The sequence below is a fragment of the Tauraco erythrolophus genome, chromosome Z (assembly GCF_009769465.1).
Source record: "Tauraco erythrolophus isolate bTauEry1 chromosome Z, bTauEry1.pri, whole genome shotgun sequence".
Lineage (NCBI taxonomy): Eukaryota > Metazoa > Chordata > Aves > Musophagiformes > Musophagidae > Tauraco > Tauraco erythrolophus.
In genome coordinates this window covers 51224394-51283644 of record NC_141496.1, presented here as the reverse complement: position 1 = coordinate 51283644, position 59251 = coordinate 51224394, and the positions used below count along the sequence as shown (strand labels likewise).

The following is a 59251-nucleotide window of genomic DNA, read 5'->3' as shown; positions in this document are numbered from 1 at the left end:
ACACAGAGACAACAATCCTACCACACTTATATCTATGAGTATGATTGAAAATGGAGGTTTTGGTATGATTTTGGTATTTCTAGCACCCCACATGCCTTCAGCCATGTTCAAGCAATGTAGAAGCACCTTTGAAAAGCAGAAATGCTGTGAAAGATGACTATAGTGTAATACAAACCATATTTCATTATAGAAAAGTTTCAGATAGATAAGCTACTCTATGTGAAGTTTATGGATCAATTTAGGTCAACAGACCAGTCAGTGCAGAAGAGGCTCTTGGAAGAAAAATAAGCAGATGGTTTACTGGCACATAATATATCTCCATCTTCCCATACCATGCTGGTGGGAGATAGGGAGAGGGAGATTTAGAAAAGAAAATATATTTTGAAGGAAATGAAGAGCACAGATGGGTATTTCAGTTGAAAACTGCATACAATCAGGTTCAGAGTTTCCACTTGACTCCAACCTTTCTCAATGGAGATACCTACCCCTAATATTAACTAACTCATGACCTGCAACATATCAAGAGTAAAAGAGAATGAGACTGCGAATTAATCTCTTTTTCTGAGATTACTTTCTATCTTTTGAAGTGTTGTTTTGAAGATAATAGCAAAGGCACGGTGTGTCCAAGCACCAGAAAACAGTGACTAAGGTCAAAATTATGCCCTCTGCACTGCTTATACAGTTCCTATTTACATGCATATTACTTTCAGAGGCATAATAATAGGTTGACTTTTGGTGTTATGAAGATGAAGAGAGCAAGGGAAGAAGAGCAGCATGTGTAACATAAATATACAATCTAGCCAAGTTGAAAGCTGGAGATTTTAAAGACTGCATTGACGTGCCTCAATAAGCTATTTGGCTGATGACCACAGCCTCTCTTTGTCATGGTTTCCTTGAAGCATTACTGGTATTTTTCCGCCCTGCCCCCCCCCCACCTCCAACAGATACAGTGAACTAGGAGAAAAAGTTTAAAAATTCTAACATTCTCTCATTAATGTAAAATGTTGCTATGCATGAGCAACAATTCCCAACTCTCAGTTTTGTTCAATTCAGTTTAGCTAGACAGTATATATGCAAGTCTCTGGTAATTCCTTTAATAGTGAGCAATCCAATTCCCAAATCACTTCTTCCTCTTTACTCGCAAGCCTGCAGCATTGCGCATGCAGATGGTGGCAGAGTATGGATGAGCCAAGACACAGTAGCACTCCGGATTTTCTGCAACCCACATTTTCCTTATCATGCAATGACAATGGCAGTCTTTGCAGTATGTTCTCTATTGCAATAAAAAGAAAAATCTTCTTATCCAATATTAGAAACTTTCTTTTGCATACAGGTGCACAGAACCTAGCAGACAGACTAACTATTCCTGAACCTTGGAATAGATGCTCTGCTGTCATCTGAAAAGGAAACACTGGCACAGAAAGTGAGACCTGTATTGATGAAATTTCATCGAGATCTGAAATTTGATAAGGATCTTAATATAGATTGATGGTTCCTGGGGTTACAGTTCAGCTCCTGACATATCTTGAAGCTTGACTTTAAGCTGCCAAACCAATTTAATCTCAACATTTATCCTGGTCATGCCCTACACATATCATCGTCTTATCTTTTGCATAGACACTTTCTCAATGTATTAATTTGTTGTCAAACCTCTCACGCAGGGGCAGTATACCCAAAATAAGGTTCCTTTTACAACTATGTCAGATTTTCATCACAAAACCATTATAATATTTTGCAGACTCAGTAATATAAGAGATTGCATAATTCAGCTAGTCCATATTTTTCAAACCATCTTTTTCAGATGTAACTGGAAAAGGAGAAAATATTTCTCATAAAAAGCTTTTGAAATGTTTCACAGAAGTTTTGTTAAGACACCCTAGAGACCTAGAAAAAAGGGCTGGCAAATAAAGGTGAATAAATGAATAGTCACATGAGAAAGAGTTTCCAATATCTTAAATTTCCCTCTCCCCCACATATAGCAGAAGCATTTTGTGGACATTGACTTGGCTGGTGTATTTTGTTTCCTCTCCATTACCCCTTTGTTCTACTTTTTTTTAGACCCTCAAAACATAAAGAACATAGATCTTTGGCTATATTTACATTGCAGGTCTAATGGGTGGTCTTAAGAGAATATTTAAGTATGCTAAGCCCCACAACCAGTGCCCATCTGTCATTATTACGCTTATTAGATTAACTTGGATTGAGTTTCGTGAATTCTTGTTGCATGACAGAGATACAAGCTCAGAATACTCATCGACAGATTAAGTTGTAACATGAAAAGCCTTAATTGTGTCATGCTCAACCACTCCAAGACTCATTCTTGACTCAAAGGATGCTCAAACCTTACCTCCCTTGTGCTTCTGAGCATGTATTAAAGACTCACCTTTATATACGAGTATATAGAAATTTGCATGTGCATATACATGTGTGTAAGTGTGCACGTTTATATACGTAAACGTGTATAGGTGTGGATAAATAATGCAGATAATAGGTCAGATAGATATGTGAGGACAACAAACTCAATAATATGTTCTGTCTTTGACTGAACTCTACACATATTGAGAATGTCCTCTTTGGAAAAGGCTGGCTTGGAAACTTCACACCAAGAGAATCTTACAACCCTTTGAAAAAAAGGTGGACAGAAAATCCTACTTTTGACTTGCAAATTTAAGCTTTAAAAATGTTACCCACTTTAGTTCCTTATTTCCGGAAACACGGAAGCTTTAGACAGCATAGTTATTATTCTCTTGTAAAATGGATGCATTTTACCATAGGGACTTTAGAGTCAGACTTTTACAACAGTTTTACCCTTTATTTCTGTTTTTTCCAATATTTATTTGTATAACGAATAACACAGTTAAAGCTGAGGTACTCAATGCCTTCTTTGTCTCAGTCTTCACCAACAAAGTCTACCAGGCCTTTCTGCCTATAGATAAGGTTCATGGAAGAGACAATCTACCAGGGAGGGAAAAGGATCAAGTCAGTGATTGCTTGAGAATTCTCAACCTGCACAAGTCCACAGCACCTGATGAGATGTGTCCGGGGAGGCTAAGAAAGCCAATCGATGGCACTGTGACACTCTCCATTGTCTTTGAAATGTAATTTAATCAGTGCACAATGGCTGAAGAAAAACAAATGCGGCACTCATGCTCAAAAAGGCAAGAGGTATGAACCAGGGCCCTACAGGCTGCTTTACCTCCTTACCTTTGGTGCCCAGAACATCACAGAGTGAGTCCTCTTGACACATATTTCTGAGCAAATGAAGAAAAGAAAAGGTAACTGGAAATAACCAGCATGCATTTACCAAGGATGAAAGAGGTGAAATCAACTGACTGCCTTCTACAATGAAATGACTAGATTTGTGCATGAGGAGTGAGCAGTGGATGTGATTACCTCAACATTAGCAAGGCATTCCACATGGTGTCTCACAGCATCCTTAAGATCAAGTTAGAACTCTATGATCAAGACGGATGAACTACTAGAGAGGTAAAAAATGGTTCAAAATGGTATTGGGAAACAGTTTATACTCCACTTCGATGGCAGTTGAAAGCAGAGTACCACAGGGGCCTATAGTAATTTAACATCTTTATCAATTACCTGGAGGACATAGAGTGCCCTCTCATCAAGTTTGTAGAGTATTCCAAACTGAGGAGAACTGCCAGCATGTTCAGAGGCAAGGTAGAAATTCAGAGAGGGCAAGACAGGCTGGAGAAATGGACCAACAGAAACGGCAGGAAAGTCAACAAGGACAAATGACATTTCTGGCAATTTTGAGTGGACTAAACATGCAGCAGTACAGGCTGGGGACTGGATGGCTGTGGAGCGACTCTGCTGCTGGTAGGAGATGAGAGACAACAGATATAAATTGAAACAAAAGAAGTTCAGCTTGATTCAACTTTTTCCCTGTGAGGATAGTCAAGCAGTGGAACAGGCTATCTGGAGATGTTATACAATCTCCAATCTTAGAAGTTTCCAAGACTCAAGTGGATAAAGCCCTGAGCAACCTGGTCTCAGGCCAGTGCTGGCCCTGCTTTGAGCTGGAAGTTGGATTAGAGGCTTCCTGGGGTGCCTTTCAACCTAATGGACACTGTGATTCTGTGTTTACTGCACACACATGGCTGTGTAACCACCTCCATCCACCCTTACACACATACACATTTAGTCTTTCTGCTTAAAAACACAGAAACACTGAGAGATTGTACACTCCCTACGGACATCTGTTGTCAGATATAATCCACTGAACCATGTAGTGCCAGAATAAAGACTGTCACTACTGAGCTGCTATCTCTCTTTTTTAAAATTCCCTCTGTGCAATAAGAGGGTTATGAATTTTACACCTAAATTCAGTTGTCATTTTCCCAAGGAAACATCAAAGAACACTAAAGTCTTTAGAAATGACAAAGAATTCATGTTCAAATCAAAACAAGTTTAATGGAATTTTCTATTCTTAACAGCAAGGGAGGAAGCAGTTTTTACTGAATGCTCTATTTTGCTCCACACAGATTGTGTCAGTCATCTGCTTCATAAATAAAGTGAGTAGGAAAAAAGGAGGCACTTTGCCAGCCAAAGATGACCCACAAATACAGAACTATGATTAGTTTCATTTTAATAAATTAACAGTAATGAGGTGGGTAAGATACATTTATTAAACATTAATGACACATTTACTTGGCTATAACCTCTTCCTACAGACCTACACAGCTCAAGGAGCCTACTTACTTGCTTCCCCATCCACTTTACTTTTACGTGGCATCACCACTAATCTTGATGGCATTTAAAGAGAATGTCTCCTGTCAGTGTTATGTTGTATTTCAGTTACTAATTTTTAAGTATGTGAGTGTAGGAGGCTTTGGCTTCAGAAATTCACATGTTTATCTGAGCCATCCAAATCTCTTAAGTGTGGGAGACTGGGCCAAAAAATCCCAAAAGACTGCTGTTCTCATGAAATTGCTACAGTGAGCTGCAAAACAAACAAACAAAAAAAAAGGACCAGAAAAACCAAAGGGCTTTTACAAACTGCAGGTCAGGAACAGTATGGTTTCACGTTCCATTTTCCTCAGTTGCCCTCTTGGAAAGAGTGGGAAGGTAATTGACTTCTAGTCCACCTCTCACTGATAGCTAAAGTCACTGAGAAAGTAATGCCAGGAAAGCTACAGCAAAACAGCATGCTTGCCAAAATCCTGAAGCCTTTCCAATCAGGCTTTGAGCCAGGTCGTAGCATTTAGAAAGCGACAGTAGCACTAAAAGATTGTCTCCCTGTGGCAACGGATTGGCTATTTCTCAGCGCTGAAATCACTCAAATTCACATAGTCTCCAGCAGCCAGTCCCTCAGGGTTGCTGTCCCACTTAAGTGACATTTATAAAGGCAACTTTTATAGTCATACAGTGAAACACTGTTATGAGGATTCAAAGAGTAGTAGTGGTAAGTTGTTCTCTGCTAAGGACTAGTGGAAGAAAAATAAACAGGGTTACAGCTACAATCCTTTTAAGAGATATATGGGTTTATTTTGGATTATGAGAAATCCTGTTCTACACTGGTTTAGGCCACAAGTGAAAATGAGTGACCTGCAAACGTGCAAGGACACTATCCATATCAGATCAATTATGAAACCACCTGGCTGTCCTGGAAGTGCAGCAGGAGAAGAGCCCTGCCGACAGGCTCCCAGGGCACGTCTGAACAACCCCATCCTCCTGGGGCCCAGGACACCATATGCAGTACCTGACTTCAGCAGTTAACTGCTGAAACTGAGACAAGACCTAGCATTAGCGTTGCCTACCACAGGTTACTTAAATGACAATTAATGCATTTGTAAAGGCTATTCTGGAAATTCTTTAAAAGTCCATTCCGTGATACAAATCTTTGAGTTTTATTTGTATCTGGTTCATCATTACTTGGGGATGTCCTAGCATTTCCAGCCACAGTTTTTACTGTGCCTTACCTGTTAGTCAAGTAACTCAAGGCAAAATTTCAGTTAGAGAAGCCCCTGGGAGAAATGCCGCTTTAATTTTCCGTGCTAAGTTGTAACCAGTGACTTGAGTTTTTGAAGGAAATGGAGTCCCTTTGGGGTTTTTTTTGAGTTTGAAAAGAGGAAATAATGCTATGGGTTCATGTAACAAAATCTCTGTTACATAATGTTAGGCCTTATCGTTGTTAGAAAACGAAGAATAGAACAACAACAAAAAATCCAAATAAACTTAACCTAATTCAGAATAAACACCACACAGAATAATTTAGATCATGCAATTCAGGTTTGGTTTTGAAAAATATTTCACTTTCAAAATATTTTTTTTTTTTTTTTTAAAATGAAGTTACTTTCCAAATCAAAAAGTGTTTCCAATAAGACAATGTCAGCTTGAGAGTCCTATAAAGATTTGCTCCCTTTAATTTTGAGAACCGAGAATTCCGGAGATTTTATTCTCTGCATATTGTCGTATTTTGAGAGAAAACCAGATTTAAAAATAGTTATAATTTTCAACATCTCTGCTTTCCATATATAAATAAAAATTGTGAAGTTTAGAATGCTCCGTATTTTAAATACACTGTGACATATCAGTGAAAACCTGTTCTTTGCCTTTAACCTTCTTGCATCATCACATGGAACTATGATGTTTAACAGCTTAGATTAGCAAGTGGTAGTTTTACTACTTAACAGAATCACCTAGACTGATGTGGTTTCAGTTCTAGGACAGGAAAATAGAATTTATAATTGAAATAGGGAGGATAGACAGTGAAATATTGTTTGGACAGAATCATAGAATCATAGAATGGTTAGGATTGGAAGGGACCTTAAAGATCATCTGGTTCCAACCCCCTGCCATGGGCAGGGAAATCCTCCACTACACCAGGTTGCCAAAGCCTCATCCAGCCTGGCCTTGAACACCTCCAGGGATGGGGCATCCACAACTTCTCTGGGCAACCTGTTCCAGTACCTCACCACCCTCAATGTAAAAATTTCTTTCTTATATCTAACCTAAATCTGCCCTCTTTCAGTTAAATCTGTTGCCCCTTGTCCTATCACTACACGCCTTGTAAAATGTCCCTCTCCAGCTTTCTGTAGGCCCCCTTTAGGTACTGGAAAGCTGCTATAAGATCACCCTGGAGCCTTCGCTTCTCAAGACTGAACAGTCCCAACTCTCTCAGCCTGTCTTCATAGCAGAGGTGCTCCAGCCCTGGATCATCTTGTGGCCCTCCTCTGGACTCGTTCCAGTAGCTCCATGTCCTTCTTGTGCTGGGGACTCCAGAGCTGAACACAGTATTCCAGGTGGGGTCTCACGAGAGCAGAGTAGAGGGGCAGAATCACTTCCCTCGACCTGCTGGCCACGCTCCTTTTGATACAGCCCAGGATACGGTGGCTTTCTGGGCTGCCAGCGCACATTGCCGGCTATATTGAGCTTCTCATCCACCAGCACCTCCCAAGTCCTTTTCCTCAGGGCTGCTGAGGAAAGCAGCCTGTTGCAATAAGAAGGAAATTACTGCTAGCGATGCCTACTGACCAAAATACTACATAGTCATCTCAGTATTTCAAACTCCTAAAACTTGTTATAGAAACAAACACTCTTATTGCTAAGTAGCAATACCACTCTGATCAGAAAACAGAACAAGAAAAGGCAAAACACTGATATCCTTTTCCTTTTCAAGCACCCCGAAGAAGACAGATAAATCTTTCTATCGGTTCAAAAGCCACATCCCTTCAAAAAAGCCATTAAAATGTCCTTTTCTTTAATGCCATTGCTAAAGTCCCTGTGAAATAGCAAGGTTTTTACTCATGAACACTCCTTCGGAAAAAGATTTGCCTCTGATAAAACTGAAGAACACAGTCAGCCTGGGTGATTTCCATGGCACCGTCCATGCCAGCCTAAGGCTCTGGTTCACTTAGGCTTTCCTGCAGGCTGGGGCTGCAAAGTCACCCCTCCCTTACAGCCCAGGAAAGGCTTTGTGCCCAGCCAGATGAGGTCCCTGGTCCTCCTCGCTCTGGAGACCATTAGTTCTGGGCAGAGAGGGGAGGGCTACTAGGGGTGGTCTCTGGGCTGCCGGGATGTTCTGCCATGGTCTCAAAGAAGAAGAAGAGCATGAGGTTTGTCTTTGGGTTCCAAGCAGCAGACAAGACATCAGGGACGCCCAGCAGCTGTGCCCAGTGCCTGGCCACCAAGGGTGGTGACAATCCTTGGGGGCACAAGGATTGCCTTGGGTCAGCATCCCAAAGGCCTTTCTCTGAAGGATGCTGGGGGAGGGGAGGTGGCGGGGCTGTGGTGGGAGGGCTGTGCACGGGGGGCGGGGCCTGTCACCCCCATGTCACAGTGCCAGCACCCGGCAACCAGTCACAATGCCCCAGGCACTATAAAAGGGAGCTCTCCTTGTATCCAGCAGCCAGAGCTGGCCTAAGGGTGGCCTGAAGACATCTGAGAGCAAATCCTTGACAAGCTGTGGAATTACTTGGAGAGGTCTGACAGAAGAAGACCAGAAGCTGCACAAGGCTGCTGGAGGAGAGAAGCACCAACTACTCCTGGAGGTGCCTGAGGCTATCAGGCTTTTTCAGCTGGAGAGCAAAGAAGACCAAGGGAATGCCTTCTTGAAGAGCACTGCAGAGCTCACCATCCTCTTTGCCTACAGATACAGGGGCAAGAGCTGTTAAGAAGGGGCATGCAGAGATGTTGCCAGAGGTCCCAGGGCTTGGAGCACCCACTGGTGCCCTGCCAGGCATGGGAAGGATTTTTGCCCCCAGATCGATCAGGCCGGAGGCCTTTGGCCACTCTTGAAAGCTTTTGAGATGGCTTCAGGTTGAGGAAGACAGGGCTTGGGCATCTTCTGGGAGGTGTGAGCAGGCTGTGGGAGGAGGAGGCAGGTCTTGCTCCCATGCTCAGGGAACAGCCATCACCAGCGCTGCTGGGGTCAGGAAGGAATTTTCCCCGGGGGCAGATTGGCCCTGGGCCCTGGGGGTTTTTTGTCTTCCTCTGCAGCATTGAGCATGACCACTTGTCAGGGCTCCTCCGATCCCTTTTGGCTGGATCACTGTCTACTGCTCATGTACCACAAAGATGGCCTCTCGTGCCTCATCTCGCATCCGGGGATGAAGGCTTTCTTTCCCCACGCTGGGCCAGCAATTGTCCCTGGGGCTTTTTTGCCCTCGTAGCCCTTGTGCCCCGCATCCGGGGAGAGGAAGCTTCTTAGACTCCAAGGTGGGCCCCATGGGTGGCCCTGGGAGTTGATTTGTCCTCTGTTGCATCAAACAAGACCCCTTGCCGGGGCTCCTTTGGGCCCTTTTGGCTGCTTCTCGCTGCTGCTCTTGCCCCTCTCTCCAAGGCGCCATCGTGCCCTGGCTCTCTCAGCCTTTCTTGCCCATGGCAAGGCTGGAGTGGGAGCTCTGCTCTTTCCTGGGCTGCGTTTCCCCAGGGATTGGTGCCTGTGCAGAACAGCCTGTGCTGGGAAGGGCCCCAGGCTTGCTGCCCCCATCTGGAGCTGCTACTTCCCAGCTCTCCTCACGTGCCAGACAAGTGCAGGGCTGCACCAGAGCGCTTTTCCTGAACCCCTGGTCAAGGAGAAGAGCAGAACAAGCTCTGTTATTCAACTCCCGGTGAATGAAGGGAGAAAAGAGAGAAGATTGGGCCAGATGGACCTTCTCTCTGATGGCGTAATGTTGTTGTCAAGCTCTTCTGTTTTAGCATGTTTTTCCATAGGAAATGGATCAGGCATTTCTAAGAAGGAACACAAGGACCAAAAATATCCAACGGGAAATGAACAGGTATTGCTCCACTTCAAAAGATTTGCGAGTATCTACTTGGAGAGCATGTTCTGCTTCAGAGTAGAAGAGGTAAACACACTGGGATCTCCCTGAGTAGAGTCTCGGGTGGATGCTGGAGCAGGCAGCTTCGAAAACCAGAAAAATCTTGTGGGGTAGCTTCACTGGAGGAGTGTGGAGCTGCACGCCAGGACATCAAGATTCTTAAGAAGAGATTGATTGGCACTGGGAAATGCCTGGGAGGAGTCTTGAGTGGATCACAGAGCACAGAGCTTCTTCCAAAGCAGAAAAATCCTCTATGTTAGCTTCCCTGGAGGAGTCTGGGGGTGATACTGTGGATATCAGGAGTCTAAAGAAGAAGGCAAAAACATCTGGCAGGAGTCTTGGGTGGATCTTGAAGCAGAGAGCTTCCACAAAGAGGAAAAATCCTATTGATTAGCTTCCCTGGAAGAGTCTGGGACTGTTACCTGGGACATCAAGAGTCTAAGGAAGAGGTCAAAAACTCTGGGATCTGCCTGGGAGGAGTCTCGGGTGGATGCTAGAGCAGGCAGCTTCCAAAAACAAGAAAAATCTTCTTGGTTAGCTTCCCTGGAGGAGTCTGGGGCTGCTACGTTGGATATCAGGTGTTTAAAACCGCCATCAGAAAGCAACTGGGAAATGCCTGGAAGGCGTCTCGGGTGGATCTCAGAGTAGACAGCTTCTGCTAAAGCAGACATATCCTCCTTCCTGTGAGGAGTCTGGGGCTGCTACCTGGGATATTAGGATTTTAAAGAAGAGATCCAAAAGCACCAGGAGATACTTGCGAGAAGTACTGGATGGATCTCAGAGGAGACAGTTTCTTCCACAGGATAAATATAATCTCTGGGATCTTCCCTGGAGAAGTCTGGTGCTCCTACCTGGCATATCAGGAGTCTAAAGAAGATTTTAAAAACTGGGATCTGCATGGGAGGAGTCTTGGGTGGATCCCAGAGCAGACAGCTTCCTCCAAAGCAGAAGAATCCTCTTGGATAGCTTCCCTGGAGGAGTCTGAGACTGCTATCCAGGACATCAGTAGTCTTAAGAAGAGATCAAATGGCATTGGGAAATGTCTGGGAGGAGTCTCGAGTGGATCCTAGAGCAGCCAGCTTCCAAAAGCTGGAAAAGTCTTCTCAGTAAGCTTCTCTGGAGGAGTCTCGGGCTGCTACCTGGGATATCAGATTTTTAAAGGAGAGATCAAATGGCACTGGGAAACGCCTGGGAGGAGTCTTGGGTGGATCCTGGACCAGAGCATCTTCCAAAGCAGAAAAATCCTCTCGGTTACCTTCACTGCAGATGTCTGGAACTTCTACCCAGGATATCAAGAGTCTAAAGAACAGGTCAAAAGCTGTGGGATCTGCCTGGGAGGAGTCTGCCTGGAGTGGATGCTGGAGCAGACAGCTTCCAAAGAAAAAAATCCTCTCAGGTAGCTTTTGTGGAGGAGTCTGGGACTGCTACCTTGGATATCAGGTGTTTAAAGCAGAGATGAAAAGGCACTGGGAAATGCCTGGAAGGAGTCTCAGGTTGATCCTGGAGCACAGAGCTTACATCAAGAGGAAAAATCATATCAAGTATCTTTCCTGGAGGCGTCTGGGGCTTCTTCCATGATATGAAGAGTCAAAAGAAGAGGACAAATGGCTCTGGGATCTGCCTGGGAGGAGTCTCGGGTGGATGCTGGAGCAGGTAGCTTCCAAAACCAGAAAAATCTTCTTGGGTAGCTTCCCTGGAGGAGTCTGGGGTTCCTACCAGAAATATCAAGAGTCTAAAGCCAAGATAAAAGGTCCAGGAATACATGGGAGAAATCTCAGGTGGATCCCGGAGCAGAGAGATTCTACAAAGAAAGACATCTTGGGTAACTTCTCTGAAAGAGTCTGGGGCTGCTACAAGGGATACCAGGTCCCTGTCAGAAGAGGACAGAAGACTCTGGAAGATTCCTGCCAGAAGTTTCAGCTGGATCCCAGAGCAGACAGATTCATTGAAAGAAGAAATATCATCTCAGGAAGCTTCCCTGGAGGAATCTATGGCTGCAACCCAGCTACTTATTTGCCTGACGCAGAGATAAAAAACTCTGGGAGATGCCTGAGGGCAATTTAGAGTTGATCCTGGAGGAGAGAATTTCCTGCAAAGTGGAAAAATAATCTCGGGTAGCTTTCTTGGAGTAGTGTGGGGGCTGCTACCTTCCATCTCACGTCTCTAAGGCAGATGTCAATGGACTCTGAGAGATTCCTCTGAGGAGTTTTGGGTAGGTCCCTGAATAGGGATTTTCCTTTTTCGTGCTACCTGGCAGGAGCCTTCAGTACCTACTTCAGATGACAAACACCTGCCAGAGGGAGAAAACCACCTCAGGTGTCCATGCTGGGAAGCCCCTGAGATGCTTCCAGGGGAGGGAGGGAAGAGGTTGGACAGTGCTAGTGTTCCCTGGAGCCATGGCAGCCCCAGGGGTCCAGGCATCAGGTCTTGCTCACATGCTCAGGGAATAGCCGATCGCCAGTTCTGGGGTCAGGAAGGAATTTTTCCCCTGGGTAGATTGGCACAAGTGTCCAGGGGTTTTTGCCTTCCTCTGCAGCATTGAGCATGGCCCCTTGCCAGGGCTCCTCAGGACCATTTCTTGCCAGCAACCCCTGGCCGTTGCAGGACCAGGACTCCAGTTGTGCCCTCCAGTCCCTCCACCTCTCTTCCCTGGGCCAGCTGGTCAGGGGAACTTCAAGGACCTCCATGCATGAGGTCACCTGGGGCTCTTCTGCCCTGTGCAATATGTGGCCTGCTTGGAAAGACTGCAGGCGTGGTGCTCTGTCAGGAAGGAGCCGCCACTTGCCACCCGGCCACGCGCCCAATAAAAGTGGAGTGTTGGACTCTAATCCAGAGTTGCTGGCAGTGCCTCATTTGTCCTGGTTGCAGCCCGAGAGCATCTCCAGCAGCCTGAGCCTGATCCTGTTCCTTCCCTGGCTTTCCCTGGGCCTGTCCCCACAGCAGGGATGGGACATGGGGCATGGGACATGGGACAGGAGCCTGTTGCCAGAGCCCGGCCCCTCTCCGGACCCCGCTCGCTAGCGGGCAGCCCAGTGCCGGCTGCCCTGCCACAGCCCCGTCCAAGCAGCAGCGGGCAGGGGCAGGGGAGCACCCAGGGGCAGCGGAGGGGCCATGAGGAGGGAGGAGAGCCCCTCTGGCCCCCCCAGCTTGGCCAGCATCCAGCCCTTTCCTCCTGGCAGCGGCAGGGTCTGCCATGGTCATGCTGATGGCCAGCCCGGAGGCTCACTCAGTGCTGACAGCAGCGGGACAAGCTGCTGTCCGGGACAGCGCTCCAGCCTGAGCCCTGCACCAGTCTGGCGGCACCGGCCCGGGGATGCCCAAGGGCTGTGCCTCTGCCGCTCCCGCGGGGATGCTCTCACGGACCTGGTGGCCAGGCGTTTGTGCCCCTCGGGCCCTGCCTCCCACGGAGCAAGTCATAGAATCATAGAATCATAGAATCGTCAGGGTTGGAAGGGACTTTAAAGATCATCTAGTTCCAACCCCCCTGCCATGGGCAGGGAAACCCTCCACTACACCAGGTTGCTCAAAGCCTCATCCAACATGGCCTTGAAGTCCTCCATGCTCCCTGCGCCCAGGCAGCCAGGAGCTCCCTGCTTCTGCTGTGACCTGTTCTCCTCCTGCTGCCCCGCAGGAGCACGGTTCTGGCTGCGGGACTTGGCCCACACAAACTGTGCTCAGCTCACCCGCCGCCTGCATGGTCCTGCACCCAGCTCCCAAATTCCTCCTCCCTGCCAGACAGGAAGGGGGTCCCAGCTGTCCGCCTCCGCTCCCAGGGCAGGAGCTCTGTCCCTGGGAGCTGATCAGCCCCAGCCATGCCTGCCCTGGCTCCAAGGGCAGAAGACCCGATGGCCATGCCTCACCTGGCCCCACACACAGCCTGGCTGTGGCGGTAGGAGCCCCAGCAGGGATGCGTGGCCGCACCCGTCCCCCTGCCCTGGCTCCGTCCCCCTGCCCTGGCTCCGTCCCCCTGCCCTGGCTCCATCCCCCTGCCCTGGCTCCATCCCCCTACCTGCAGCCGCCTCAGCCCCTGCCACAGCCCCTTTATTACAAACTGTTGCAAAACAGCCACCGGTAAAACCAAATACATACATAGATCTATCTATATCAAAGTTATCTCTCTCTCTCTATAGTAGGAGCCATTATGAATTTCCCCTAGAAACGCAAATATTCCATGGTACAAGAGCAAAGCCAATGGATGCACATGACAAGCTCTTTCAGGAATCCCCACAGGGCGGCCAGTCCAGATACGGGACGCGCTGCCTGTGCGCGCTGCCTACCCGTGATGTGGGGTGTCACCAGCAGGACGCTCCCCACCCCGCTCCCAGCAGCAGGGCTCAGGGGCGACAGAAAAGTCTCCCGTGGGATTAATCCCTGTCCCAAGCCTGGAGCCAGCTGGGTATCCTCAGGCAGCACCCGCTCAGTCTGGGCAGCTCCTGCGGGTAAGCGCAGTTGGGGTTGGCAGCCTGGTCCCTTTCCCACCCTGTTTGGTGCAGGTGCACGGGTGGCCATGGGCCATCAGCCCTGGGACAGCCATTGCTGGCTCCTCTTTCCCGGCAAGGACAGGCCGTTACGGCCATGTCTCTTGTCCTGCACCCATCAGGGTTTCTTTGTCCTGCCAGCTGCTGCCCAGCGAGGAGGGTTCGGCTGAGCTTAGCAGGGATGTCCCGGCATCTGCCTCAGCTGACCTCCTGCTTGCTCAGCATCTTGAGCGGTTCACCTCGGTGGGGGCTCCGGCACTGTGCCGAGCCAAGCCAAGCTCAGGCCAACACCTGAGACAAGCGATTCTGAGATGACCCAAGCGGAGCTGAGCTGAGCCGAGCGGTTCCGAGCTGAGTGGAAACGAGCTGAGCCAACTCCAGCCAAGGAGAGTTGAGCCAAAGTCAGCTGAGCTCATCTGAGCTCAGTGGAACGGAGCAGAGCCGAGCCGAATGGCATTGAGCTCAGCGACCCAACCCAAAGGTTCCAAGCTGAGGCGAGCTCTTCCGAAGAGTTCTGAGCTGAGGCGAACAGAGACGAAAGTTCCGAGCCGAGCAGAAACGAGACAAGCTGAAAGGTTCCGAGCAAATCCGACTCCAAGTGAGCCGAATGCTTTCAAGCCGAGCCGAGCAGAGGCCAGCTGAGCCAAGCCGAGCCACTTCAGCCACAGCACCATGGGCGGGCAGCTCTGCCTGCAGGCGCGGTGCGGCTCCTCCAGCCGCTGGTGATGGTGGGCAGGGTCAGGCCCCTCAGCCTCGCACACTGGGCACTGCCGCTCCTCGTCCTGCTCATAACTCAGAAAAATTTGAGAACAAAGTTTATACATTTTCTGGGATGTTCCCTTCAAGGGCAGACAGTTCTGGATAGAGTCTCTCTTCTAATCACTTCTGACAGTATTCACCTTATTCTGCTCATCCCCTCACTCCTTTGGGACCAGTCACCAGATTTTTTTCCTTCTTCCCTAAAGTTTACAGGGGCATTTAGCTGCTGTCAGTCTGACCTGCTGCCAAAAGACAGCGCTGTAAAAGCTTCGTGCCACTGCACAGCACAGACGTATAGAAGTTGATATTGGCATATTCGCACGCACAGGTTTTGCTGAGTGTAGCTTCTTGGGGATTTCACTTTTGGTGTGTCAGTGCTGAAGCATTTGAGATTGAGATTGGATGGCTTCACCAAAGGCAGATCGTGCCTGACCAACTTGGTGGCCTTTTACGATGGGGTGACAGCATCGGTGGACAAGGGTCGACCAATGGATGTCATCTACCTGGACTTGTGCAAAGCTTTTGACACTGTCCCGCACGACATTCTTCTCTCTAAATTAGAGAGTCATGGGTTTGATGGATGGACCACTCGGTGGATAAGGAATTGGCTCAATGGCCGCACTCAGAGAGTAGTGGTCAACGGCTCAATGTCCAAGTGGAGACCGGTCACAAGTGGCGTCCCTCAGGGGTCCGTGTTGGGCCCGGCCCTCTTCAACATCTTTGTCGGTGACGTGGACAGTGGCATGGAGTGCACCCTCAGCAAGTTCGCCGATGACACCAAGCTGTGTGGTGCCGTCGACACGCTGGAAGGGAGGGATGCCATCCAGAGGGACCTTGACAGGCTGGAGAGGTGGGCCCGTACCAACCTCATGAAGTTTAACCAGGCCAAATGCAAGGTCCTACATCTGGGTCGTGGCAATCCCAGGCATAAATACAGACTGGGTGGTGATTGGATCGAGAGCAGCCCTGAGGAGAAGGACTTGGGAGTACTGGTGGACGAGAAGCTCAATATGAGCCGGCAATGTGCTCTTGCGGCCCAGAAGGCCAACCGCGTCCTGGGCTGCATCAAGAGGAGCGTGGCCAGCAGGTCGAGGGAGGTGATTCTCCCCCTCTACTCTGCCCTCGTGAGACCTCACTTGGAGTACTGCGTCCAGTTCTGGAGTCCCCAACATAAGAAGGACATGGACCAGTTGGAGAGGGTCCAGAGGAGGGCCACGAAGATGATAAGAGGCCTGGAGCACCTTTCCTATGAGGACAGGCTGAAAGAGTTGGGGCTGTTCAGCCTGGAGAAGAGGAGGCTCCGGGGTGACCTTATAGCGGTCTTCCAGTACCTCAAGGGGGCCTACAAGAAAGATGGGGAGAGGCTGTTCAGGAGGGCCAGTTATGATAGGACAAGGGGTAATGGTTTTAAAATAGAGGGAGGTAGGTTCAGGTTGGATATTAGGAAAAAATTTTTTACTATGAGAGTGGTAGAACACTGGAACAGGTTGCCCAGAGAGGTGGTGGATGCTCCATCCCTGGAGACGTTCAAGGCCAGGTTGGACAAGGCCCTGAGCAACCTGATCTAGTTGGAGATATCCCTGTTCCTTGCAGGGGGGTTGGACTAGATGACCTTTGAAGGTCCCTTCCAGCCCTAACCATTCTATGATTCTATGATTCTATGATTCTATGATTCTATGATTCTATGATTCTATTATTCTGGCCAGCAGCTTTACTACAGGCTTCTTCTCCTGCTAGATGGTTTTTCATCAGAACACCTCAAGGGCCCAGCTAGCCTTCATCTCTTTTTTCTTGCTTGCATAACTGGACAGAATTTAGGTGTGTCTGCTGTGTATTCTGCAGCTTATTAGTTTAAGCTGACAATAGCTAAAGGAGACAAATGGTAGCCATTAATTGATGTTTGTATTGTAGTTGGTGTAAGGTAAAGAGTTACCCTCCTGAGGCTCTTGCTGAAGCAAAAAGTAAGTTAGTTGAATGAGAAGCCTTTTCAGTCCTAAGATGTGTCGACTTGTGAATCAGATCAGGCCCTTTGGCAGCACCTCCCATGATTCTGAATGAGCAGGAGTAATGAACACCCACGTGTTTCCACCTCCAAGGCATTCCTTTCCAGGCTTGGAAGACTGCATTATTGCCACACCTCATAATAGCAGGCAAGTATGAGGCCATCCTCTTTCTCTGTCAGAAGCTGGTGTGTAGGACAGCAACTTATTCCTGTTACTGCAAGGAAGAGAAAGTAGCCAAGAGCATCGTCAGACAGGAAGCACCCAAACAAACAAAGCCTCGTTGATTTGCTTCAAGAAAGCTCAGCCAGTTTTGCATGCGTGCGTGAGGAACGTTTGATTCAGACCCTTGTATTTTGGGAAGTTGGAGGTCCATCCACGTGCTCAGCCAGCCCTGGGTCCTGATGAGAACTGCAGGCTCAGAGGGAGGCCTGGCGCGATGAGTTGTCCTGCAAGCCCTGTGGTGAGCTTCTCACTGTAGCAGAACTCTTAGTTGATCACCAGCTGTGGGAGTCCTTGAAGCCAAACTCAAATGAGCAATTTCATCCCTTAAAGGAAGTGATTGTGTCAGTGTTTCATCTAGGCAAATCTTGAGCTCCATCTCCAGTCCTAAGGATGTTAGTTTCTGCTAGCAAATGGACTAAAAACGTTCATTTTACCTGTTTCCTCTTGAGATCAGAGGTGTGTAAGGAGAAAGCTGTGTAGCATCATCCATTCTTATGTGCCTGAGCTCCCAGGTGTCAGACCTGCACCTGCAAGAAGGAACGTCTGTAACTGTGGTGGTTGTTGTGTCAATTGTCTTTATTCCTCCCATTTTGAACAGTGAAGTTAGTGTAATGATGCTACTCCTATGAGTCCAAGTCTTTTCCCTTTTTAAAATAATTTTTAAAAGGGTTACTTTTTAGTTAGGAAAGCTGCTGAGGTTTTATTCCTAGGGTTGGAAGAGCCTGGCATGTTGTTTCTGGCGAGAGAATGTCAGGACTGAAGCCAAGTCCAGTTAAGGAAAAACAACGCTGTTAGCAGAAGCAACTGATGGGAAAGTGTTGTCTGGATAGCGGTTTCTTGTAGTGTGTTACCAGTGTTTTTTCACAAAGTTCATGCCGACAGATTGGATTTGGTCCCTTATGCATGTGTTCGGTGTGGTGTGGCTTTTGAAGATTTACAAGAAGACATTGTCAGGACTCCTGCTCCTTTGAAATGTTAGTGCTACGTTCTTCAGTTTTATCATCGTTCTCAGATTGGAGTAAATGGGAGAGAGCGTCAAAGATGTGGTTCAAACATGACAATGTCCGTCTTGTGCCTTATCCCTACGTTTGCACTATGTACCTGGAACTGAACTCATTTCAGCCAAACGTATCTCGTGGTAAGTCTGTAGGGTTATGTTTGGAGAATTTCTGGGTGCAGCTATGATCTATGTCTTGCTTTTCCCCTTTCCCTTCATCTACTGTGCCTTTGAATCAGAGGGAGCAAAACTGCGAGCAGTGTGGCTGTACCGTGGATTCGAAATAGAGTGGAACAGTGTGTTCTCTTTTGTCCTGTGTTTTCTAAAATTTCCTAAGTCTTTCTTTACCATTGCAACCCCTGCTGACTTTTCAGCTAGTATTTTTATGAAGCAATGGCCAGTGGATCCCAATCTTCGTTCTTTAATGTCAGTAGCCAGACTGGAGCCAGCACGTGGATATGGAATGCATGTTTTTCTTCCCTGTGTGTTGCAGCCCAAGTGTTAACAGTAAGGAATGTGTATCAGCGAATATAAAAAGAACACTGTCCTTGAGATAAGAAGGTAGGTTGAAGATGTGAAAAACACACTGTCCCTGGGAAAAAAACAAGAAGGATGAAACTATGAAAAACAAGATTCTGAGCAAAACATACTAACTGCAAAAATATTAAAATATTGTAACAAATATAGAAATCTGTATCCAATCACAGTGTGTATCATACTCGTGCTTGTCGCGTGAACAGTAGTGTTAGACCAATTAGCTTGCTAAGTACAGCGCATGAAAGCGTGCACAGAACCGAGCTATGCTATAAAAAGAGCAGTATCACAGAATAAAGCTGAAGCCTTTTTACTCATCATATTGATGCGTCTTGCTTCCCCGTCTTCGGCCGCAACATCTGGTGACCCCGACGTGATCAAGAGGGTTTTCAACGACCACAACGCGGACGAGAGAGAGGACGGCCATCCCGGCGCCCGAGAGAGGCGGATAGCCCGAGAGAGGCGGATAGCCCGAGAGAGGCGGATAGCCCGAGAGGCGGATCGTCCGAGAGAGACGGAATCGTAGCGCTACGGACTGACCGGTGAGTCAGGCAGACCGAGGTCTGGTTCGGGATGGGAATGCTGCAATGACAGCCTGGGAACGAGATGATGGAACGGGACGTTGCATTGTCGTTGTTGGGAAGCTTCTTAGAGGAGCGTGGACTAAAACTTGGAAAAAGATATTGGCCCCTGATTGCAGGGGGGTATGCAAAAGAAGTAAGTGACTGAAAAAAAAAAAAAAAAAAAAAAAAAAAAAAAAAAAAACCCACCAAAAAAAACCACAAAAAAGCAACAACTGCCTCAACAGGAGGAGGTAAGCGACTGGGACAAAGTGCTAGAGAAACCAGCACTACTAACAGTTCTAACTTGATAAAACTCCCAGTACTCCTGGTTTGGGTATCAGCCCATGTACCGGAGGCAAGCTCTTCAAATATATACCTGACAAGGACTTGGGACACTATAGACGTTAAACTTTGGCGTGCAGCCACCTGTGGGGATGCTGCTGGCCTGGAAAAGTCATCATCGAATCTTTTAATCCAGGGCCCCGAACGAAAGACAGACTTATTTCTTTCCCCCTCTTCCAACGAAGTCGGTACACCGGCACCCCCGCGCCGCGCCGCCCACCGCGCCCGGCGGCGCCCCGGGAACGCCGCTGCTGCTGCCGGCCGGGGCCGCGGGCGGCGTTTGCCTCGGCGCTGCCGCTCGTGTGCGGGAACGAACCGCGGCTGGAAAGGACGGAGCGCGCTGCGGGCCCCGCTGCGCCGGTTCGTTCGCGGCTGATGGTCCCCTCGGCGGGAGGGGGCGGCGGCGGTTACGGAGCGCGAGCGGCCGGAGCTGCGGCAACAACAACAAGAGCAACAACAACAAGGGGGGGGGCGGCACAGGGCTGCTGGGTCGTCATCGCCACCCCGCCCGGCTGAGGCGAGGGAGGCCTGACCCCCCCCCCCCCCGCCGCTGCTGAACCCCCCCGAGAGACAGCACATCGTAACTTGGATCGTCTCGATCGGCATCGCGGGAAATAACTAATCCTCTTTTGTTCCAGCAATTTCAACAGTTAATATCAGTGTTGCAAAACCGTAAACATGCACATTCCATTGTACATCTGCGAGCGCACACCACGCTTCCAGGGCCTATAGCAGAAGGGAACAGGCGAGCTGAGCCTCTCACGAGTGCAGCTCTGGTACCAAACTCGTTAATACAGGCAAAATCTTGCAGGACTTCTACCATCAGGATACTGACGCCATTAAGTGACAATTTGGTTTAACACGACAACAAGCCCGCTCAATCGTACAATTGTGTACTAGCTGTTAAAATATGATCATGCCACCAGTGAATGGTGTTAATCTTCGTGGTTTACGCTCGCAGGAACTTTGGCATACACTTCTTATCAGACATATGTATTTTTGTCATCATAAAGTATTGAGCATGTTGCTGGTATTTCTTACAATCCTACTGGGCAACCAATCATAGAATATGCACATGGTACTTTGGAGAATATGCTTTTGAAACAAGAAAGAGGAATGATGGGGAAATCTCCCAATGAAACAATAGCTAAAGTGTTATAGGTGTTAAATCTCTTAAATCGAGAGCTAAATATTTTGGGATGAATAAAATGTCACTCATGTCAAAATTAGGCACAGGCAGGGTTACAGCAAGTGGCTTTCCAACAGCTGACTGAATTGGCTACGAGAGCATTAAGACGTGTCCCTGATTTTTGGGACAGGGGAGGCTTCCTTTGCTTCCATTCGGCAGGGAGCACAGGAACCTTATGAGCATTTCTTTGATCAGCTACAAATGGCAGTTCAGAGATAAACAGAAAATCCGGCTACTGCAGATGTGTTGGTATTCCAGTTGGCCATTGAAAATGCTAACACAGACTGTCAATAAGCTCTTGATCTTATCAGAAATCGGGCAAAAACGATTGCAGATTTAGTAAAGGCGTGTCACAATGTGGGCTCGAAACACTATAAAGCAAAATTTTGGGAACCAGCTAAAATCATTGCAGCTTCAATATTTGCACCAGGAGTTGGAGTGGCACAGGTGTTAACTACACTGAATAAGTTGGGTTGTTAGCTTGCAAAACAAATTAATGCTACAGCTTCTGCTTTATCAATGCTCTTAATTGACAGGATGGTTAAAATCTTTAGTAAAGCAGACATTATATTGCTAGTAGTTCTTTTATGCATAGTAATAATCACCCCCTGCCTATTGTCACGCTCCCAGCAGACGGTACAGAGTACGGTTAATCAAGTAATGATCACAGAAAAACAAAAAAGGGGGGAGTTGTTGTGGCATCATACACACAGCTACAGTTGAGGTTTGACCTTGATGATTTAAGCCTGTGCTCTTTTCTGAAGTTGGGAAACACCGATAAAGAGGATGAGAAAGAAAAGGGAGTGTGAACAGCTGGTGCAGGGAGTGTGAGAAGTTGACATGAGGAGTTTTGGGAAGTTGATATAGAGTGTGTGAGAAAATGATGTTTAGTTTAGCAAGTAAAAAATAGCTCCTTTTTAGGCATAGCCAATAGTAAAATTAAAATAGGTGCGTGCACTATTGTTTGTAATCAATCACAGTTAGGTGAGAGCCGCATGGACACATCGTGGCCAGAGTAATAATCTATAAAAGCTGCGTGTATAACAACAATAAAGGTCACTCTGCTATCACAAAAGAATTTTGGACACAGACAATCACAGCTGCACAGCCTCCTTTAACAGCAATCATTAATGGGAAGGCTTTTCTGGCCTAGTTGACACAGGGGCTGATGTATCTATAGTGAAAAATCCTGACTGGCCGCCCTCTCGGCCTCTGATACAAGCCCTGGCAGCTGTGATCGGAGTAGGTGGAACACAGATCCCACAGCAGAGTGCACAGACCTTGTTAGTAGTAGGCCCAGGTAACAAACAAGCTGTTTTGAAACCATATGTTTTTGATGTCCCATGTACATTATGAGGTCGGGATTTGTTGAATCAGTGGAATGTGAGGCTAACCTCAAATTTTTAGCACGTCACTGATGTCCAGCCCTGACTCAAGCTGGCAAGCCGGTCTGGGTCGATCAGTGGCCACTAAAAGGTGAGCGACTGGACTGAACTCAAAAATTAGTCAATGAACAGCTCAAATTAGGACATATAATTCCCTCCAATATTTGTTATCCCAAAGAAATCAGGAAAATGGAGATTTATGTTAAAAGATTTAAGAGCTATTAATACAATCATTTCACCAATGGGTGCATTACAACCGGGTGTACCAAATCCTACTATGATTCCAGAATGTTAGCATTTGATGGCGATTGATTTAAAAGATTGGGTTATTTCACCTTTTTACTTTTTTATTTATTTACACCCTAACGATTGTCCTAGATTTGCCTTTTCAGTTCCAGTGCTTAACAATGAACGACCCACGCAACAATATCATTGGATTGTACTGCCCCAAGGAATGATGAATAGTCCTACAGTTTGTCAATTGGTAGTAGATGATGCTCTCTGTCAGGTCAGACAGCAGATCAAGCTCAGCAGATTATACGTGCCTGCCCTGACCGTCAACATATTGTGCCTTCAAATACTCCAGCAGGAGTAAATCCAACAGGTTTATGTGCCAATGAATTATGGCAAACTGATATTACTTATATTCAATTGTCTAATCGATCTAAATATGTGCATGTAACTGTTGATATGTTTTCTGCCTTTGTTGTTGCTACTGCTCACACTGAAGAAAACCATGGGAGTACCAAAGAAAATTGGGACAGACAGTGATCCGGTATGGTGCCTTTTTACAGGATTGAGGAGTGACTCACACTACCAGCATCCCTCATTCACCTATGGGACAAGCTGTTATTGAACAAACTCATTTAACGTTAAAACAAATGTTTGATAAACAAAAAGGGGCAGTCTTCCGTATATTTCCCCGCAAGAATCCTTGGACAAAGCCACATATGTTTTAAATTTTCTTAATTTGTCTGCTTCTAGGCAACATACTATGGCTGTGGATCACAATTTTAAACCCAGTGCCATTTTTGCAGAAAAATCAACAGCATGTTATAAGAAGCTGGACTCAACTCATGGGATGGCCCTGCGCCTCTGCTTACATGGGGAAGAGGGTATGTTTGTGTTCTTCCCACAGGTCCATACTGGTTACCAGCAAGAAACGTAAAGCCAACCAGGACTTTTGAAACTACAAATAGAGAAGGGTAGATCCAAGAATTAGCAGAGCAAGCAGAGATCACAGAAACACCGAATGAAGAGAATGGTTCAAATGGACAGACTTGTAATAGAAGATTTCATGTTAATATATCAACTGTTCTTATGTTTCTCATTGTTAGGTATAGTATGTGTGTGAAAGTTGCTTGTATATATGCTTTGTGTCTTTTCTCCGATCGGAAAGTGTATGGATTCCACCCGTAGCTACTGGAAGGAAAAGAATTAACTGGTACCAAATTAATGACAAAGAATTACTAATTGGACTTAGTTGTAAGCACGTAACTTTGAAAAGAAAAGCTAGGAGGATTGTTATTGAACAATATGTTGCGATTCGCAAAAACCGCTGTTAGCCGGCAGAGCGCATACTGGGCAGCCTTGTTGCGCGCACTGGCCACGCGTGCGGCAACGCCGTGTCAGTACCTTTGTCGTAGACTCTGCTAAGGGTGAAAAGAGATGGCTCAGAGCGGAGCTGAGGGAGGCTGCAGAGCACACTGTGTGGATAAACAGGGGACGCCCTGAAGGTGCCGTGCCTGCCTCCCTTCTCCACAACGACCCTGCCGATTGACACCCTCCTGCTCAGCGAAATCTTGGGTATAGTGGAAATAGTAAGGCCCTCGGAAAGGGAAGTAGTATACTAGAAACTGCTTTTGCAAGGCTGTACCAAAACAATATGCTAGTAACTGAAATTGCCGGTCTCCTACACAGAGTTTTATTCGTGCAAGAAAAAAAAAAAAAAAAAAAAGGGGGCAACGCTGTCACTGATCGATCACACAAATTTTTTCACCAATCTGCTCGACCTCTTCAGAAAGAGTTTGCACTGTCGCGAGCACAAGCCCGTGCCATCGTCGCTGCAAGGCACCAACCCTCGAGGATTGCAACCAAGAGGAGTGTGGCAAACTGATGTAACTGAGTTTCCCACCTTTGGTCCACTGCGCCATATCCACGTCACCGTGGTCACTTGCAGCAGAGCTGTATGGGCGACACCAGCGCCTTCTACCGCCTTCCGATGTGTGAAACAACATTGGCTTTCAGCATTTGCTGCCCTTGGCTTACCACAAGTCATCAAAACAGACAATGCTCCTGCATACGCAGGAACAGCATGTGCTGCATTTTTAGCGGATTGGGGAATTGAACATAGAAAAGGTGTTCCGTACAACAGTACGGGTCAGGCTATTGTTGAACGGTGCCATCAAGATGTAAAGCGACTCGCTGCCATTTTGAAAAAAGAGGGGGAGATGTCCCCCAACGCGCGAACTGAAAGGCGAAGGCGGAGGCAATCCAGGAGTTCCCAAAGACTCGGACCTCTCTGCAGAAGAATAGAAGAAGTGCTAAATCTTCCAAAGAACGTATTAGACGACTCTGATCTAGACGAGATAGATTTTGCCTTTATCCGTAGTTTAATACGCACAGCGCAAAGCTGCAAAATTATACCCGCTAACGCACTGTAGGTGTAGATGTAGAAGGTTACAGGTTATAACTATAGAGTGTGGAGGTTGTAGTCGCATATGTCATGAATCGCAACGTGACGCAGTGCAAGGCTGTGCAGATTGTAGACGCGCTTTAGATATTAATCCATACCAGGCATTCGCTACTTGGCTTAGAATAGAGAACGCGTCACGACAAAGGTTAACTGCGTTGTTTGAAAGTGTAGAAGAAGCTATATTAGCACACGCAGCCTTTAGGTTACAAAAACTACTGACTGTTGTAGAAGTAGCACAAAAGACACAAGTGATGGGTACCAGATATCAGAGGCAGTGTAGACATCATGACAAGGATGGAGGAGTTTATTGGTAAGACAATACCTATAGTAACAGGAATCTTAATTTGGTGCCAAATGACCTACGGAATCAACTCCATCAGCCCGAGAGACAACATTTGGGTAACCATTGCTAACAAAACAAACCAGTCATCAATCTGCCTAGCCCTGGGTGGTATTGGAAGCCCATTCCGTACCTGTCTCATAGGAGTACCAACATGGAAAGTGGCAGCCTTTAGAGGGCTGGTAAACGCCACCAACCTAACATATAGCAACTTCAATACCACAACGATCTATAGAGCGACCCCTCAACAGTATAACGGAGCAGTACAATGCCGGCTTATTCATGCACTTAATGCTTCCCTCCAGTCTAATCTAGAAGAACTAGACCTGCTTGGTAGTATGCATGCAAACACTACCGCTGGGAAAATAGGAGGATGGTTTTCATTTTTGCCGTTAGACCCAAACAGCTCAAATAAAAACAGGAAACTATGGGCAACCTTAGATTCTAATCTTGACAGCGCATCGGTAATTCGCTTTCTATACTCGAGCTGCAATGGCAGCAACATTACTGAACCTCGAAGGTTGCCCGAAGGAATTTTCTTAATTTGTAGAGACAGGGCATGGAATGGCATTCCAAAACAACCAGAAGGAAGTCCTTGTTATTTAGGCCAGCTAGCCCTATTCCATCCCAATATATCCCTATTGAGAAAATGGAGTGAAAATCACACCAGGAGAAAAAGAAGCCTCCATGATCTAGACTGTAGCAGTGTAGGCAATCCCACATTTTGGAGTGAATTTGGACGAGTAGCTGCCTCCACACTTTTCCCAGGGTTAGCAGCAGCAAAAGCGCTCACCTTAGCAAAACAACTAGGTTGTTGGGCTCGTGACGAGATAAACTTAACATCCAGCATTCTAGATGAATTAACGAAAGATGTAGAAAGTGTCAATCATGCAGTATTGCAAAACAGAGCAGCGATTGACTATTTGCTTTTAGCCCATGGGCATGGTTGCGAAGAGATCGAAGGAATGTGTTGTATGAATTTAACAGGTCCAGGAGAGTCAGTGCATAGAAAACTTAAACAACTAAAGGACAAACTACATGCCTTGAAAGAGGTAGATGGCATCGATGGATGGTTGACTTCCTGGGGAATAGATGGTTGGTTGAGAGATCTCATCAAAACGTGCTTGGGGCCTCTTTTGTTGTTAGGCTTTCTCTTGCTTTTTGGACCATGCTTAATGCAATGTATGACCCAACGCTTGTCAGCTATAGCGCACGCCATTTTTGAAAAAAGAGGGGGAGATGTTGCAGCCCAAGTGTTAACAGTAAGGAATGTGTATCAGCGAATATAAAAAGAACACTGTCCTTGAGATAAGAAGGTAGGTTGAAGATGTGAAAAACACACTGTCCCTGGGAAAAAAAACAAGAAGGATGAAACTATGAAAAACAAGATTCTGAGCAAAACATACTAACTGCAAAAATATTAAAATATTGTAACAAATATAGAAATCTGTATCCAATCACAGTGTGTATCATACTCGTGCTTGTCGCGTGAACAGTAGTGTTAGACCAATTAGCTTGCTAAGTACAGCGCATGAAAGCGTGCACAGAACCGAGCTATGCTATAAAAAGAGCAGTATCACAGAATAAAGCTGAAGCCTTTTTACTCATCATATTGATGCGTCTTGCTTCCCCGTCTTCGGCCGCAACACCTGTGCTTGAGTATGTTTGTTGACATTGAACTTCACGTTCTTTGTTTCTATTTTCCTAAAGAAAGAATGTGTGGGGTTTTTTAAGTAATGATAGTAATAACGGTAATAATATCTTTTGTATAATTAGCAAATGTTGTCATCTCCTTAGTGTTCCAGGTTTTCTCTGAATTCCCTGGACAGCCTCAGGCCCCTGCTGAGACCTCTATGGGACTCTACATTCAGCCTCTTCAGTTGTGAAAACAAAGTGTTTATTCTTACTATTTCCTTTTGTGATTTTTGGTCCCTGGGAAAGCTGCTAGTTTTTCTTGTGACTCCTAAATAGATACTCCTGTCTGCTTTATAAATGGACAAGTGGTGAGTTCTTAGTTTCAGCCGTTGGCTTGCGCGTGGCGTCCCATATCAAACATACCATGTTTGGATGTGAAAACTTCTAAACATGGAGAATTCACTCGCTCACTCTCCTGCACACCTTGCTCCAGCATTTAATTGCCCTCCCCAGATACAGTTATGCAACGCTTCAATTCTCTAGTTGCGCCCAGCATAAGGTGCTGTTACTTTTAGGCACTGATATTTCAAGTTGTGTATAAACACAAGTACATTGTAGAAATATCTATAAACTTATCACTGGCAGGTCCAGCATTTTTCTAAGTCCTTTATCTCATGCTCAGAAAGTGAGGGGGATGCCAAAATGGACTTTTAAGTTGTTTAAAGGAAGTCCAGTCACTAAATATTCACCAAATTTTATAATACCTCTGTTACAGGTCAAGAAGTAAACAAGGGCAGTGATGATATTGTAAGTTTTGTGTATTTGTTTTGTGGTTTTTTTTTAAAGTTATATTCTAAATAGTCTAGAGAAGCAGAATATGTATATATATATATGTGTGTGTGTATAGGCAATGCTATAGTTCTGCTGTTTCTGGATCAGTCAGGCAATGTAAAGTGACCCTGAATTCTCATCTAGAACCAGGCAAGTTGAGAGGAATCTCTGTCGATTCCATCGGACTTTCAATCAAGTCCTGCCTCAGGACCTGAGAGCCCTGCTGGCTTCAGTTAAATGTGTTTTCTGCAAGTTTGAGCTGGGCTGTCCGAAGGTTCCTTCACTGGGAGAGTCTGCATAAGGTCAATATTGCTGAATAATGAAGTCATTTCCTGGGTGCTCTGTGTGTCATCAACGAGAAAGTTCAGCTTCTTTGGAAAGTTTTTGTTGAACCAGAGCTCAGGGTAGGTTTGTTTTCAGTACGGGTGAGTGTCTGAAGATGAAGTGAATTAATGAAGTTGTCCTGTCCAAATTCCCCCAGAGGAAATCCCACTCTATCTGCTAGCGTGGAAATCCCACTCTCTCCTGCTAATTACATTCCGAGGCCCCCCGCTAAAACCGGAGCACTGAGGATGTCCTGGAAAGCAGTACTTCTTGTTTAAATCTGTGGAGCATCATCATTCTCTGGATGACCCGTCAGTGCTCATCTTCTGTTTGAATACAGCAGCTGATCTTTTCTTCCTGCCTCCTTTTTTTGGTTTTCATTGTGTACACATGAACAATTTTGCGAAACAGGAACATATCTTGGCTCTGAATTTTGTTCTGAAATAGAAAAGTCAAAATCAAATGTTATCAATACCAAGTTTGCAATATTTTGGAGGTCAAGGGAAGAAACAAAGTGTCAGTAAGTATTGCAGTGGAAGAAACGGTGAAGAGGAGGAGAGTGGATGTCAGAAGAGAGACCTCATGCCCACAGTTGGGTGCCAACAGGTGAGTTGACTACAAAATAGTCTTCCAGTGCACGTATTGATATTTTTAATGTCTCTTGTACCTTCCTCATGTTTCATTCCTGTGTCATCCTTTGCCCCATTTGTCTTCTTCCTTCTCTTCCCTAGGGATAGAATCTAAGCAGCATTGCCCATGTTTGGAGAAAAGTTGCCATACGCTTTCGGGTTCCCATGCCATGAACTAGAAGTCTTCCTGTTTATCTCCTTTGTGTTAGTGTTACCTGTAGAATCAGAGCGGGACAGGAACTCAGCAACTAGACAGAGCAGTGCACTGGGTTGCACACCTGAGCCAGGGGTGACAAGGGAAGGACCAGGAAGAGCTTTCTAGCTGCATCCCAGCATGTTGCCCTGAGTCGGCTGCTGAATGCTGCCTCTCAGCTTGAGCTTACTGCTCTCAAAGAGCTTTAAAGTCTCATGGAATTGCACGTGTTGTCTGTGCACGTGGATGATCTCACCCGTCTTTGCCATCAGCTTGTTTGGTAACTAAACTTCTCGTGGTGATTCCAAGGTAGGGTTTGCCAGCTTTCTCAACTCACTGCTCATCCCTCTTTCCGTGCCATGTCATACTCTTTTTCTTTTTAACTGCTTCTTGGTTTTAGTAGAAAAGCAGAAAGCCTAATACTGGCATGAGTGCATATTTTTTCATTTTTTCCATGAGACTTTGAAGCATGAGTACCAATATAGATTCAGGGTATCTACCTTGTTGGCTAGAGGTCCTAAAATCCTGATTTCTGATGAAATGCTTGAAGTAGCCGTTTACAAGATTGCTTCCTTTTTGTGACTTTTTGTAAACTTAGTTCTTACTTCTTTGACTTATTTTTAGAAATGGAGCTGAGTGTGTTCACCATATGAGTAAAGCAAAGCATGGATTGGAAACGGTAAGCTACAGAATATTCAGAATATATCAGTTTGGTAATACTATAGACCTACCTCCTTATATAAGGGCAAAGGTTCCTAGAACCTTTGAATATAATTTTGGCGAGTACACCGGTTCGGTAGTACTATAGCCCAACCTCCTTATAATAAGGGCAAAAGTCTCCAGAACTTTTGTATATATGGATAAGATTTTATTGGTGACAGGATATAGATTCACAGATAGCCGATGATAGTGACTGACTACAAGAAAAACTTTAATTAAAATACTGCAGTGATAATACTAAATAGCTAGCAAGATGTTAATAAATAAGTGCGCATAACACAGAGCTCTTACCCAATAGGCCTCCCTACGGGGGGGAAAAGAGAGGTTCAGCCCATCGACTGATCCCGGACGTTTCGATGGAGGGGCTTCTCCTTAACATCCTCTTTGTCTTTTGCCATTTTATACCTTTTCCGTTTCTTTTAGGTGGAGCTCGAGTGACTCTAGTCATACATCACTTTATTAGGATTGATGTAAACTTTTCTCGCTTTGATTTAAAGGCATAGGCAAGAAGAAATTCAGGGCGCCTGCTCAGTGAGGGGTGGTCGCAGCCCGGAGGCGGGTAGCTTTTGAGGTGGAGGTGTGTTTTGGTATTATAATGACATTATAATGAGCAAAGTTCAACTAAAGGACAAGATTTCCTGGGGCAACAGTTGCGATCCATCTTCCTTGATGGCAATTAGATGGTTATCTTCACCAGATGTTCTTTGCCCTGATAACAGGGATGAGCCATGGTACCTCCGCACCACTCTAATCCCCACTTCAAAGACATTGCTCATTTCATCTGACCAGCAGGCCGTGTCAGTCCTGGGAGCAGCAACTGTGTCTCACCTCAAAGCTGCTCTAATATTGCAGCCTTTGAGCTGAACTTTGCAAAGCTGTATTTCTCCATTTTCCCCAATTTCAGTTATTTTCCCACAGTGTCATAAGGGAATTTTAAGGGGATGTGAATTTAAGTGGAAATCATTAACTGGCACATCCAATTCATCCAAGGATGAAAGAAAGATAGAACATGGATTAGTGGAGTGCATGTTTTGGGTGTGAGAAGAAAGTTGGGAACTCAGAGGGTAAGGACACAAGGGATAGACGGAGAAGACGCATGAATCGTGGAATAGAATTGGGGGTAAATAGACGAGTGCCAAGAAAAGGAGGAAGGCCACGTCTTTGTCACCTGTTTTTCTCTCACTCATCTGAAGAGAAATTAAGGTCTTGTGTGGAAAGGTAAGGCATTGGAGAAGCATTATAGGATACCTGGAAGTGCAGATGTGGACTTTTACTCAAATGAAGGTGCGTCTGAAGGAAAAACTTTGTAGTGGAGGTAATCAGCTTAACACTTTGTATTATTTTTCGTGTTATTTCCATTTTCTATCACAGCTGATGTGGCAAGTGTATGAATGCCCTTTGCATACTAGATTTTTTTTTAAAAGCACAGTGCACTATGGAAGTGCTTAAAGCATTTTACTATTTTTTTCTCACTCTTTTTCATCTTTTTGTCTTCATAACTAACCATTTAGTTATAGAATACTTGATATTACTTGCAGCATTGAAAATTTTCAGTTTTGACAGCTTATGTGGACGATGTTCTGAACTCTTTCCTCTTGGTTTTTAACAAATCTTGCTTTTTGTCTTGGTTGCATTAAAATATTTCTTCTTGGTTGCTTTCATAACCAGCTTTCATCCTTGTGTGCTTGTTTGATGTAGACTGCATTCTACGTCTGAATGCACAGTTCTTTGATATGCTACTACAGTAGGCTGTGACAGAGTCTCTGTGTATTTATGCGGATTGGTGGTGGGTGTACTGCTTTTGGAGATGAGACTTCTGAAAGTTACGGAGGAAAATATGGGAGAAGTTGTGACACTAGGAAATTGAGAGACAATTTTTTAAAAAATTGGTGGTTGAAAGAGAAAAGTTAAGAAAATCAGAGTGGTTAATTAGGTATCAACACTAAACAAAAGCAAAACTAAACAAAACTTTCCTAACCAGCTCATGGTTTCACAAAACAATGTATATAGCAGTACCTGATGCTGTCGTTAGTCTGAAGAGAGATAAAGGACTGAGGGAATTAAGAGTGGTTCCTTCTCATGTGTAGAAGACATTTCTGTTATATTCATATTGGAAAGTACTGTCTGAGCAATAGAGAAGGTAAGTCTGGCCCTGTGACCGTAACATGTTTGCATGTTCTGTGGATAAGTGTGGGAGTGCAGATCCTTGAAGAGACTGCACGAAGAAAATCCTGTGTAAATAAGGACTGGAGCTCTAAAGTTAGGCCTCAAGGGCAGAATGCCCTTGAAGTTAAGGATAAGAAAACTATGCAGTATGATAAGGGAGTAGTGTTTGCTTAGAGCAGAGCTTCACTAGGCGGGTGTCTGTTTGAAATAAGCTGTTAAATATGACAAGCGTATGTTTCATCCAATAACGGTGTAGAAAAGGTGTGGTCTCAGGATTATTGGCAAATACTGTCTATATAAGCAATAAGAACTGCGCAATAAACAAGACTTGCTGCAGCTAACTCATATTGAGTCGTCTCAGTACTTCTCCAAATCCCTTCTCCGCAGATAAGTAGGTAGGACCCAATTTTCTGTGTATGTCAGTCATGAAACATTAAAAAAAAAAAAAAAAAATTGCTTTTCACAAAGGATGGGTTTGGTGGGGTTTTTATCCACCATACTAAGTTATATAAATATTTGAGGCCCATTTCATGTTCTCTTTTAATGACTTTTTGTCTCGCAAGCAGCAATGTTTTGGTGGGTTTTTAGTGTAACTTTATGGGAAGAAGAGTATTTTAATTATCTGCTTTGCTGGTGCTCAATTCAAGCGTTGGTTACTGTGGTTTGTTGCTCTTGGCTGTCTCCTCTGGACTGTACTTTCCTTAAGAACACATGTCCTGATGAAGGGTTGCTTAGTTTTCCTTTCCCTGAAAGAAGCTGGGGAACATCTAGGAGTAGACAGGACGTTAAATGCAGACACAAATACCCAAGAGCCAGTTCAGCCCATTTGAAAAGAAAAGGGTAGAGTGAGAAGACACTGAAGTGCCTTACAGCATATTGGATTCCCATCAGGAATGTGGCCAATGCAACCACATTCTGTTCAGTGCTGCTCCTCTTCTTGGGCGAGGAGGTCAGACTGAGGAAACGGGAGATGTAACTCACTCTGTTCAGCAGGAAACAAGGCTCATCTGTGGTGAGCTCCATATTCCACAAACTCTTGTGTTTTGAATTGGGCACATTTAAATAATTTACATCTGTGTTCTCAGCAGCTGAAAAATGACTTAGAGCTATCAAATTTCCATTCAAACTGTCGTCTTCTGCCTTCATCTTAGCCAAAACCCAGTTGTTTTGAGACTAAACGGATCTTCTTATTCTGTGGGATACTTAGTGTTTCGTTGCATCATATGGTGGGCAGACAAAGGGATTTCAATCCATTTAGTTAACAGCATGTCTGGTATACTTGGTATTTTCCATGGAGTAATGTTAATAATGGACTACATGAGGAGATATCCCAATGAAGCTCAGCTCTGATTCAAGAGCAGCTATTTAAGATCATCTCCCTGCACTTGATCGGTGTAACAATAGTACACATTGTGAGGATTTCACTTAGTTTTAGGCATCCTGAAATCAAAGGCTTAAAATACTGTGCATTATGTGTCCAAGAATTCAATGGATGATTCAGAAAAGTGCTTTTCTACAGAGGCCTGTTGAGAAACACATCACAGTTGCCAGAGACGGGGCTACCGTTGACAAAACTGTCTGGTGATTTTAGCCGTACTCATCAGGAGTGAGAGACATAGAGCCGAGGTGTCTCCGTAGTGAGTTTGGCCTTAAAATACTATAGTTGTTTAGTTTGGTTTTCATTTGTCTTCTCTAAGCTCTTCACACCAATCAATAAATTTAGTGAAAGGGATTTTAATCTGAATCTTGATTCTTAACTACCAATTTTCAGTCACTCAGCTAACCAGCATCAGATCTTCTCAGGTTTTTGTATTTCATTTTTGGTTTATGACTTAAAAGTCCTGGAAGAGAAAAACCCCCTTGTTTAACATCTAATCAAATTCAGTTCCTTTAGATAAATCTCTCAGCAGTGTCATACGTTATTAGCTTTGTAAATGGCTGGAAGATAACTTGGAAGAATGTTTGTTGATCCAGAAACAGACAACAAAAAGATTCATAAGGAATCATGCACTTGTAACAACAGGCAGAGAGTATGTGTTTTCAGAAAGCAACAAGTGGTGGGATAGCTTTAAAGTTTCAGAAGAAGAATGGGCCTATAATTCAAACATTTAGTAGATACTAAGGAAATAATAGACTAGCCTGCTAAAAGCACAACTTTAAATGCTAAGGAGCAGAAGAGAGCAGCCTTTATCAGAGAAAATGAGAAGGCTGTGTGCGGAGAAGTGAAAGGTACGGAATTGATTGACAGCAAAAGAACATTTAACGAGCTGGAAACAGCAAAGAACTAGGGGATTAGTGAAGAATTCAAGAAAATTGTCATTTGGGGTTTTATCTTTAAACTTAATTCCATCTTTTTTTTTTTTTTCTCCAAAGCAGTGAATTCCTGTTCCTGTATAAAGACATTGGGGTTAAGAGTGTGAAATATCTGATCCGCCTGCTTGATGAAAAAGGGATGAATTCCAGGCAAACAGAATTTTTCATTCATTGAAGACTGGGGGAAAAATATGTAACTGCAGAAGGGAAAGAGCTATTGAAGCCTCTGTGAGTGTTCAGCCTCAGGAAGGAAACGGACATCGCATCGTTATGGGTGAAATTCTCACCTCCTGAAATCCCACAGAGTTTTGCTGAGTCAGGTTTTAGCCAACAACTCTGGAAAATTCCCCAGTGACCTTTACGCCAGCGATAAGAGATCTCTTGTGTACATTTTCGGAAAAGTGCTGTCACTCAAAAATGAGGGGCAGACAGGGAACTTCCTCCTGCCTGGCTTTCTCTCCTTTCTTCTGGTGACTTCCCTTCCCACGCAGCCACCTGTGCACCCGCCTTAGCAGGCAAAGAGCCTTTCTCTTTCTCTGGGTAAAGCTTCTTGTCGACGTGCAGTCTGGTACGCAGAGCACTGTAAGAGCTTCATCCGTCTCCAACCACCAGGTTACTGACAAAATGAAAGCCGTATCACACGTGAACGATCCAGCAAAACAACCCGATGCTGCTTGAAACTCTCCTCACTTTCTTCAGAAACAGACATCTTAGTAGCTCCTAATCGACTAAATGTGTGCCGTACTAAGTACCTTTCTACTCTTTCTCTTTTTTCAGCTGAACCCTAATTTCCAAAAAAAAACAAAGGAGTTGTGCTTCCCTTGGAATATTTTTCTTCACACGAATAACAGTAGGAATTTTCCACCATGGTAGAAAACAGTCAAGTCATGAAAAAGCCTTCAAAATAGAAAACCAATTTTCAAGATGCATTTTCGGTAAAAAAAGTAAGGTTTTTGTTTTGCTGTTTGGTTCTTTTATAATTTTTTTTTTTAGATTCTGATTTTCAAAGCTTTAATTTACACAATTGAATTCTGACCTGAACTTTAATTAAAGCCTTTTCAAATTCTAAGCTGTTAGATGGTTGTTTTGGCTAAAACTGCTGCCTTCCACTTCTAATACAGCGGGTACAAGGTGTTTTACTGTCCTTTGGGTGGAAAATCACAAAATAAAGATATTTTTGAACTGGAAAATTTCTGTTCAGTGAAAGAAATCCATTGGACTCTCAATGGGATTAATTCCCCTTGGATGAAATGAAAAGGAAAATCAGTGCCTCACAGTCAGCTTTTATTGCTTGAATATTATAGCCGAGTCACTCAACGTTAAGGACATCCTTGCAGGAATTTTTTCTTTCGATTCCTGCTAAAAGAAACGAAACCAGCAACAGCCACAAAAGTCAAAAAGCCACAAGAGAACGAAGGGGTTTCAGTTAATCCAGTTGTCTGTATTGGTTGTGCCATATCAGAATGTGCTTTATGTGGAAGCGAGATTTAAGAGTCCTAACCTTAAATCATAATTTTGTTAGATGATACTTTATTTGTTAGAAAAAATATAATCACCATGCTAAGATCATCGTATCCGCAGAACAGACGTTGTCAGAGCAGGCAAGGCCACACACCTGTCCATCTGCACACGTATCTGCAAACTCCTAAATCCAAACAAACTTACACATCTTACGCCTCGTACCACCAGTACTATGACGTGCTTTCATCGGCTGTATAACGCATTTTCTGTTGCCTCATACTGACATTTCCTGATTCTCCAGAAAACACGCTGCCACCCAATACACACTTCGAGATTCAACCTTTCACCATTAGCAAGAGATTGATGTTCTCCATATGCAACAAAGAGGGAGCAGAATTTGTACCGAGGTTACACGTCAGTCAAAATAAATTCCAAAAGTGGAGCCCACAGAGCCACGTTTAGACGTATTGCAACAGTTGTTTTGCAGTTCTCTGTATGGACTCGTGGTTTTTGTTTGTGGCTTGTTTTTTAAATGGCATGCAAAAATTGCTCACCTCCACTACCCAAAATTGTGTAAACTTAGGTCCATGCACATGTGCCTGATTTAGCTCCCCATTCCAGCCACGTCCCTCTGCTTCTGTGCTACCAGATCTGGGACCAGAAGTAGCCCAGTTGGGACCAGTGGGGAAAAAAGTAAATAGAGCTGAGTTGTTTCTTTTGGTGGGAGGCTGGACTGGAGAAAGTGAAGCAGAAGAGCACCTGACGGGGCTGAATGGCAGACACAGCCAAGGCCTTGGTGGCTGGCATGGAACAGCAAAGGCGAGCAGAAGACACAGGTGAGGAGAGGGAGAGGAGAGTGGTGCTGCAATAGCCCCAGATGTGTGTGCAGAGGTGGGAGTGCTGCGGAGGCAGATAGCCCATTGTGACGTCACCTGGTGTCCCTCACTGCTCACCCTGGGGCACCGGCACAGTGTGGCCCAGTCTGGCTCGTGCCTGGACACCTGGCAGACGTGTCTGCAAGGTCTGGAGCGTGGAGCGAGGCTTCTCCTGGTGCTGGGTGGTGCTCTGGGGGCTGCTGTCTGCAGCTCTCGGTGCCCGTCCCGGAGCCATTCTGTGTTTCCCTGTCCCTGCCTGGTTCAGGCAGCTGGGCACTGCAGGGTGTGCTGGCAGCAGCGCAGGTGAGTGGTGTGGGGAAACATCTCCCTGGGATGGCCGTGGGGCAGGCAATGAGGCTCGGGGAGAAGGAAGGTCATAATTTTCAAGGGACCTCAGTGTTTCTCCCTCCCTTCCCTCCCCTCCCCTCCTCTCCCCTCCCCTCCCCTCCCCTCCCCTCCCCTCCCCTCCCCTCCCCTCCCCTCCCCTCCCCCTCCACTCCTCTCCCCTCCCCTCCTCTCCCCCTCCCTTCCTCTCCCATGGACAGTGAGTGACCATGGCCTCTCTCCATTTTGCAGTGCATCACACCCTTTGGCAGTGCCACCACCAGCGAGGGAGGGCGGCTCCTCATCCTCAGCTCTTCCCAACCCTCTGTCGAGCACTAACATGGCGACTAACACAGAGTGGAGCTGCCCCATTTGCCATCGCGCTCGAGATCACGTTGCTAACGCGATGCCCTGTGGCCACCAGTTCTGCCTGGGCTGCATCCTGCGTTGGGCAAAGATGAAATCAGAGTGCCCTCTGTGCGGAAGACAGATGGAGACTGTCAGGTTTCCTATGTCGGAAGAAGATGACTGTCTGGACTATGTCATCAGAGTCCCTGTAGAGTTGCCAAGTGACAGAAACCAGGAAGGCAGAGCTCTTGGTTGCCCAGCTGAAAACAGCCCCCGCCCCGCGGTGGCATCCTCTCCATCCTTTCCGCAGGAGATGTTGTCCCCAGCTGAGCAGAGGGCTGCAGGGACAGATGCCAGGGCTACCGTGGGTGGCCTCCTGCCCGAGGTCTGGGCAGAACTTTTCAAAAGTGAACGGCATCTCCTCAATCCCGTGCTGCCTTGGCTGCGCCAGGAGCTGGGGGCAATATATGGGGCACGGTGGTGGGAGGTGAATAGTACAGAGAGCATCATCCTGCAATTCCTGTGTGTCTGTGGTCCAGATGTGGAGGTCATGGGCGAGGTGCTGCAGGATGACCTCGAGGAATACGCAGTACCAGTGGTGCATGGCGTCATCGACATCATTGCGCACCAGTGCAGCGAGGAGGCCCGGAGGCTGCTGCGCTGCCGCGCTGATCGGGAGGATGACAGCTGTGCAGCCGGCTCCAGCTCCAGCAGCTCCAGCTGCAGCAGCTCCCAGCTGGGGACTCCCACCTCCATCTTGGCCTCCTCTAGAAGCCCTTCAAGTGCTGACGTTGGGGAGAACAGTGGCATGTCGGAGGCTGCCCTCCATGGGAGTCCTGGACGCCCCCCATCTGTGCGTGTCCCTGAAGAGCAGGAGCAGCTCCAGGAGGAGCCGGGGGAGGTGGTGGCAGGACTCTCTGCCCAGGACTGCAGCCACAGACCCTCCACTCCCGGCCAGGACAGGGACCGCTCATGCAGGAGGCCCCAGCGCCCCCCAAAGCGGAGTTCCTCCGGCCCCCGGGACTCTTCCCCGCCCTGCAAGAGGCCACCCCATCAGCAGCACTAGCAGGGCTTCAACTTCCATTAATTGAAAAAAAAAGAAATAAATTCTGATTTCCCTGACACAGTCTCCCAGTGCTGCTTTCTCTCCCTTCTCCTCCTGCCTTTCCATGCACCCCACGCCCCATTGTCAACCAAGGGTCCCCAGAGCCCCAGGGCCCTGTGGCCAGCAGCTCCCATGCAGGAAATCCTGCTGCAGCCACAGCCATGGAAGAGCTTCTGAAGAGCAGGAAGAAGTTACTAAAGGCTGTTGAAGAAGGAAGGAAGATGTCTTGTCTGAATTTCCCCAGAGGAAATCCCACTCTCTCTGCTAGCATGGAAATCCCACTCTCTCCTGCTAATTACATTCCAAGGCCATCCGCTAAAACCGGAGCACTGAGGATGTCCTGGAACACAGTACTTCTTGTTTAAATCTGTGGAGCATCATTCTCTGGATGGCCTGTCAGTGCTCATCTTCTGTTTGAATACGGCAGCTGATCTTTTCTTCCTGCCTCCTCTTTTTGGTTTTCATTGTATACACATGAACAATTTTGTGAAATAGGAACATATCTTAGCTTTGAATTTTGTTCTGTGTCATGGTTTGATGTGGAGGGGGTGGGGGTTCTGGTGGCAGGAGAGGGGTTTTGCTCCTTGTGACCTCTCCGGTTTTGGAACCGGGTTAGGCTTAGTTCTGGCCACCAGATCAGACTCCCATCCCCCTCGGGGTTGAGCCAATAGGGCACCTCTGCGAATTGCCCTATTTAAGTCGGGACAAAGAAACCAGAAAAGGTGCTTTGCCCAGGAGTGAGGAGAGAAGGGAGGAGGGCACTGCCCCCACTCCCTGGCTCCTGGCCGGGCAGCTGCCTGTGTCGGGCCGGCGCCGCCTATGGAGAATGGCGGCGGCGGAGCCAGCTGGGGAACTCGGGGGCACCCCACTCCCGGGGTACCCACTGGGCTGAGTTCACCTGGAGAGGACTGAGATCTGAGAGACACAGCTGCATCGACACCAGGTTAGTGAGGATGGAGTGGGAGGAGGTGTGCCGGAGCCGAGTTTCCCCTGCGGCTGATGGTGAGATAGCAGGCGGCCCACCTGCAGCCAGGACGGCCTCGGTGGAGTAGAGACCCACTCGCAGCCCATGGGGAGAAGATGCCTGAGCCTGAGGATGGTCATGTTGGGATGCACGACAAGGCAGAGAGGCATCTGGAGTCTGCGTGACGACGCACGCTGGAGCAAGTGGCTACAACTCCCGAAGTATCCGAGACTGTGGTAAAGCCCACACTGGAGCAATCTGTCGGGAAGGATTGTTTCCAGTGGGCTAGACTTGCGCTGGAGAAGTTTGTGGATTTTTCCTCGTGGGTAGGGGATCCACTGGAGCAGGGGAAAAGGGTGTAAGGACTCCTCCTCCTTTAAGAAAGAAGTAGCAGTAACAGCACGGAATGAACTGACCTGCACTTCCCAGTCCCTGCCCCCTGTGCTGCTGGGGGGAGGAGGTAGAGCCGGGAGGAAAAGGAAAGGGGGGGGGGGGAAGGTGTCGGTTTTAAGATCTGGTTTTGTTTCTTTCTGTCCTCTCGAGTAACCGGTTTTGTTTCCCTTTGTCCTTCTAAGTAACCATTAATAAACTGTTTTGCTTTAAGAAAGCCCAGTCTGTTTTGCCTGGGACCATGGTTGGTGGGTGCTCCCCCTGTTCTTGTCTCAACCCTCAGTCCCTTTTTTTTTTTTTCTTTCATTTTTTTCTCCTCTCTACTTTACTGGAGAAGGAGAGACTGTGTGAGTTTTAGTTGCTGGATCAGCCTAAAACCACAACATTCTGAAATAGAAAAGTCAAAATCAAATGTTATCAATACCAAGTTTGCAATATTTTAAAGGTCAAGAGAAGAAATGAAGTGTCAGCAAGTATTGCAGTGGAAGAAACGGTGAAGAGGAGGAGAGTGGATGTCGGAGAAGAGGTAACCGTTTACAAGATTGCTTCCTTTTTGTGACTTTTTGTAAACTTAGTTTTTAGTTCTTTGACTTAGTTTTAGAACTGAAGCTGAGTGTGTTCACCATATGAGTAAAGTAAAGCATGGATTGGAAATATTCTGATCATTCCTCCAGGGCTCTGGTTCAGTTCATCAGCAGTGTATGACTCTGGATCCAAATCCATCTGGTGTTTTAGAACACGTCTCAAAGAGGGAAGGGTCTGCTGAAACACAAAGGAAATCCATCTGCTTAGTACACGTAGGATTGACGTTAGAATATTGGCACTCGATTCAGAAGGAAGAGCGTGGAAGCGCTGCGGTCACGTGACTGTTAAATAGATTGCATTTTCAGCTCTCATCCAAATGCATTTTAGGCCTGCGATTTTGACAGTGGGCTGTGTGGGGAGGATGGTTGGAGTTGAGTCTGGGCATCTTTCCATGTACCAAGTGCGCCAGTAGAAGTCAAAGAAAGAAAGAGAGAGGACGAAGAGACACTCAGCCTGTCACTGCAGATAATTTTCCTAACTTAGTTAATAGTCTAAGATTAAACTGCAGAGATCTTGGGCCATCTAAAGTTTGGAATTTTAGGTGAACCTGAGCTTAGTGCAAGAGAAACAACATCTGGGAGTAGATCTGTTCTTCTATGATCTTCTCTCTATGACAAAGTTGGTTTACTCTCTCTTAAAGAAGCTCACCTGCTGATTTTGTTGTTTGTGGTCCTTCCTATTGCTGATAGCCTTCCTAATGGGCATTCCTGGCTCACCTCTTGCCTCTGGCACTTTTCACTTTTATCCCTTCCCTGTTACTATTTCCTATGACTATGTCTTCTTAGCAGGGCTGATGTCGAGGGGCCTGTATTGTCCAGTGGCTCTTATTTCCCACAGCACCTCTGTTCCTGTTTTTCAAGTCTCTCTCTGTGCCATAGCTGCAGTTATTCTTTCGCTCTCTGACACAGAGTCAAGTCTGCTCAATGAATTACAGCCTTGTGTTAGGCCTGTGAGTATCCTGAGGAGGGAGGGGTAGAAAGATATTGGTGACCACAGTGCTCATAGTAGCAGGGAAAAACTAAAATCACAGAACACGGGAGTAGACCTTGCCTCTTAGCTCTTCAAGCAAGCGAGCAAATAAAAATCTCCTGTACGGTAGAGTTTGACATGGTCTAGCAGCTCTTGGGTTCCTTTTCCTTTCAGAATGCCTCCAAAGAAAATGAGTTCAGTCCAGCATCCCTTACCGTGGGCTGTAATCAAATGAGTTCCTGTAAGTAAGGCTTGCCTGGTTTGTCTCATTCGAATTGGTCATATCAAATCAAAAGCTGCAAGGATTACACTGGTGTTAGTTTTCCCTTAAAAATGGTGTTTGGTATTTTCCAGCACGTGAGATCAGGAATTAGAACCACCTTAAAGTGGTAGATCACCAGTGCTTTTGGCTGACACTCTCTTTCCCACGTAAGGAATTCCCACCTGTAGAGCTGGGCTAGGTAGCGCTTTCAGAGCTGGAGTGTGAGATTGGAGTGTTTTCCCGAAAGCGGGATTCGTTTGCCGGGTGTGAATTAAGCCAATCCACATGCTGAGCCAGGACACCACTTTGTTACAAAGTTGTGCAGGTTTGGGTGCCTGTCCCAAGACAGCACACCCTTTCCAAAATGCAATGAATGTTTCTACAGTAAATTAACATATTTACATATTCATAGAATCATAGAATCATAGAATCATAGAATGGTTAGGGTTGGAAGGGACCTCAAAGATCATCTAGTTCCAACCCCCCTGCCATGGGCAGGGAAATCCTCCACTACACCAGGTTGCCCAAAGCCTCATCCGGCCTGGCCTTGAACACCTCCAGGGATGGGGCATCCACAACTTCTCTGGGCAACCTGTTCCAGTATCTCACCACCCTCAATGTAAAAAATTTCTTTCTTATATCTAACCTAAATCTGCCCTCTTTCAGTTTAAATCCGTTGCCCCTTGTCCTATCACTACACATCCTTGTAAAAAGTCCCTCTCCAGCTTTCCTGTAGGCCCCCTTTAGGTACTGGAAAGCTGCTATAAGAACACCCCAGAGCCTTCTCTTCTCCAGGCTGAACAGCCCCAACTCTCTCAGCCTGTCTTCATAGCAGAGGTGCTCCAGCCCTTGGATCATCTTCGTGGCCCTCCTCTGGACTCATTCCAGTAGCTCCATGTCCTTCTTGTGTTGGGGACTCCAGAGCTGAACACAGTATTCCAGGTGGGGTATTCATTTTTATTCTGTTACACGATCAGTTAGTTTTCTCTCACCTACCATGTAAATCAGTTTGCATGCTCAGGCCTTTTCCTCCTACCCTGTCTTTTGGGTCTGGGGTACGCTCAGGGTAGGTGGTCCGTGAGTTGGTCACGATCTCCCCTGCCAGAACTACCTTTCCTGCAGTTACTGCTGTTTCTTGCTTACTTAGTATTTGTGGTATTCTTCCAATCTCGATAACCTTTTCTCATAACGAGTTTTCCTTATCAGTGTTTGAAGTCCTTGCTTTGGCTCCTCCTTTAGTGGTTAAGGGCTCGCAGCATCCTTAAACACTAGCCAGATGTTTTCGACTTACAAGGACGCGTGTCCTCCTCTTGACATGTATTTTAAGGCTCCTCCACTATCCCTCACTGTCTTAAAGAAAACAAAGTCTAGTACATGTTTTCATCAATACAGGTTTTTTCAAGATGTTCCTCTTTTAAGGACAGCTTGGCCATTCAAGATGATCATCCCAGTTTCAAACATCAGGTACACGCTTGCCTTATCCAAGTACACGCAAAAAGGCTACTATGTACATACACGCAGGCCACTAACTTCAGTCTGAGCGGATTCAAGCAAATCCTTCACTTAAAGGTTTCGCTTTTCCACGGCCAGACAACAGGAACCTACCTCCAAATCAGTCTGCACTGTGATTGCTTTGAAACCTCCCAGGCGTCACGTCAGTCAGTCTGGAGCCACCTCTCAGTTTCAGGGTCTGCCGTTGGGCGTGCAGGGAGTGTGGAGAGAGCGAGCTTGTGCTTTTGTTCTTGCTGCTGTTTCTTACAGGCAGACCTGTGCGATCTGACCTCGAACAAAGAGCAGGTACCGCTCAGGCTGAGGGTGCAATGCCGCTGCGGCAGCAAGTGGACCAAATGGCAAAGGAAGGAAACATGGAGTCAGGAGGAAGAGGTCTCTCAAAGTTCTGGAGGAGCTACTAATCCTGCAGCTGTGAGCAGATGCAGTCCTGGCTACGTCAGAGGCTGTGCCTCATTCTGGCAGTTCGAGTGATTCTACCTTAACCAGAATGTATGCCAGTCCCTTTAAGCACTGAGAATAGATCATTTCGGCCCAAGTTGCTCTTTGATTCCTCTATTTTTTTTCAGTCTTCCTCTGTGTTATTTTTTGCTGGGGTTGGGTCTTCTGGTGCACAGAAGCTACCTTGTTATTGCAATTCTCAGAGAAGTATTTTAAGTGTAATGTGCTCTCTTTGTTCTTGTTTCGCCAGCATAATCTTTTTGCCGCTACAGCATCTTTTTGGTGGAAAGAACTGACCTGCAACTCCTAATAGTTGTGGAAAGGTAAACCCGTAGCATGAATGTCGGGTTGTGTTGTTGCTTTTGTAATGCAGCTTTTGACATTGCTTGTCTCAGCTATTAAATGCTTTAAAGGGAATTCTACTTTGTTTGCATTTTCAAATTAACATGCTGAAGACATTGGGTTAGAATGTCTTTACAACCTGGAGTTTTTGGAAAAAGAGCAGCAAGCTTTCAGATGTTGATCCTTGTGTGTGATAAATGTGGAATTTGATATTTGAAATTCATTCTGTGAGAGTCTAATAAACCCAGCTTCGGCTTGGAACTGCGTGTTATTTTAATCAGTCTTACCCTGGCAGAAAACACTCTTTCCCTCCAAGAAGAAGCAGAGGTTTCTAGTAGTCAATGGTCTTCTGAACCATGCTTCAGAGCACTGAAGAGATCAAAATCTCCCACCTTGGAGATGCTCAAACGCTGTCTGGACGTGGTCCTGGGCAGCTGGCTGTAGGCGGCCCTGCTCGGGCAGGAGGTTGGGCCCGATGACCTCCAGAGGTCCTTTCCAACCTCTACCAGGGTGTGAATCCGTGACTATTTCCCGAGGGAGTTTCCTTCCCTTTTTACACTGTCTGTATCTCAACACACAAGCGTTTTCTCGCTTTTGCCCTTCTGCTTCTTTCTGCCGCTCCGCTGAGGGGGGTGGTGAGCAGTTGGGTGGGGGCTCACCTGCCAGCCAGGGTCAACACACCCCACCCTGAAGGGGCTGCAGCCTGCAGAGGACCTCGGCAGGAGCAGAGGCAAAGCGTGAGACACCGCCATGCGCGGACCCTGACCCCTGCACTCCTTGTTGCCTGGCTGATGGGACCGAGTGTGACCTGCAGCAGTAACAAGCGGGAGGAGAGGAGTCAAGGGGTGAAGCTGAGCCTGGGAAAGAGGGGGAAGGAAGTTAAATGGGTCTACTTCCAATGAGTGTGATTCATGTCTACCTCTGCTGGGGAATCTGATGCTGTCCCATGTGACAGAGCATCGCCATCCCCGAGGCCCAGCATCTTCTGGGCAGCCTGGCGCTGGTTCTTTTTCTGCTCAGGCACCAAGAAGGATGCTGTACCTTGCGAGATCTTCCCTCTCACCGACCCCACACAGAGCAGAACCCTGGTAACGTCCCCTGAGGGCTTCAAGTCCATCCAGTACCTTTGGTGAAAACTCGCCTGCAGGCAGGGTCAGGAGGAATTACCAGCTGGGGCTGCCCAAAGCCATGCCGTGTGTAAAAACAAATGAAAGTTCCCTGTTTTCATCTGACCGTAAACTGTACCCGTAAGCCAGAGTGAGGTAGGCGGACACGTGATCAGGAGCTGGGGCAGACGGGTGCGTGTGAACACAGGAGGGTGGGCTGAGAGATGACGATAGACCTGAGTTACTGGCAAGAATCAGGAGAGGAAATCTGGCCAAGAATGAGACAGGCAGAGGTAAGGTAGGACAGACACCAGAAGGAGGACAAACGCTCGATGACTCGTTAGCTGGCCGTACGATGGCGTCAGCGGTGAGGTCAGCAGAAGATGCACCCAAAGACATAGCAACTTCTCAAGGTGGGAAACGCCACTACAGAATGAGGGGCACTATCTGCAAGACGGGCGTCCAGTTTGGAAAACCATTCGAGGCCATAAGGAAACCGGTTCACTTCAGTGTAAAACGTGTTCTCAAATGCATTTAAAACGCAAACGAATAAATTTGTAATCGCAACTGGGAGAGGCATCCTGCAACTCGGAGAGCTGCCTCCAACGGAGAACGATCCCCCGGGCGGCTCCCGGGAGCAATCCCGCCTCTCCCGCGGCGCGGCACGCGCGGGCAGCGGAGAGACCCGCCGCGCGGCGGCAGCTCTCGCGACCGGCGCCGCCGGGAGCGTCCCGCGCGCTGCACCGGCGCGGAGCGGCCGGTGGCCGAGGGCCGCCGCTCCGGGGCCGCCCGACCCGACCCGACCCGCCGCCCCGCGCCGCGCAGCGGCGGCTCTCGGCGCGCGGGGCCGCGGCCGCCCCTCGGCTGCCCGGAGCTGCCCGCGGGGCGCGGCGCGGCAGTGGGCGCGGAACGGCGTGGCCGCCCCGACAGCTCCAGAGGCGAGTTCCCGCGGGGCCGGCGCCCCCTGCGGAGGAGCCGAGCTCCGGTCTCCGCCCGCAGAAAGCCCGGGCCTCTGCGCGGGCCGCGAGGGATGCGGCAGCCCAGGGAGAGCTCCCACGCACGCGTGCAGCCGTCTTGGGTAGACACTGGAGCAGACAGCTTCCTAAAACCAGAAAAATCTTCTTGGGTAGCTTCCCTGGAAGAGTCTGGGACTGCTACCTGGGATATCAAGCTTTTAAAGCAGAGATCAAATGGCACTGGAAAATGCTTTGGAGGAGTCTTGGTCGGATCCTGGAGCAAACAGCTTCCTCTAAAAGAAAAAGAATCCTCTCGGGTACCTTCAGTGGAGGATTCTGGAGCTGCTACCCGGGATACCAAGACTCTAAAGAAGAGATGAAAAACTCTGGGATCTGCCTGGGAGGAGTCTCGGCTGGGTACTGGAGCAGACAGCTTCCTTTAAAGCTGAAAAATCCACTCGGGGAGCTTCCCTGGAGGAGTCTTGGGCTGCTACCTGGGTTATCAGGTTTTTAAGCAGAGATCAAATGACACTGGGAAATGCTTTGGAGGAGTCTTGGTCGGATCCTGGAGGACACAGCTTCCCCTAAAGCTGAAAAATCCTGTCAGGCAGCTTCCCTGCAGGAGTCTTGGGTTGCTACCCTGGATAACAAGACTCTAAAGAAGAGGTCAAATACTCTGGGATCTGCCTGGGAGGAGTCTCGGGTGGATACTGGAGAAGACAGCTTCCTAAAACCAGAAAAATCTTCTCAGATAGCTTCCCTAGAGGAGTCTCGGGCTGCTACCTAGGATATAAGGTTTTTAAAGCAGAGAACAAATAACACTTGGAAATGCTTTGGAGGAGTCTCGGTTGGTTCCAGGAGCAGACAGCTTCCCTTAAAGCTGAAAAATCCTCTCGGGTAGCTTCCCTGGAGGAGTCTGGGGCTGCAACCCAAACTAATAAAAGTCTAAAGAAGAGGTCAAAAACTCTGGGTTATGCCTGGGAGAAGTCTTGGGTGGATACTGGAGCAGACAGCTTCCTAAAACCAGAAAACTCTTCTTGGTAAGCTTCCTTGGAGGAGTCTGCGTCTGCTTCCCAGAATGCAAAGACTCTACAGAAAAGGTTAAAAGCCCTGGGATCCGCCTGGGAGGAGTCTGCCCTGGAGGAGTCTGGGGCTGCTACCTAGGATATCAGGTTTTTAAAGCAGAGATCAAATGACACTGGGATATGCCTTGGAGGAGTCTCAGTCAGATCTTGGAGCAGACAGCTTCCTCTAAAGCTGAAAAGTCATATCAGGGAGATTCCCTGGAAGAGTCTGGGGCTGCTACCCAGGATAACGAGTTTAAAGAAGAGTTCAAAAATTCTGGGATCTGCCTGAGAGGAGTCTCGGGTGAATAGTGGGTCATAGAGCTTCTAAAACCGAGAAAAATATTCTTGGGTATCTTCCCTAGAGGAGTCTGGGGCTGCTACCTGGGATATCAGGTTTTTAAAGCAGAGATCAAGTGACACTGGGAAATGCTTTGGAGGAGTGTCGGTCAGATCCCGGAGCAGACAGCGTGCTCTAAAGCTGAAAAATCCTATCGTGTAGCTTCCCTGGAGGAGTCTGGGGCTGCTACCCAGGCATAGCAAGACAAAAGAAGAGGTGAAAAACCCTGGGATCTGCCTGGGAGGAGTCTCGGGTGAATATTGGAGCAGACAGCTCCCTAAAACCAGAAATATCTTCTTGGTTAGCTTCCTGGTGGAGTCTGGGGCTGCTACCTAGGATATGAGGTTTTTAAAGCAGAGATCAAATGACACTGGGAAATGCTTTGGAGGAGTCTCAGTCGGACGTTGGAGCAGACAGCTTCCTTTAAAGCTGAAATATCCTCTCGGATAGCTTCCCTGGAGGAGTCTTGGGCTGCCATCTGGAATATCAGGTTTTTGAAATTAACATCAATTAACACTGATCAATGTTTTTGAGGAGTTTTGGTCAGATCCTGCAGCAGACAGCTCCCCCTAAGGCTGAAAAATGCTATCGGGTAGCTTCCCTGGAGGAGTCTGGGACTGCGATGCTGGATACCAAGACTCTAAAGAAGAGGTGAAAAACTCTGGGATCTGCCTGGGAGGAGTCTCAGATGGATACTGGAGCAGACAGCTTCCTAAAACCAGAAAAATCTTCTTGGTAGCTTCCCTGAAGGAGTTTGGGGCTGCTACCTAGGATATAAGGTTTTTAAAGCAGAGATCAAACGATGCTGGGAAATGCTTTGGAGGAGTGTTGGTCAGATCCTCATTCTGAAAGCTTCCTCTAAAGCTGAAAAATCCTCTCGGGTAGCTTCCCTGAAGGAGTCTCGGGCTGCTACCTGGGATATCAAGCTTTTAAAGAAGAGATTAAGTGACACTGGGAAATGATTTGGAGGAGTGTCGGTCAGATCCTAGAGCAGACAGCTTCCTTTAAATCTGTAACAATCCTCTCGGGTAGCTTCCCTGGAGGAGTCTGAGGCTCTTACCCAGGATACGAAGACTCTAAAAAAGAGGTCAAAAACTCTGGGATCTGCCTGGGTGGAATCTCGAGTGGCTAGTGGAGAAGACAGCTTCTTGCAACTAGAAAAATCTTCGTGGGTACCATCCCTGGAGGAGTCTGGGGCTGCTACCTGGAACATCAGGTTTTTAAAGCAGAGAACAAATGACACTGAGAAATCCTTTGGAGGAGTGTCGGTCAGATCCTGGAGCAGATGGCTTCGTTTAAAGCTGAAAAATCCTCTCAGGGAGCTTCCCTGGAGAAGTCCGGGACTGCTACCTGGGTATCAGGTTTTTAAAGCAGGGATCAAGTAACACTGGGAAATGCTTTGTATGAGTCTCAGTTGCATCCTGGAGCAGACAGCTTCCTAAAACTAGAAAAATCTTCTTGAGTACCTTCCCCGGAAGAGTCTGTGGCTGCTACCCAGGGTATTAAGACTCTAAAGAATTTAGAGTTTAAAAATTGTGGCATATGCCTGAGAAGAGTCTCAGGTGAATACTGGAGCAGACAGTTTCCCCAAAGCCAAAAATTCCTTTCAGATACCTTCCCTGGAGGAGTGTGGGTCTACTACCCGGGATACCAGGACTCTAAAGAAGAGGTTAAAAATCTGAGATCATAGAGTCATAGAATCATAGAATGGTTAGGGCTGGAAGGGACCTTCAAAAGTCATCTAGTCCAACCCCCCTGCAAGGAACAGGGATATCTCCAACTAGATCAGGTTGCTCAGGGCCTCGTCCAACCTGGCTTTGAACGTCTCCAGGGATGGAGCATCCACCACCTCTCTGGGCAACCTGTTCCAGTGTTCTACAACTGTCATGGTAAAAAATTTTTTCCTAATATCCAATCTGAATCTACCTCCCTCTATTTTAAAACCATTACCCCTTGTCCTATCACAACAGGCCCTCCTGAACAGCCTCTCCCCATCTTTCCTGTAGAAATCTGCCTGGTAGGATTCTCAGATGGATACTGGAGCAGACAGCTTTTTAAAACCAGAAGAATCTGTTTGCGCTTTCACCGCTGTTCACATGCAGCATCACCCACCTTTGCCTTTTAGTTGATCGTGCTGCTCTTATCCTTATTTAAAATTGTTCTTGGTTGACAGTACTCCAAAAGACGTACGTGCTATTGCTCTGTCATGTCAGTACACTTATGCTCAGGTTCAAGGCAAGCTAATAGTAATTTTGTCCTGATGAGCACATTTCTAATTTGTAGGTGGCACAGGCCTCTGCTTTGGCTACAATGCTGACTCGCCAGCCAGTAGGGCAGTAGCTTGCAGCTGAGGGATTCCTTCCAAATCCAGAGAAGGACATTTGAAGTGCTTTCCTGGGTTACTGAAAGAGGCAAAGCACTTGGGTGATCAGCTGTATGGTCTGCAGGAGCAAGAATGACTCTAGAGGCCTCCTTGTTAGGGTTTTGTGACTCCATCTGGATGACTGTCGTAGGGGAAAATGAAAAATATTAGTTTACTGAATTTAACAAAGGTAGTGGTGCGCTTTTAGTTGGACGTAATTAATCCATTTCAATGAATCAAACATTCGCAAGTGCATTTGAAATTGGCATTTCAGCATTGCATTTTGAAACAAAACATTCCTTCCTCCATAGAATCATAGAATCATAGAATGGTTAGGGTTGGAAGAGACCTCAAAGATCATCTAGTTCGAACTGCCCTGCCATGGGCAGGGAAACCCTCCACTACACCAGGTTGTTGCCCAAAGCCTCATCCAACCTGGCCTTGAACACTTCCAGGGATGGGGCATCTACAACTTCTCTGGGCAACCTGTTCCAGTGCCTCACCACCCTCTGAGTGAAAAATGTCTTCCTTATATCTAATCTAAATCTCTCCTCTTTCAATTTAAAGCCATTGTCCCTTGTCCTATCACTACACACCCTTGTAGTGTAGTGAAAAGAAAGTTCACCCAGAGAGGACTGAGATCTGAGAGAAACGGCCACACTGACACCAGGTCAGTGCAGAGGGAACGGGACGAGGTGTGCTGGAGCTGAGTTTCCCCTGCAACAGGTGGCAAAACGGCAAGCGGCCCCCTTGCAGCCAAAGGCGGTCCCGGTGGAGCAGAGACCCACTCGCAGCCCGTGGAGAACCCATGTCAAAGAAGACATGCCTGAGCCTGAGGACGGTACGCATCTAGAGTCCGTGGAATGATCCCCATCGGTGGGGAGGTGTTTTGTTTAAAGGAGATGCCTGAGCCTGAGGACAGTTGTGAAGCATGAGCACAGGTAGAGACGCATTTACGCATTTAAAGTCTGTATAGAGACGCATTTAGAGTCTGTATGACGACCCACGCCAGAGCGAGTGGCAACAGCTCCCTAAGAATCTGATACTGTGGTAAAGCCCACACCAGAGCAATCCGATGGGGAAGGATTGCATTCTGCAGGTAGGACTCACGCTGGAGAAGTTTGTGGATTTTCCTCATGAGCAGGGGATCCACTGGAGCACGGGAAAATGGTGTAAGAACTCCTTCTCCTTAAAGAGAGGAGCGGCAGTAACAACATGGAATGAACGGACCTGCACTCCCCCATTCCCTGTCCCCCTGCGCTGCTGGGGGGAGGAGGTAGAGCCGGGAAGAAAAGGAAAGGGGGGTGGGGAGGTGTTGTTTTTAAGATCTGGCCTTGTTTTCTCTTTATTCTCTCAAGTAACGGGTTTTGTTTCCCTTTGTCTTTTTTTTAAGCAACTGTTAATAAATTGTTTTGTTTTAAGAAAGCCGAGTCTGTTTTGCCTGGGACCATGGTTGGTGGGTACTCCCTCTGTTCTTGTCTCAACCCTCAGTCCTTTTATTATAAAACCACTACCAGGTCCTTGAAGGCTAACCAACTATCTTGGACCCCTTTACCTTCCAGTACTCTGTCCCATGGGATTTCTCCTAGCAATTGTTTGAAATGATCAAAGTTGGCCCTACTGAAGTCCAGGATTCTGGTTCTGCTAGGTATTCTCTTCCTGCCACATGAGATTCTGAACTCCACCATTTCATGGTCACTATAACCAAGGCTACCCTCGACCTTCAGTGCTTCAACCAGACCCTCCTTATTAGTGAGAATAAGATCCAGCAGCGCTCCTCTCCTAGTAGGCTCATCCATCATTTGCATCAGGAAGTTATCATCAATGCACTGAAGGAACCTCCTGGACTGTGGGTGGCTGGCTGAGTAGGCATTCCAGCGGATATCAGGATAGTTGAAGTCCCCCATGACAACCAGAGTCTGCATTTGCGAGACCGCTGTCAGCTGCCTGTCAAAGGCCTCATCAACCTCCTCATCCTGGTCCCGTGGTCTGTAATAGAAACCAATAACAGTATCACACATGCCAGATTGTCCTTTAATTCGCACCCACAAGCTCTCAACTTACTCCTGATCCGCCCCTGGACAGAACTCAATGCACCCTAGCTGCTCCCTCACGTAAAGAGCAACTCCACTACCTCGCCTTGCTGGCCTGTCTTTCCTGAAGATGACATAGCCATCCATGACCACACTCCAGTCATGCAAACTGTCCCATCAAGTCTCAGTAATTGCTACAAGACCATAACCCCCTGATCGAACACAGATTTCTAACTCCTCCTTGTTTTGCACACGCTGCGTGCATTGGTGTGCAGGCATTTCAGAGAGCCAGCTGAGCACGCCGATGTCCCCCTAGGGGCGTGGGAGGCCTTATTCCCTGAGCCTAGTTATATCCCCCTCCCCCTTCAAACTGAGTTTAAAGCCCTCTCGATGGACCCTGCCAGCTCATGAGCCAGAGTCCTTCTCCCCCTTTGAGACAGCTGAAATCCATCAGTTGCCATCAGACCTGATTCTGTGAAAACCTCCCCATGATCAAAGAAACCAAATTTCTGTAGGTGACACCAGTGTCTGAGCCATCTGTTAATCAGGTGTGTTTTCCTGTTCCTTTCTGTATTCTTTCTTTCCACTAAAGAGATTGAAGAAAACACTACCTGCGCTTCTGACCCTTCAACCAATCGCCCCAATGCCCTGAAGTCCCTTTTGATGGCTTTTGGACCTCTCTCTGTTACCTCCTCAGTTCCGACCTGCATGACCAGTAGCGGATAATATTCAGAGGGCTGTACCAGACCAGGGAGTTTCCTAGTGACGTCCCTGACCTGGGCCCCAGGGAGGCAGCAGACTTCCCTGTGGTTTGGGTCTGGTCAACATATTGGCCCCTCTGTTCCCTTCAGAAGGGAATCACCTAGATTCCCTTCCTAGATTCCCTTCTGTTCTGGTTTTAGCTGGGACGGAGTTAGCTCTTCTTTTTAACAGCTAGAAGAGCTCCATGTTTTGGTTGTACTCAGAGGCTCGCTCTGAGAAGAATGTTGATAGCGCAGTGATGTTTGTAGTTGGCACTGAGGTCTCAAGGACTTTTCAGCTTGCTGTGTTCTTGCCAGTGTGCAGGAGCACAACAGGATAAGGGAGGAGCATAGCCAGGATGGGGAGTCCACCACTCTCCTTATGATTTGTACCTGGACTTAGGATCAAGGGCCAAACTGGCCAATTAGTATTCCATGTCATGCAGCGTCATGCCCAGTAGAAAAGTGAGGGTCAGCCGGAAAGAAGGGCTTTTTGCCCTTCTGGGACTCTCACTTTCGGACTCTCAGAGTGCTTTCTCTCTCTCTCGCTGTCTATTTCGGGTCTCCCGTTCATCCGGGATTGCGGTATCGGGAATTATCTGTTTCAGGATTGCAGCTTTGGGAAGAGACGGGCCTCGGTCAAGGGGTGGTGAGCAATTACACCGTACATCACTCGTTTGAATATATTTATCCTTGTACATATCTGTATATATAGATATTGGTAGCGGCAGTAGTAAATTGTTCTTGTCTCAACCCACGGGTCTCTTTTCTTTTTCCTCTTTCATTCTCTCCCTCATCCCTGGGGGTGGGGGAGGGTGAGTGAGCGACTGTGTAGGGTTTGGTTACCGGAGCGGTCTAACGCACGACACCTTCCTAGATTCCCTTCTTAGAAATCTCAAGATCAAAGTCGGAGCGAGCCCCCAGACATCCGGCCAACAGCTAAAGCCTCTTGGAATCTGCCCTTCGCACCAAAACAGCTCCTTTCTAGAATGCGTTCCTGTCGCTGTTTCCAATAAAAGTCCTCTGCAACGGCTGAGTAAAACAAATAGTATTTATTCGTATTAGGAATTATGCTTTTAAAACACAGTCTATAAAAGTCATTTCATAATCATATCACTTGATAATTTTCTATTTCAATTTAGATTTTTCTTGTCAATTGAAGTACTCGCTTCATCTCTTTCGCATCTCTACGTATCGTTCTCCTTGTCCATTCACTGCTGTGTCTTCTTGGCTCTGTTGTTAAGAGAGATGTACAGAACGTTTAGTGCACGATCTATTAGAGTAAAACGATCTGCTCTTTCAGAAGGATTTTGAGAAGGAATCTCCCAGGGCGAGACACAAGGTAGAGGTTCTAATCTCTGCTTTCAAGACCACTGTAAAACGTATTAACGGTCCTGAGGGTGTCTCGTGACCATTTTGCAGCCGGAGCCCTTTTGTAAAGTTGGACCTCAGCTGGTCGTCGTTCAGCTATTGCCGACGCCTTGCCCGCGGTCCAGCAGAGAGACAAAGAGATCACACTGCTGTCGTCTCTGCTGGGCTGGGCCCAAAACCCGCTTCTTGTAGCCCCTCACTTGAAAGGCAGGTGCGTCTTTTGCTTTCGTATCAGTAACACTGTGACTAATTAGAAATCACAGGCTCGTTATACGGACAAAATTACGTGTCTGCAAAGGAACAAAACGATTAACGGCTCTTTCAGAGTACTCGGCATCGCGTAGAATCCTGCGGGTTTTGGCGGGGGAGGTTTTAAGAGCACTTTTACATTTTCGAGGTGGGGAGAGACATGCCGCTTTTACTGAAGAGACTGAATTGTAAAAAATTCTACCAAACAGTTACCTGAGTGGCTGTTTTCCACGTAGGGAACGTTTTTGCATGTGGGTTTCTTTCCCTCGAAGTCGGTGCATGGTAAGATCCTGAAGTGTGTTTGTCTAAAGAAAAAATACGTACATTGTTTCTCAATTTCAGCGATGATTTCAGGACAGACTCTCTTACTCTGATATCAAAGTTCTTATGACAAAAGTGCTGATCACTTTTTTTAAATGCTCTATCCTTTTTCAAGTTGGAAATTTGAGAAGATGCATTCCTCACATTAGGAAGGTTCTCGCTGTAATCTCTATACCAATCTGTCCACCTTTAATCAAAGCAAACGTTCACAGCAAGAAGAAAAAACCCACCACTATTCTTCCCCGAGACGAAGCGGTGATGCTGGGATTCATTTCACTGAACCTTACTCATCTGAAAGCAGGGGTTACGCTGTGTGAAGGAGGTTCCTTTTATTGGAAATGGAGGCAGGGAGGCACCTCAGGATGGAGATTCAAACTGGCTTAAGAGAGATGAGTGAAACTGGCAAGAGGAAATGGCTTTCTCAATTTAGGACTATTTAACTTATTTACCAGTAAATTTCTCAATGAAGTGACAGATGAAAAACACAATGATGCAGATTAGTTGTGTAACAGAAAGTAGAAAGGGAACAAAATTTGCAATAAATCAAATAATCATAGATCCATCATAATCAAAACTCCAGTGAAAACCCAGTTGTGTAAAAATACCCTGCAAAGCAAGGGCATTCTTTCGTCCCCTGCTAGGAGGAAAAAAATTGAATGAGGAAGTTTCTTTGAGAGGAAGCGGAAAATCTACCGCAAAAGTATTTCTGCTTCTACTGCTATGAATAGTTAAGAGGAAGAGGAGAAATTAAAGGTGGACTATTCTGAGGTTTATTAAATATTTCCACAGAATAAATGTCATAAAAGATGTTGTAAATAGTGGGAGTCAGTATATTTGTGCACTACAGCACATGGTTGCGTTCATCCCTCTTTGTTGGGCACAGAAAAGAATTCCTGCTAGGAAGGTGGCTGAGTTCTTGTTCATGAATGTTCTGTCTGCCTAATTATAAAGCTTCCTAAAGCTTTATGTTTCTGACTATGGATCCTGCCGAATCTCCTGGTGAAAATGCTGCTGGATCAAAATTACTCTTGCCCATATTTAGGCATAAATAACTTAACAGTCACCTGCAGGGACAAAAAGGAAAGCAGTGCAGTACAGACAGGTGAATGGAGTCCTTTTAAGAATCCTGTGTAAGCAGGAACCCACCTGTAGGTCCGTTGAACATTGTCTCTTGTTTGACAGGGGTGGAACGGTAGACTACATACGCTGATCTTCGTGGTTCTGAAGGGTTGAAATTAGTCTTTCTTCCAGTTTCATCATCTTTACCTTGACTCTTTTGTTTGTTACTGGATTTTACTTTGGGTTTATAAGTGTGAATTCCTAAAGGAAAAAAACCACCAGCTTAAACACCACTGTTGTGCTATTACTCAAAAATCCACATATTACAGGACTGGAGGCTGGAATACAGGACTAAAAACTTGTTCTTTCTGCATAGTCCATTCTAAATATGATTGTCCGTATTTGACACTAAAAAAGAAATTACCTCGCTGATAGTAAGTCTTGTAACTGTTTAGTAAATAAGAACGAGTAAGCCAACTGTTTTCTCAAAATGCCTTTTGAGAAAATACCTACAGTCAAAACTCCAGTGATATCCTGGCTGTGGAAAAGTGTTACACAAAGCAGGGGTGTTCTTTCATCCCCTGCTGGGAGGAAAATGTTGAGCAAGAATGAGTTCTTGAGAGGAAACTGAAATCCTACTGCAAAAGCGCTTCTACTGCTACTGGCTGACAATAGTTAGAGTGAATTGGTAAGTTCAAGGTGCAATATTCCGAGGTTTGTTAAATATTTCCACAGAAAGAATGACAGAAAAGCTGCTGTAAGTAGTGGGAGTCAGTATATCTGTACACAGCAGTGCGTCCTTGTGTTCATTCCTCTTTGTGGGGCAGAGAAAGGAACTCCTGCTAGGAAGGTGGCTACGTTCTTGTTGATGAATGTTCTATCTGCCTGATTATAAAGCTTCCTAAAGCTTTACATTTCTGACTATGGATCCTGCCGAATCTCCTGGTGAAAATGCTGCTGGATCAAAATTACTCTTGCCCATATTTAGGCATAAATAACTTAGTAGTCACCTGCAGGGACAAAATGGAAAGCAGTGCAATACAGACAGGCGAATGGAGTCCTTTTGAGAATCCTGTGTAAGCAGGAACCCACCTGTAGGTGCGTTGAACATTGGCTCTTGTTTGACAGCGGCGGAACGGTAGACCACATATGCTGATCTTCGTGGTTCTGAAGGGCTGAAATTAGTCTTTCTTCCAGTTTCTCTCATGTAAGGAATAGAAGAAGCAGTTTCGTCATCCATCCTTTCACCTCTTTGTTGGTAGCTTGATTTTATTTTGGGGTTTGAAGTGTGACTTCCTAAAAGCGAAAAAAACCAAACCAAAATGTACCATTACGTACAAATTTGGGGTGTTGCAGGAGATTGGGGGCTATACACCAAGATTAAACAAATGTTCCTTCTGGATAGCCCAATGAAAATCTATTCAGTTATTTTATTTTCCAGAAGATGTTCAGCAATGAGACGCCAACTTTAAAGTCCATTACCTCCGTTTGCAAAGGATCTACTATCTGTTCCGGGAATCCTCTCTGTTGGTTCTCTCTTTCCTGAACCTTCTCCTTCTCTTTTTGTATTATTCAGTGGTGTAGGAGTTGTACTCGCATCATCTGGAAAGGCAACGGGAAGACTGTTTCAGCTGCTTGTGCGTAAGCATGGTGAATGGCACTGCTGTTCCCTTCCTCCCCCCTCTAGGAGACAGGGATTGGTTTAGTGCCATTTCTTTTCACCTCTCATTTTTTCTTGTTTCTCTTTTGTTAGTTATGTGGATCCTGTCTAGCGTGACTGATGTACAACTCTCATGCTCTCTCAGAAAATACCATCATACACAGGATGAAGACTACTGTGGCTCCAGAGGAAAGAACCAGCTCCAAATTACCTGCTCCTTCTTGAGCTTCTCACTTTTCATGAATGATATTTAGGAAATAACAGGAAGTACCTAGGTGGTGCTAAATCCTCTAGTAGCTTAATGAATAAAAGTGAATAAGCCCCAACTGTTTCCTCCATATACCTTTGCCTGTTACGGTATTAGGTGAATTTCTTGGCTCCTCAGAAAGCCGTCTCTTTTCCTTTACTTCTTTACAGCCATGGATCTTTGCCACCTGCGTGTGCTTTGTTTCTGAGGGATTAAGAGAGCACATAATTTACTTTGAAAAAGCATGTAACATTTTCTTCTGCAACAATGCTGTGGCGTTTTGAAAACCCAGTCTCCCCCTTCACATCCAGGTCTTCTTGGGTGAAACGTGGTTTTACGTGTTAATTGCTCTTTCAGTATCATTCCCTGAAAGGAAACCAAAAGTGGCTGTATTTCCTCTGGCAGAGGAACTTTTGAAAGCACACTCAGTTTACAGGGTAGTTTAAAGCCAAAACCTCTCCTTTTTTTCTTTTTTCTCCAAAACCGCAAAGGAATAACCAGGTGACGATTCACCTCCAGTAGCCTGATGGATACATTTTCTATGCTACCGAATAGATTCTAGAATGCCTCTGGGAAAAGGAGGAAGCCTATCCATCAAGGTACTTAGGTGCAGGTGTTTTCATGTGCTGGATGGGACTAGATGTTAAGTACACCTGATCAAGTGTTAACGCTCTTTCCTTGGCCATGTTTTTACTGGTTCTGTTCAGGCCCAAGCTCTGTGAGACAGCACCTACCTTCAGATCTGTTTTACTGGATGGAAAGTGCACAGCGTGTCTCACCATCAGGCATGTGGGCATGAAAGATTTTGGTAACTCAGGGACTGAGGCTGCTCACATTGAACCTAACAGGATGCAAACTGGCTAAAAGAAGCAGAACTGGACCGTAACATACAACAATGCTGGGGTCTTGCTGTGAAAGAAATCACGCTGTTAATGGGAAATGGCACTTCAGGTTGCTTTTATGCAAAATATAGAACGTCCGCCGCGCTTGCGGAGGAACAGAAATAGTCTCATTGAAAAATTAGGAAACAGATCATAAGGCAGTACCTTTCCCAGGGGAACAATCCGACGCATTTGGTTCTTTTTCCCGAGGCAGGGCCTCGCTTCTTTTCTCTTCAACAGAGGTGTTCCTCTGTGCCACAGAACAGTCAGCTCCTATAGGAAAGGAGTCACAAAGTTATCTATACTCAGGAGCACCCTGAGAAATGTGAACAATGCAGAGAGTCTGCTCTTGTAGTTACATTTTTATGGAAATAAAGACATAATTACATTTTTACATACGTGTGTACCTAATTACAGTTGGAACGGAAATGAATATGAAAATGCCAAGCATACAGTAAAACCAAACAGCTGGTTCCTTAAGGCTCACAACAAATTTGATCAACACCTCATTTAAAAAGCTTGAAATACTTGTGGGCTTAACTGTAGAATTGTGTCTCAGTGGTAACTGTTACCGCCAGTAAAGGCCACCTAAAGGAAAGATCTGTTTTGTCCATAAATGTCGAAGGAAAAGAAGTAGCACGTAAGATGTAGTCAGACTGTGCAGTGCAGTTCTGGAGCTAGAAGACGCGTGCCAGTTTGCCCAAAGCTAGAGCAAGCATCCCTAGCCTGGTCCTGCATTATTTTGCATTGCCAGACTACGGGGGGAAAAGCATACTACAGCAATGATGATTATTTTTACCATCAATAAGTATTGATGAAGAAGAAGGGCTGAATAGCTGTAAGTAAATTGAAGGGCAGCGGGGCATTCTCTAACCTTACTGACAGGATTCGGTACTGGACTCCATGGGGCAAAACACCGTGTCTTCATTAAGATCACCTGTGTTCGTGCAGAGGGACCAGCTCCCATTATACGAGATGCAGGACTGCAGCTTTCTTACAGCCCTGTCCGACAGCCAAAAACTACAAAGCCCTTTCAATGCGACGTAGGGGTGGTCTCAGAAAGAGGACAGTTTTGGAAAGCATTTTAGCTTGGACGCGTTTCTACACTTGCTTTTTTGTCACTCCAGAGAACCATTGCTTTTCCATAATTAAGCAGGGAAACAATCAGTTGGAATCAGCGTAGAGGA

The 59251-nt window shown here is 46.5% G+C and overlaps 2 protein-coding genes across 2 annotated transcripts; both read left to right on the top strand.

The window, feature by feature from the left end:
* Positions 1-18216: 18216 nt before the first annotated feature.
* LOC147526395 (uncharacterized) lies at positions 18217-43629 on the top strand. The gene is made up of 7 exons (XM_086629859.1): positions 18217-18382; positions 27700-27731; positions 28576-28685; positions 29526-29580; positions 41296-41362; positions 43145-43287; positions 43582-43629. The coding sequence occupies exons 1-7, from the start codon at positions 18217-18219 to the stop codon at positions 43627-43629; spliced, it is 621 nt and encodes a 206-aa protein (XP_086485985.1).
* LOC147526396 (uncharacterized) lies at positions 37101-38174 on the top strand. The gene has a single exon (XM_086628741.1). It carries the CDS (start codon positions 37101-37103, stop codon positions 38172-38174), a length of 1074 nt encoding a protein of 357 aa, XP_086484867.1.
* Positions 43630-59251: the final 15622 nt, after the last annotated feature.

Excerpts from the sequence above, each read along its gene's own strand:
- LOC147526395 (XM_086629859.1), top strand. The coding sequence starts at position 18,217 with ATGTTAGTGCTACGTTCTTCAGTTTTATCATCGTTCTCAGATTGGAGT. Across the intron at positions 18,383-27,699 it reads TCAGCCAAACGTATCTCGTG|GTCAAGAAGTAAACAAGGGC; the intron begins GTAAGTCTGTAG and ends CCTCTGTTACAG. Across the intron at positions 41,363-43,144 it reads CTGTAATCAAATGAGTTCCT|GCAGACCTGTGCGATCTGAC; the intron begins GTAAGTAAGGCT and ends TGTTTCTTACAG.
- LOC147526396 (XM_086628741.1), top strand. The coding sequence starts at position 37,101 with ATGGCGACTAACACAGAGTGGAGCTGCCCCATTTGCCATCGCGCTCGA.